Below are 72,089 nucleotides of genomic sequence, written 5' to 3'. Positions count from 1 at the left end.
GTTAATATTAATTTGAGTAATGTGTTTGTTTATAACTGATACCAGTTACTCTGAAACAAGTTAATGCGTTATTGTCGCTTTAACTTTGACAGCCCTAAATTCAACAAAACAGACATTTCACCACCCATTTCAGGTGTTCACTTTTGATTGGAATGTCCCTACAAATGGCGTCCCCTTCCCAAAGGGGTGCAAAAGTTCTGTTTGGAATTCGCCGTAGGTCATGTGACTGATGACCTCTTGACCTTGATCTTTAGGTGTCTGTCTGAAGAAGTTTAAAGTGTCTTGATCTGAGGTCAAATTAAACTGCCGGATATTTATGTTGGCAAACATCCTGCTACTGTAAATCATTAAACTCTTTCTGACTCGAGCCTTCGAGCGACATTCATCAAACTTGGCACGGTCCTTCAGTGTGAGTGTGTTTCATCTGGTCTGATCAGACGTACAGTTTTACCACCGCAGATGATCGAAATCCCAGAGATCTGTCTACCAGCTCAAACACACAAACAGAACACCATTAACCTATTTAAACTCGCTATCTGCATGTCTAACACTAAATCCTTTAAACTTCAAGATTTTAATCGATTTAGACTTTCAGTCAAGACTTTATGAATGTTTTCTTCACAAACATTCCCTTTCTACACTGTGAGAAAAATCCTGTAGAAAAACGGATAATGTCCTGGCATAAAATGAAAACACAACCCTAAAACATAATACAATGCAATTCATAATTCAAAAACACCTGTGAAAAATCCACACAGAAAATTCCTTCATATTAGTCTGTGTTTTTCCAGACCTTTCTTAAAGTGTAGTTATATTTATGCAGCTACTGTATCCATCATCTATCACACTCACTGTAGTCGACAACATAATTCACAAATTCAGATTCCACAAAGTTATGCTGAAGAACCAACACTGTCAAAACCTGCTTACAGGAACCAAAGCATTAAAAAGGCAAAGTTTGTTTTTCAAATCACTAAGAAACTAGACACTAGAAGGTAAACACTGTAAATCCCTCTATTAAGGACTTTGTAGGTCATAGAAACAGAAGTAAAAGTGTCTAAGACATGTGAAAGCATGTTCTCGTCTCTCTCTCTCTCTCTCTCTCTCTCTCTCTCTCTCTCTCTCATACAATCTGACAAACAAATATTGGAAAAGAAAGGTAGAGAAAAAAAAGAAAAATAAAATAAAACAAATAATTAAAATAAATACATAATCAAAATTTAATAAATAATTAAAATGATAAAAAATATTTAAATAAATAAAATTAAATTAAACTAAATTAAACAAAATAGTATAATTTAAAAAGTATTTAAATAAGTATTTAAATAAATATATTTTAAAAATGTAGTTAAATTATTAAATTTGATTATATATTTATTTAATTCAAATAAAATAATTAAATTAATAAAATTAAGTAAATGAAATGAAATAAATTATTAGATTTGATTATGTATTTAATAAATTATTAAAATAATAAAAAGATACATTAAATTACATTAAAGTAATTCAATTAAATAAATTTAAACAATTAAATTAAATCAAACAAACAAATAAACAAACAATATTAAATTAAACTATTAAATTAAAAAATTAAAAATTAAATAATTAAAAATGTAATTAAATAATTTTTTTAAATTTGATTATGCATTTATTTCATTAATAATTAAAATAAAAAATAATGAATTACATTAATAAAATAAATTAAATAAAATTAATTAAATTAAACGAATAAATAAATTAAATTAAACTAAATTAAACAAATACATAAAACAGAATTAAATCATTAAAGAGAAATAAATACATAAAAATGTAATTAAATAAGAAATTATATATATTTAAAAATGTAAATAATTACATAAATTAAATAATTAAAATACTTTAAAAGTATTAAATAAAAAATAATAAATATAATTGAAATATTTAAATAAATAAATACATACATTAAAATAAATGATAGACAGAACAATGGATGGACGGATGGACATCCAATACCAGGCAGCATTACTATACTATTTGCTCCAGTTACAGTCAGACTTTGAGGGCAGGAATGATAATATAACCAAATCAATAATGTGCTCTACAAAGGTTGGGCTGATGATATTCTTCCAAAGAATCTTATACAAAGAGCCATTCACGACCGAACCACTAACCGTCCTAAAGAGACTGAGAAAAAATACAAAGTAGCGGATGCTTTTATCCACAGAGACTCACCAATGAGAATAATACAAGCAGAAGCAATTAATCTAAGAGTGAACCCAATATTTCTGTCAGGTTCTACAGTACACAAATGTTTCAGCAAACACCTGGTGACTCAATGCAGGACACGGAAAGTCTTTTGTGGAGCTGCTAACACCTCAACAATCTGCTGGACCAGTTCATGTGTCACTGCAGGACCTGCTGTCCTTCTGTACAGATATCTGAGTCAACACAGCTGCTCCACACACACACACACACACACACACACACAGTCAGTCTGAATTCAGCGTCTTTGAAAAGCATTATGCTGCCCACTCAGGAGAACTCAGGATAGAGACACGATTAAACCAACAGAGAGACTAGACAAACACAGATGGTGGAGCAGTTCAGGTCAGGTCTGACCTACACCGTTCTGAACCATGAGGTTTCTTTGCAACCACTCGGTTAAATTAAATCTGCACGTCTATGAGGCTTCAATGTGACTTGGTGTTTATCAAACAACATTTTAAAAAGCATGCAAAAATGTAGCTTATTGAAACCAGAAGTTCACCGCATGCACTTCATTACCTCAAGTGAAACATCTGAGTTGGTTTCAAGCCGTTCGTAAGTTCACTTACACTGGAACGTAAAGTCCACACTAGAGGCTTAGTAACAAATAAATACAATCAAATTTAATAAATAATTAAAATAATAAAAAAAAAGTAATAAAAAGCAATAAATAAATGAATAAAATTAATAAATTAAACAAACAAATAAATACAATTACATTACATTAAACAAATAAATAAATTAAATTTTATTAAATGAATAAATAAAAACAAATGAAATAATTAAAAATGTAATTAAATAAATAATTAAATAAATACATACATTTAATAAATAATTAAAATAATAAAAAATAACCAATTAAATTAATACAATTAAATTAAATCAATACAATTAATTAAATGAAATTAAATAAAATTCAATTAATTAAAAAATAAAATAAAATAGTAATTAAATTGGTTAAATTGACTCGGTAGAGGCTTAATAACTACTAGAAGGTTTGTAACTAACTGTACTTTATTCGTTTGCACAATTTGTTCTTAAGTTCGAGCGTATCAAGTAAGTAGTTGCATAATATGATGTTTACCTTCAATCATCCAATAGCAGTCTTCAAATTAGTGAGCAGAAGTTGTTGAAACACTGAATTTCATTTTATCCTGTTAAGGTTGATTCTAATTAATTTTTCCACTTAAATACAATACTTAATCATGAAAGTTTTAAAGGATTAGTTCAGTTCAGAATTAAAATTTCCTGATAATTTACTCACCCCCATGTCATCCAAGATGTTTATGTCTTTCTTTCTTCAGTGGAAAAGAAATAAAGGTTTTTGAGGAAAACATTCCAGGATTTTTCTCCATATAGTGGACTTCACTGGGGTTCAACGGGTTGAAGGTCCAAATGTCAGTTTCAGTGCAGCTTCAAAGAGCTCTACACAATCCCAGACGAGGAATGAGAGTCTTATCTAGAGAAACCATCGGCCATTTTCTAAAAAAATAAATATTATATACTTTTTAACCACAAATGCTCGTCTTGCACTAGTGTCCACGATTTGAAGTACTATGTAATCTCACTGGAGAGGTCACATGTAACATAAAACTCAGGAAAACTTCAAAATCGTCCGACATCGTTGTTTTACCTTTTTTTTTTGTAAAGGGTGTTTGGCTTAGTCTTTAAACGTTCTCTTTGTAAACACTGGATCGGTACTTCCGCCTACGTCACGCGTGACCTTTCCAACATGATTACGTAATGCGTGGAGCATCACAGAGCAGTGCAAGACGAGCATTTGTGGTTAAAAAGTATATCATTTTTATATTTTTAAGAAAATAGCCGATGGTTTCTCTAGATAAGACTCTTATTCCTCGTCTGGGATCATGTAGAGCTCTTTGAAGCTGCACTGAAACTGACATTTGGACCTTCAACCCGTTGAACCCCAGTGAAGTCCACTATATGGAGAAAAATCCTGGAATGTTTTCCTCAAAAACCTTCATTTCTTTTCAACTGAAGAAAGAAAGACATGAACATCTTGGATGACATTTTCTGGAAGTCTGGTCCATTATATTTGGGTCATTGACGAATAAGGTTTTTAAAAGTGTAAAAAAAAAAAAACCATAATCGAGATATAATTAATTTTGAATTTTTATTAAATGTTAACAATGAAATTAACACTGCTTTTGTCATTTTTTAAAAGTCATTTGGTTTAACCAAAATTTCGGTTTTACCGAATGACACTTTTGGTTATACCAAATGACGATATTTTCAAACAATGCTAACAGGCTGATATCTAGCAAAAGGACAATCAAACATTTTATATTTAGTACAAGTTTTTAAAACATTACAACATTTTCCATATTTTATAGCGGTTGTACCGAATGACCTGATGTTTCGGGACACGTGTATGAACAAGTGAAAACAATGAATTTTTTAAATAGTTAAGAGAGAGTTAGTTACTTTGCTTCATGACCATGTGGTCCTTTGCAGGTGTCTGAATGATGTCACATCCTGTCACATGATATTGACCACATGACTTGATCCAAAATGGTCCCTTTATATTGGTTACTCCGAATGACATCAATGAAATTAATTTTTCCGGACATTCTTTCTCATAACAAAGCAACGACTTCTACACATAATTTTAATACCATTTTGCACTATGTTGATATATGATGTTATAAAATCATGCCAGAATAAAAAATATATACATTTATTACATTTTAAGATATTTTAATCACAAATGAAATGGCTGTATGGACGGTTTTGGACGGTTAAACCGAATGACCTTTCGACACTTCAAAATCTTTAAAATACTTTTATATGTAGCAAAATGTAATTAAAACCTTTTGGATTCAATAAAAGAGATCTAGCTGTACTACCTTACATTGGATGTCATATCTTTGTTTTTTATCATTATTAAGGCCTTTGGACAAAAAATGACCCGTCACGTCATTGACCCTTATACATTTATTCATTTAGCAGATGCTAAGTGACTTACAAATGAGAATAAAACATGCAGAAGTGATCTAAGAGCTAAGATCTGTTTTAAAGACAATGAATTGTCTTGCCTTCAAACAGAAGCTTGTTTGATCTGTTCTCAAAGTTGACTTCTTCTGCGCTGCCGTCACTGCAGATGAGGAAACTGAAGCGTGTTCTTGGTGAATGTGAAATTACACTCATTACCTCACTATCCTGGCGATCTACATACCGTATAACCACATATTACTACAGTACTAAACCGCAAGCTGTTACTGAAGTTAAGCTATTTATGACCACCATAAACCATCAAGATATCTAATTTAAAAAGCGTTAGTTTCAAATTGCTCTCGATTTCACGTCAAAGACAGGAAGGGTTAGGGTTAATGGCTGAATCGGTTGTACAAAACAAACTTTCCAGGAAGGAATCTCTCCGGGGTGCAAGTGAACACCGTGAAAAGTGACTGCTAATGAAAAACAAATGCTAACAGAAGCTCTGCTCTCAAGCCTCTCCATTGTAGAAGTAACAACCTGCAATTTTAGAGGTGTTTGGCATGGCCACCGTATAAGCAGAAGAAAATTGTGCCTAACTTTGGTTCGGTTTGAGCTTTAGATATCATTTATATTCTCTTAAGAACGCATTTAGGGTCCTGACAGTTTGTCAGGTTTGTCAGTTTTCCATTGAAACAGTAATATGCCATAAAAACAATGCATTGTGGGTAATATTTGTCATTTTAAGAAAAGAGGCCTACAGGCTACTTTCTCGAAAACAACAAATAATATTACCCAGAATGCATTGTTTTTACGGTATATTACTGTTTCAATGGATAACAGTATTTTACTGTGTAAATTTTTACAATTATTTTTTAGAGTGCGTACAATTATATTGATAATCGATTAACGATTTTTAGAATGATTAACTGTCTAATCATTGATTATTTCACTGATTAATAAGCAGGCTTTGATCGATTATTCAGTTTTTGCATTTACTTAAAATATTGAGTTATATCTATTACAAAACAAGGAAATCACTTCAGCTGTTCGATTTATAAGCTTGCAGTTTGATTCAGATATAGATTCAAATATGATTCAATATCGATTCATTTGGATATATAACAAGGTACAGTACATGCAAATTTTTCTCAAGAAAAAAATATCTTAACCAATGCTGTAATTATACAGGGAACCCTGGTACATTACTATTATATTAAAGGTTAAAAATTTACAACCGATTTGTATAAAATTGCATGCATTTTTATAATACTAATAATAATGTTCTAATAATAACTTTTTAATAAGAGTATAAATATAAATATGCAATATAGTGCATATTTTTTGAAAAATGCTCCTATCTAGAGTTCATTTGTCTAGCTAACTATCGAGTTTATGGTCACTGAATGGCTTTCCTGAGGTAAAAGTAGCGTTACGAGACATTGTTCACAAGCTGTTTTATTTACGTCTTTCCGCAGTTGAAGCACTGATTGAGCGATTATATGAGACATTATACAAGTTTTATTGTATCTTTCAGCATACCTTCTGATGTTCATGATCATGTCAACTAATCGTTTCAGTCCTATTATACATATTCATTTATTATTTAACACCATATTAGCAGTAAAGGCTATTTTCATTGCGAACTGAGTAGTGGAAATTAAAATAAACATAACTTTAATAAATAAGAAAAACTGACAATATTTTTTTTTACAATAATCTAAAAAGTGATAACTATCATTTAAGCCCTTTCAGTTTAATATTTGATCTAATATTTTAATGTGATTTACCACAAATTAGTTTGAGTTTTTATTTTCAGGAACATTTCTGTCAGTATAAATATTTCATAGAAAAAAATGTTTTTATGTGCGTTCTCACCGAAGGAACTGGATAAACAATACTCCCTAAATAACCTGCAGTTATAGTTGCATTAATTAATTAATGCATTTTATTTTATTTTTTAATGCCATATTAGCAGCAAAGGCTATTTTCATTCCAAACGTACAATAAAACTCCATCAAATAAAGAAAACAGCATATAATAATTTAATATTTTCTTACAACAATATATAAAATAGTTTAATATTTGAATGGATCTACAAAAAACTTTTGATATTTTTGACCATTTTGTGTATTAATTGTGATCTTACTAAAAAACAAAAATCTTGGAGAAAAAAATCTGAGGACAGACACAAGTCAAATAGCTGCAGTTTATGGATGTCAAAGTTATAAATGAAGACAAGGAAGGAACTTTAACGCAGGATGGCATTGATCCTAACTTGTCATCACATCCAGCTGCGGAGCTCGAGGGAAACTTGTAACATTCCACTACCGCTCAGCATCATGTTCCATTACTATGGTAACAGAAGCACGTCACGGTGACCGTGGACTGCCAAAGGGTTAAATGGGCTTGACCTCAGCGTTGCCAGAGCTCATTAAGCTGCACAGAGCAGCAGATCAGAGACTGCATGTGGACACGCAGAGACGCGTCCCACCTCATAAACTGAACAGAGAGGCCACATCAGCTCCAACACACTTATCTGCTCAGTTACAGGAAACAGCATGTCATTACTGACCAACAGGGGGGACAGACAGAGACAGACACATTTACTGGGGACGAATGTTTGATGTTTCTGCACCACAAAAATTCTGCCATTTTTAATTGCACAACACAAACTGACCACTGAAACATGGTCAAGCTTAAAAAGCTTTTAATTGTCTTAAACACAAATTACCGGTCTGCGAATTAGCTAAATTTAAGCAAATGCACTACTTAAAATTGCTGTCTCAGAAAAACATCAAAGACGTTTTTATCAAGTTTTTAATCAGAATATGGGAAGTTGTGTGTGGAGTGATGAATCACAGTGAAAACATGAGTTGCATGGTGATGCTTCAGAGCGGTGTCTTCGGAAATATGCTGAGAAATATAATAACTGCATCTGTACCACAGTGAAGCATGGAGGAAGAACGATCATTGTGTGGGGAGACTTTTCATCTGCTGGTATTGGTGAGCTGCTTCAATGTGAAAAGTCATTTAATGCTTTGGCATACAGGAAAATAATGTAGAATGGCTTGCTTCCCTCAAATGAAAAGTTATGTAAAGAGGAACAATCAGATGTTATTTTTGCTTCCGCCCACACTGCAAAGACAGCCAAGAAGTGGCTTGAGAAAGAGTCCATCAGGCTCATGTTTTGGTTGGTCAGAGTTGAACCCTATAGAGAATATTTGGTCGTACATTAAACTCAAATGAACTGGGAGTCATTTTTCGACTACTCATGAACAGTTTGAAGCCATCAACATTGAGTGGAACAACAACACTGACCCTTCTCCCTGTAAGAAGTAAGTTTACCCACACTACTTAAATATTTAAAGAAAACAAAGGAGAAGGATATTTAGTGCTAAGTTACTTTATCTAAAGTATTTGTACAATTCTTGTTGTTTCCTGACCAGTGATTTGTGACCACTAAATATTTTGCCATTTTTTGCTTGTGAAGTTTCAGCTCAAAATACCCCACAGATCATTTATTATAGCTTGTCAAATTTGGGTGTGAGTAAAAACACGCTGTTTTTGTGTGTGTCCCTTTAAATGCAAATGAGCTGCTGCTCCAGGCCCCCTTTCCAGAAGAGGGCGGAGCTTTAACAGCTCGCGCTTCGGTCGCTCAACAACAACAAAGCTGGAGAATCTCACGCAGCCAAAATGAGGATTGTCAGTAACGGTGTTCAACCTTACATTGTTCAAACCGGAGTCGACACTGATGGAGAGACTCAGGAAGAAGTTACAACTTTTAGACGTTTCTGAATGGTTAGTGGATAAATTTATGTAGTTGCTGTGGAGTTGATTCAACTCATCGACTAGCATGTGTCGTCATGTTAATCTTTTGTGCAAATCCAGTGTTGAATTGACCCTCGTTTGTGAAGCAGTCCAGCGTAAAATGATGGCATGACAACAACACTCTACTACAACAACTCTTCCTCTTTAAAGCAGCCCAACATGGCCACACCCCTTTGTTGTGTGTTCTCGGGGGCGGGGTTTATGTAAATTTTAGGGTTTGTGATGTCACTAACCCAGGAAGAAGCTCGTTGTAGTCCCTACCAGCTGTTTGTTGTAGTCCTTAAAAAACGATTTCTGTAAAAGAAAATATCTCCCTTTGCATTGAACTTTGAGCATCGTAACTTTACAGATGTAGTTTATGATCAAACAGCAACATTACACACTAACTAAAGTTAAAAAAGTCAAATCATAATCAAGGACCCCTTTAATCCAACATATATGAAAGGAGCATAAAACTGTACTTCACAGGAGGATAGAAAGCACTTTAAATAGCTTTTAACACTGATCCAGCTTTTCCTTCTGATCTTCCGACAGCGTCGAGGCCAAATGTGTGTCAGTGTGTCAGCTTTTCCGCTCACTCAGTGGGCATTGAAAACAGACGTACCACTAACCCGCCTGGTTTATGTCATACAGCATAAATAAGTCAAGAAGGAAGTCTCGCTGTGCCTGAACTTCCCTGAGACTCTCCTAATCTAACGCTCGGGTTGGTGGGTGACTGACAAACGGCACGAATGACCTAAACTGGAGAAGTGCAAAGGGTGTGAGTGGGAAAAGTCAAAGGTTGTCCAGCATGCTTGCGTCTCCACAGGAGTGAGAGTCGTCTAGCTCAATCCAAATGATTAAACGACTGTCGTAACTGTTAGTTTGTTTGACAAGATACACATGACCAGTCAAACGCTCGGACACATGTGGCTGAACTTGTGTTGCTCAAGATCTTAGAAAACTGAAGATCTAAAGGCTTCTGCTTAAATTATTGCAATTTGTTTTTTGAATATTAAAATTACCCAGCTAACAGGTAACGTTGTGGCAAGGTTCTATCATAGTTATGAACTAATGTTCTTCCAGTAATGTTAATGGAATGTTCAAAGTTATAATGTTCTCAAAACATTAACACAGAAACATTATTAACACACTCTTCATGGAATGTTTTTTTCTGAAACATTTTAGTTGGATGTTCATCTAAGATTTTTACTACTCGTTTCAGAAAGTTCAAAGAACATTCAAAAGTAACATTCCAATAATGTTTGCAAAATGGAATGTTTCTTTAATGTTCGCATAACCGAGAAAATAAAATGTTTTTTTTTTTTTTTAAATGGATGTTTTGAATGTTCTAGGAACATTCAGAAATATTAGGGATGCACTGATACGAACATTTTGGCAGATACCGATAAATCTTTATATTTGAAAGCCGATAACTGATATATTGTCCGATAAATCTAAAAAAAATTTTTATATAATTTTTGAGAGCCTGTTACAAAAACAAAAGTCTCACCATTAAAATCCATGTCCCAAACACACAATTATAATGTTCTCATTATAATATTATGTATCTTATATGACAGACTTGCGCTGCACATGTTGCACTTAAGTGTATTTTCCTTTTTGAAGTGATTTCAATCATATTTCAAACAATTCAAAACCATCATGGTGAACAGTGTCTGAAGTGTCTCAGCTGAAGGAAATAATCCATTATTTATGGGCTTTAATATATCGGCCAAATTTTCTTATCGGGCCGATAATGATAACATTAAAAGTAAACATATATTGGCCAATACCTATATGGTGGCCGATATCTGGGAAAATCTCAAATTGACCCCAAGTGGTCTCTATGCAATTCACCAAAAATATATGCAAAACACTAAAGACTCATGTAAAAAAAAAAAAAAACAGAGACAAAAAAATATATAAAATATGAGAAAAAAAAGTGCATGTCTTTGTGTTTGGCATATTTATGTTTGAAATTAGCTGCACAGACACAAAATAAAAACTAGTGTAAATAACATTTATCTCTATTTGTACTTTGTGTAAATGCCTCTGGCTTTTTGTTATGTCTGCTTCTCAACAACAGATTAGATTGCGAAACATTAGTAACTGTGATCCAAAAAAAACAACAACCAAAAAACATCATTTTTTGACTGAAATAGATGAAGAAACAGCATAAACTCCTTGGATGATTCAAAATACGGGTCTTCAGTTTTAAGCTTTAAATTTCTCATGCATTTAATATATTATTATTAGACAATCTACAATAAAGGTTTTCTGTTTTTTTACCTGACCCAGCTGTTTTTCAAAGTATCTATTTTTGGTAAAATGCGTGGAAACCAAAGTGACCCCAACAAAATTGATGCAACCAAAATTAGGTTTAAGCCTTTCCAAAACACACCCATGTGTTGAAAATCTGCATGCACATTCATGACTCTAAATGAGAAAAAGACACCAAATTTTAAGAAGAAATAAAGAGTTTAACCAGTGTTTCAAGCGGTTTTAAAATCAAGTGTGGGTCAAATTGACCTGCAACACAATAGGAGGAAACAGTGAAGACAAAGACAAAATGTTGATGTAAAAAAAAAAAACATGTTATGCATCAGCTACCCAACAATACAGAACAACCACCTCTCAGTGTGAAACAATCTGTATTGTATATAAAATGATGCATAAATAAAGGTGACATGACTTCAGTGGTCAAGTACAACCTCTTTAGTGTGTTTACACTGACAACAACCTCTAATGAATAAATAAAAGCTACAGGAGTTATATTGTTATGCCATCTAACATCAGCAATTGAGTATGCCGCAATATCTACACCATTTACACTCAAAATCCATGAACCCCGTGACAAAACAAGCGTGCAGGAAAAGAGCCTCTTTAAACCTCTCCAAACCCGGAGAGCATTTGTCTTGGCTTATGAGGGAATCTCTAGAATGACCAGTAAAGGCCAAAGGATATTGACTCGTGGGGGCCGTAACTTCAAAGCTCGTCCTAATTTATAGCGCCTGAGACACAGCAGGTTGTATTTCTCCAACTTGAAGGAGGAGGTTAGTAACGTCTAACTACACTTATCTAAGAGAAAGAAAGTTTGTGCGCTGCCTGACCTTTCAAAGTGAAAGGCAATAAAGCACTTAAACACACCAGGAGGGAATCCGTCGTCAAATGCGACCTAGTTGTCACAAATATAAGGTTTATACATTCGAATTGAATTGAAATTTCCATCCACTTGGATTAAACAAATGTGATGCAGTTGCCAGTTATGTTTAAATGAATCAGGTCAGATTTCTGCACTCAAAAAAAACCAAAAAAAAAAACCCACAACATTGCATTGTTTATTATTAACTATTTGCATCTATTAGATTTGATCAAAATGCATTTATTCAAATGGCTCAGAATCAGCATACATTTATTCAGTTAAAAAGTATGCAAATTATTAAAATATGGGTAGCTAGGGAATAAGCAATATTAAATTTTATATATTATTAATATTATTAGACTGAAATAAATTAGATTTACTGTATTGTGTATTTAAAACCTTTTCAGATATTAGTATTATTACAGACAATTCACAATTGTGAGAAAAAGTCAGAATTACAAGATATATACAATTGCAGAAAAAAGTCAGAATTGCATGATAGTCACAATTGCGAAAAAAAAGTCAGAATTGCAAGATATAAACTCGCAATTGCAAGAAAAAATTCAGAATCGTGAGATATAAACTCACAATTGCGAAAAAAAGTCAGAATTGCAAGAAAAAGTCAAAATTGCAAGATATTAACTCGCAATTGCGAGAAAAAAGTCAGAACTGCATGATTTAGTCGCAATTGCGAGAAAGTTAGAATTGCAAGATATAAACTCACAATTGCGAAAAAAAGTCAGAATTGCAAGAAAAAACTGAATTGCAAGATATTAACTCGCAATTGCGAAAAAAAAGTCAGAATTGCATGATTTAAAGTCGCAATTGAGAGAAAAGTCAGAATTGCGGGATGTAAACACAATTGCGAGAAAAAAGTCAGAATTGCAAGATATAAAGTCAGAATTGCAAGAAAGTCAAAATTGCATGATTTAAAGTTGCAATTGCGAGAAAAAAGTCAGAATTGCAGGATGTAAACTCACAATTGCGAAAAAAGTCAGAATTGCAAGATATAAAGTCGCAATTGCGAGAAAAAGTCAGAATTGCGAGATATAAACTCACAATTATGAGAAAAGTCAGAATCGCGAGATATAAACTCGCAATTGCGAAAAAGTCAGAATTGCAAGATATAAACTCACAATTATGAGAAAAGTCAGAATCGCGAGATATAAACTCGCAATTGCGAGATAAAAGTCAGAATTGCAAATTTATTTCTCAGAATTCTGACATTTTTCTTGCAATTGCGAGTTTATATCTTATAATTCCGAGAAAAAAGTCAGAATTGTGAGAAAAACAATTTGCAATTGCCTTTTTAATTTTTTAATTTTCTTGCCCCTATAATGCGACAACAAGTATCAACGCATTAAATATGTTCAAACATTTTTTTGAGGTCAAGATTAAGGTTTATGTTTAAACAGATAAATATTTACTGGAGTAAAAAGTGTGACAACTAGCCCCAGTCTCTCATTCTCTTAAGACTGTACTACTTAGACTAGACCAGCTGACACAGATAAGAGTAGCGATACTGAGGAAACTCATGAGACGATTCCCATACTGCTCCTGCAGTCACTGCGTTTGCTCACAGGAAAGAGTAAACGTGGAAAGCTCAACTTCCTTCCTCCTCCACAGTCCTGCCAAGAAAAGACCACCGGCCAATGAAAACACAACAGCCTTCAGTGGAAAAGAAGAGCATGAAGCTGACCGTCTTCTGCAGTCATGTTCCTCACATCTGAAAGACAAATGGATCGCTCCGATTCTGGATGAGTCACGAAGTTACATTTCAAGCACTTTGGCGTTTCACAGCATTTGAGTATTCTGACTATTTTCTACCTGCTGTGAAATAACCATAACTCACAACCTCAAGAAGGGTATTGCTTTAATAAATAAACAGTTAAAACTGTATGTCAGATGTCAGCGACACTTTCTGACAGACATAATTCAAGATCTCCATCTTAAAGTTCAAGTTTTAATAAAGCAATCTTGTGTTAGTGAATCAGATGCACGACTAAAACTTCATGGTATTACTCATACCTGTGTGTTATATAACACTAAGAATCATGAATATTTTAACAATAAAGACCCAGCAATTTCTGTCTATTATGTGAAACTTAATTCAAAAGTGCTCCCTTTTGTGGTTCAGAATAACAATTCTCATTAAATAGTCTGAGAACAAAGTTGATTTTGCATGCATTGTGCTATAATTTCTTCCAGAACAAATTCCCAAACCAATTAACATTAGTGTCATGATGAGAAATCCACCAAAAACAAAAGGGAATAGACAGACACCATAAGAAAGCCTGTTTTAACCAAATGAATCTGCATTCAGAAAACTTATTCCCTCAGCTTGCGCTGTAAAATAAAGGCAGATCTGGGCTAGTCGTAACATGATCGCAGTAATTATGAGTTTTGTTTAATCTGTATTGTTTGATCCATGGCTGTTATAACTTAGTTGGAAAAAGGCAACAATACGCGGTTTAATGTTACATTTCCATTGTGACAACATGCCCCGGTCTCCTTCAGTATTCACTTCCTATGTCACGCTGACCTCTGCTGGTCAGCAGCTGAACAGCACAAACTCACCTCTAACCACCACTACTACTAAACACCTGTCCGGGCTAAGACTCAATCTAAAGGATTCGTGTTTATGGAAAATAACATCCAGCTGCCGAGTTACAGGACTTTGGTAACTCACTGGGTTTCCTCGCAGATGATTCTTGGTCGTCAGGTATTGATTATTCTCAGGTGATGATTGTCAGTATTGATTGCCTTTAGGTATAATTGATTCTCCTCAGGTATTGATCGATGATGTTGTCTTGTGGTGATGGGCTAGTTTTGTGTAACACTCTAACTCAATTATGTTTTAAATTATATATATGTATATATATACACCAATGTATTCCAAGTTAAAGAACGAAATGATGAGGAGCAAAAAAAAAAAAAAAAAACGACACCTAAACCGGCGACGTTTGGCGTCCTCAGGTAGCTGCAGCATCGCGTCATCACGTGACGCCGACCGTTGATCTGCGCGCACGCGGTCACGTGACGCGACGCAACGCTGTTCAGTGGGCTCCTGGACGCTGAATTGCATTAAAGGGTTAGTTCACCCAAAAATGAAAATAATGTAATTTATTACTCACCCTCATGTCGTTCCACACTCGTAAGACCTTCATTCATCTTCGGAACACAAATTAAGATATTTTTTTATTAAATATGATGCCTCAGTGAGGCCTGCATTCACACCAATGACAAAACACTGCTTTGGAGCTTTACGAATCGAATCAGTGACTCGGATCTCCAATCAAACGGCTAAACTGCTGAAATCACGTGACTTTGGCGCTCCGAGTCGATTCTGATTCGATTCATAAAGCTCCGAAGCAGTGTTTTGAAATCAGCCCATCACTATATTGTTGAAAAGTCGTTATTTTGTTTTTTTTTTGGTGCACAAAAATATTCTCGTCGCTTTATAATATTAAGGTAGAACTACTGAACTCGCATGAACTGTTTTAAATATGTTTTTAGTACCTTTATGGATCTTGAGAGAGGAAATGTCATTGCTTTGAATGCAGGCCTCGCTGAGCCATCGGATTTAATAAAAAATGTCTTAATTTGTGTTCCGAAGATGAATGAAGGCCTTACGGGTGTAGAACGACATGAGGGTGAGTAATAAATGACATTATTTTCATTTTGGGGTGAACTAACCCTTTAAAAAATATTATCATTTTCAGAGTGTTCCTTATGGAATTTCCTCAGTATCAGTTAAAAAGCCTTATTTTTCCTTTATAACACAAACAGTAGGCCTACACGTCATTCCTCAGACATGAATTTGCTAAAAGATCATCTTACTACGTGACATAGGCTTACTGTAAATTACGTTAATGACGCAATTCCACATGCTTCAGTCATTTATTTGCGTTAAATTATTTTTACGTGTTAAGGATTTTGAATTAATCGCACGTGTTAACGTGTTAATGTTGAAAGCCCTAAAAAGCACAAACTTAATTTTGATACATTTTAATATCTAAGTAATTTTGTTTCTCCAGTAGGCTATATGCATCTTGATGTAAGAATGTTTAGATATTTGTACTAGAAAACTAGAAAAAAACTTAAGAACAGTGGTGGTTCTGAAAGCCAGCGTTAAAACCTTAAATTAATTTCTGGCTGCTTCTGGGAGTCAGTGGAGTGAGATCAAGAGGGGTGTGGCATGGGTTCTTTTAGGCTGGTTGAAGACTAGACATGCTGTTGTGTTCTGGATCATCTGCAGGGACATACTCTGACAGGAAGGGTCTGATTTTCCTGATGTTGTAAAGAGCAAACCTGCACGACCGGGCCGTTGTTGAAATATGGGTGGAAAACCTCAGTTGGTTGTCAAACACAACCCCTATGTTCCTTGCTGTCCTGGTTGGCGTTAGTGTTGTGGACTCCAGTTGTACAGTGATGTCATCTGTAGTGCATGTCATCTGCATAGCAGTGGTAGTTGAAGCCATGTGCCTTCATAATCATTCCCAGTGAAGAAGTGGAGAAAAAAAGAGGACCAAACACTGAACCTTGAGGCACTCCAGGATTAGCTGATGTGACTCAGACACCCCTCCTCTCCATGAAATCCATGAAATGAAGCCACTGAAGTACCATACCTGTGATGCCCAGGTCGGAAAGGATGAATAGGAGGATCTGGAGGTTTACACTGTTAAATGCAGCCGATAGATCTAGTAGAATAAAGACAGATGACCTGGAGTTCGCTCTTGCCAGCTGCAGAGTTTCAGCAACGGTCAGCAGGGTGTCTCTGTGGAGTGTCCACTTTGGAAATCAGACTGGTTCATTCTTTTTTCTTCTGCTGTATTAAATCATGCTATACAAATAAAACGAAAGAAAGATGTTGTCCAAAGTGCTCCACAATCACAAGATCAAACACTTAGACAACATGTTAAAAGAAGAAAACACTCACATAGACATAGTAGCAATCGACATCCATTCATGGAAGTTCCCAAATGGTGTTTAAAAGATGTGTTTTTAACATAACATTCAATTAAGTTTCCAAAACATTACATGCAGTTCACACTTAAAGGGTTAGTTCACCCAAAAATGAAATTTCTGTCATTAATTACTCACCCTCATGTCGCTCCAAACCCATAAGACCTTCATTCATTTTTGGAACACAAATTAAGATATTTTTGATGAAATGAGAGTTTTCTGATCCACACATAGGCAGCAACGTCATTGCACCTTTCAAGGCCCAGAAAGGTAGTAAAGACATTGTTAAAATAGTCCATGTGACTGCAGTGGTTCAACCTTAATGTTATGAAGCGACGAGAATACTTTTTGTGTGCAAAAACAAAACAAAAATAATGACTTTATTCAACAATTTCTTCTCTTCCATGACAGTCTCCTACGCTGTTTACGTAGTAGACACAGTGCAGCATTTTGTTGAATAAAGTCGTTATTTTTATTTTGTTTTTGCACACAAAAAGTATTCTCGTCGCTTCATAACATTAAGGTTGAACCACTGTAGTCACATCACATGTACTATTTTAACAATGTCTTTATAGTACCTTTCTGGGCCTTGAAAGGTGCAATGACGTTGCTGATCAGAAACCTCACAGATTTCATCAAAAATATCTTAATTTGTGTTCCGAAGATAAACGAAGGTCTTACAGGTTTGGAACGACATGAGGGTGAGTACTTAAAGGGTTAGTTCACCCAAAAATGAAAATAATGTCATTTATTACTCACCCTCATGTTGTTCCACACCCTTAAGACCTTCGTTCATCTCGTTTGTTCATTCATATTTTTGATTAAATCCGATGGCTCAGTGAGGCCTGCATAGACAGCAATGGTACTTCCTCTCTCAAGATCCATTAATGTACTAAAAACACATTTAAATCAGTTCATGTGAGTTCAGTGGTTCAATATTAATATTATAAAGCGATGAGAATATTTTTGTGCACCAAAAAAACAAAATAATGACTTTTTAACAATATCTAACGATGGCCGATTTCAAAACACTGCTTCATGAAGCTTTGGAGCTTTACGAATCGAATCAGTGGTTCGGAGAGCCAAAGTCACGTGGTTTCAGCAGTTTGCTGGTTTGACACGCGATCCGAATCACTAATTCGACTCAAAAGATTCATAACGCTCCGGAGCAGTGTTTTGAAAATGGCCATCGCTAGATATTGTTAAAAAGTCGTTATTTTGTTTTTTTGGCGCACAAAAAATATTCTCGTCACTTTATAATATTAAGGTAGAACCACTGTACTCACATGAACTGATTTAAATATGTTTTTAGTACCTTTATGGATCTTACGAGAGGAAATACCATTGCTGTCTATGCTGGCTTTACTGAGCCATCGGATTTAATCAAAAATATCTTAATTTGTGTTCTGAAGATGAACGAAGGTCTTATGGGTGTAGAACAACATGAGGGTGAGTAATAAATGACATTATTTTCATTTTTGGGTGAACTAACCCTTTAATGACAGAAATTTCATTTTTGGGTTAACTACCCAGCCATTGATGGAATTTTCCGGCAATCCATGTTTTCACTGTTATACGGTAGGGGGCGCTATTACGCATCTTCTGACTGAAAGAATACAGAATTTCCGGATCAAAACACAGACAAAGAAGAAGCAGAAACAAGCGATAGAAGCATTGCTGACGAACATGTAAAATAACATGCATATGAATCAAATCTGCCTAACGTTACAGAATGAAATGTCGACCCAGGACGTGGTATAGGATGGTGAAGCTTTGTGGGTGTTGATGGATCTACTCCATCTGTGTTTTGATCATCCTTCTGAATCCCATCCGGACGAAATCTTTGACTAAATCATTTTTTTTTTTTTAACGAAATAAAAAAAGAACGTATGAAGTTTTATAAAATGGTTTCTTTTGTATAAAAGCAGATGCTCCATTGTTTCTTTTGATATACTGCATGTTCAGATGTTCATACAACAAAATATTCTGGGGGCCATGAAAGTTTTGTGAAAATGATCAAAAATGTGGGTGGGGAAAGAGTTACCCAAAAATGGAAATAATGTCATTAATTACTCACCCTCATGCCGTTCCACACCCATAAGACCTTTGTTCATCTTCAGAGCACAAATGAAGATATTTTTGATGAATTCTGATGGCTCTGTGAGGCCTCTATTGACAGCAAGATAATTTACACCTTAAGTGCCCAGAAAGCTACTAAAGACACATTGAAAACATGACATTATTAATGACATTATTTTTGGGTGAACTAACCCTTTAAGTATATTCTTTTAAAGTAAATTATTTCTATAGTAAAGTCAAGTAAGCTTTATTTATATAGCACTTTATCCAATACAGATCGTTTCAAATCAGCTTCACAGGAATAAACAGGAAAATATCAGAATCAATGATGCAAACCTCATCAAATTCTGCTGTAAAGCAGCTCTACAAAAGACAATAGTGTCATTATTCAGATGAAGTAAAGTACTGTAATAAGCACTCTTTTTAAAAGTATGCTAAAGTGTACTTCATTTCAAGGGCTGTAGGGCCGTATGCAGCATGAAGCAGCGTGTTGTCCAGCACGGCGGCCCCTCAGACGCGTGGGCTCTGCTGTCGTCTCGGCCTCCCATGGCTCCTCGTCTTTCTAGGGCTCTCCAGAGGCATCATTAAAAGCGTGCGCATGGAGTGCAAAGTCAATTTTCTCTTGTCAGAAGCTTTCTAGTGTCCCAAGCCCCCCCTCCACAGATCTCAAAATACAAATACAGAGTTATTTTTATGGTCCGAGAGGCTTGAGAGTTTCTGCCCAATTAAAGTCGGCATGAAATTGAAGTTGCAATCATCTTTTCTTCTCTATTATGGCGTATATCATTGAAACGGCTTCGCAAACAAGAACAAATGTAGGGCAGGGGCTTGATTTTTTTATCCGTGGGGAATTGATTGGATGTGGTTTGCTATTGGTGGATCTCATGTGAGTGACAGGTTGCCCCACCCTTGTCATCAGTGTCTATTCAAAAATGCATGATATGACTATAACATTTCACTTCTTTTACTCACTTGATGCAAGTAAATCTCTGGATCACTTTCAGCGCTACATAAGCAATTCTAGAGCAAACACAAGCGCTCAGGACTATGAAGTTAATTTGCAAGCTAATAAGCAATGCATTGCAGATTCCTTGTATCATCATAAAGCCGAATGGATTTTTGGCTTCCAGAGAACAAAAAACAGGACAGAAGCAGCCTACTGATAAATGAATGCAGGATCTGCTCTTTCAACACTTCTTACAGATTAAACCAGAAGCAGGCCAGAGAGGAAACTGACCAGCATTCATTTGGATGAAAAAGTGCATGAAAAGGGATGGTTCCCATTTAAAAAGTGTGAGGGGACATTAATTTAACTGAATGCCATCACGGTCTAATTGAAACTGCATTTTTAAATGTGAAGCAGCTCATGCGATAACATACAGAACAAGTCATTTTTGCAGTTTAGTTTCATTAAATTCTCTCTTTTTTCATTTCTGAAAGTTACAGTATGTTGCAGTCTTGTACCTTAAAAGATCAACCAAAACGATTCCTCACAATACTAAATACTGTGAGAAAGAAGAATCACTTTTTGGTGAAGTTTGCCGCGCACAATTAAAATTCGCTGCAGAACGATGTGAGGTATCATTAGCATGGGCAGTGGTGCTTTAAATTGAAAATTCATCCTCCCAAGTCATTATTAAAGAGACGCTTCTACAGAGGGGGACATTCGGTAACATTTGGCCCATGAATATTTAAAAGGAGAGGTATTATTTGTTATAACATGTCAGACTGTAATACAACACGCGTCGATTATGTCCCTCCTGAGAGCAATTAAATGAGAAAAAATGGATTGGTGAAAAAGACGTGCTTAGATCTACAGTGAAGAAGAAGTCTAATTAACACACCTATAGTCAGACATGAAAGGGGGAAAAAAAATTATTAGAGACAAATTGTATTGTGGATTAGGATTTGCATCTCCACCCAAACAAATCGATTAGATCAGTGGTTATCAATTAGGGGGTGCAAATAGTAAAACACCATAATAATAATCATAATTAGACAGAGGTCAAATGTCACGTGTCGGATCACATTCTACAGTATTTTTTTGCGCAAAAACAAAGTAAAAATGTGAAATATTATTCCAATGTAAATCAGCTGTTTTCTATGTGAATATATAGTAAAGTGTAATTTATATCCGAAATTTTCAGCATCATTACTCCAGTCTTCAGTGTCACATGATCCTTCAGAAATCATTCTAATATGATGATTTGATGCTCAAGAAACATTTATGATTATTATCAATGTTGAAAACAGTTCAGATTTTTGTGGAAACCGAAATACATTTTATTTTTCAGGATTCTTTGATAAACAGAAGAACAGCATTTATTTGAAATAGAATATTTTGTAACATAAAAGTCTTTACTGTCACTTTGGATCAATTTAATGCATCCTTGATGAATAAAAGTGTTCATTTCTAATAAATAAAAGAATAAAATTATTGTTTTCTTCATTGCATTCTGCTTAAGATCCATGTAAATGTTGCATTTAAATATATGAATGTCACATAATTATTGCTTTTTTAGAGCTGCTTTATGGCAGAATTGAATTCTGTTTGAATCATTGATCATTATTTTCTTTTTTTTATCACTAAATCTGCTTTGAAACAATCTGTAATGTGTAAAGAGTTGACTATCAGTCAGGGTTACAGATGTTTGTAATATCACTGGTTCTTTCTTACAGTGGATGTCAGCAGGGGGAGATGTGGCTCTTTCAGCATGCAGTAGTTTTACCGCAGTAAGCCTTCTGTTCATGATCACCTCCAATGAGTGCAGGCAAACGCAACCAACATCTGGTGATTGATGGACGGATTGATGGACAGATGGATGGATGATGGGGAAACTGACACACACACACACACACACACACACACGAACGAACACCAATGAAAATCGTTCTCCTTTGAAGAAGGAATAAACATCTGCTGAGTAGATTGCAGATTCAAATGGGCTTTAAATATATATGCTGCTTATATTTACTCCTATTGACGTCACGTGCCTCAGATTTGTGTTGAGAAGAAAAGGTTAGAAAATCAGATACTGCATACTGTTTCACAGGCTACTTTTAAAATACAGCATGTTTACAGTGTACACAATGGAACAGTACACATTATGATAAAAATGTCAAACAAGTCTCATTTCTTATTGCTGAAATAAATGAAAAGGAATGCTTTGAATTTCTGTACCTTCTGCAGGAAAAAAAACATAGTAGGCAATTCATGTGCACGATTTACTAATTCGTTCCCTCGATTTGCTAAATTTATAAATTTATAATTTTGCACAATTTATAAATCTAGGTAATAAATTAGTAAATCGTGTGCACGATTTAGCAAATCGAGGGAACGAAATAGTAAATCGTGTGCACGATTTAGCAAATCGAGGGAACGAATTAGTAAATCGTGTGCACGATTTAGCAAATCGAGGGAACGAATTAGTAAATTGAGGGAACAAAATCGTAAATCAAGCACACGATTTAGCAAATGGAGGGAACTAAATAGTAAAACGTGCGTATGATTTATTTTTTTCATGTTTATTTTTGTCATGTGCGGGCCTCCATAACTCATCTATTTTATTATGTTATTTTATTTTCTATTCTTTATTTTCTTGTCTTGTTTTATGATGCTTGTCTGTTGTCTGGCTTAGAAATTTTCAATATTGTGAATTATGCTTGTTAACCTTTTACTGTTCAATTTAATTAGGTTCTTGCATTGAAAAGTTAAAATAACAAAAAATAAATAAAAACATCAAATAGTAGGATGCTACATTTTTGTCACATGACTGCCACACGACCTAAATACAGTTTAATCTCAGTCTAATCTCAACATCCAGTAATCTCAGAAAGATTGTTTTAAATTTTTTTTGATTAATTTTGCACTTTTTTTTAATACTATTAAACTGTTGTGATCAAATAATGAGACGAAGATGAAAATTTTTTGGTTCATCACACTAGAAATGTGGTCAAGGCACACTGCATTCTGGGAAACTGTATTCTTTGCACATTTTGGTCTGGATAGTCAGAAATTTCTATGTGCAGCACATAAAATATAATACAGAAACTGTAAATGTAGGATTGCAGAATGACACTAAAAATAGCCATTGTTGCAATTCTGTCTGGTGACGCAAGTAATTAGACAGGTTTTAATTAGGCAGTTTCACCATGAATAAACACTGATTTCAAGTGAAACAGTTGACCGTACACTTCCATTAAACCATGAGACGCTCCGCTCACACATGCTGGACATCTGCATCATGGCAACCAATAGCAACTGACAGTGCAATATTTCAGTGAACGCAGTGCTTTAACTCTATCTATCTATCTATCTATCTATCTGTCTGTCTGTATCTAATAATTTTTAAACTTCTAAATTTCTAAATCTTCACAAACTTTTAGACCTTTAAGAGAAATTAAAAACATCTCTACAGAAATGTCACTGTCACAGGCTGATTTTAGACATTATTAAACGTGAAATAGAGCAAGGCCGTCTGCTTTGATTTTAAAGTAAATCCATTTAAAAACACTGTGTACAGTCTGTCTTTGAGTGTCTTTCATTTATCTGCAAAGAAAACAAATGATGGACAGCTTTAACCGGCGTCTGCTCAGCCTCCTGTGATTCAGACACAGACTTTGGGCTTTTCATAATCTTTCTCCTGACGGTATATTAACCTCACAGTAGATTCTCTATGGCCAAACCTATGAGGAGACCCCCTTCAGACTCCTTTAAGACATACAGAGATCTTGATAGCAGTAAATTCGATTGGTTGAATTCAGCTGTATTATGGTGAATCTTTACATGGCAGAAGAGCATGTTAAAAATCCTTTCTGTCCTTGCTTGTACGTTTCTGAGAAATCATTATAATTTATTAGTTATCGTCTCCGGCTGCAGGACTGTTTTGTCATCCGTGTCTCTGTTGTGACACAGTTCTCATCAGGCATGAGCTTAATTCATCTGTCACAGCACAGCAGTCATGAAAGACAAAATCAAACCATTGGTTCTGTAGAGAGGAGATGACGGATGTGTGGATGTGTCTCCTGAATATTTAAATACCAACTTTGTTTCTCATAGATTGCAGGTCAGCAAAAATCCATCAGTGATAGGATACATATAATTTATATTTTATATCAGTGGGTCTCTACCGGTGGATCACGGCACAGACGGGGTCTCAAGACTGTTCGGATAGAGTACACGTTTTTTCCTGGACATTTTGCACCAACATACAATCTGGATCCTAAAGCAGAATCAGTCTCTGTACTGAATACTTTTTATGTGTTAGTTTTCTTCATTCTTTATATACTGTGTCTTTGTGCATACATTCTGTGATCTGATAAACAAATCAAATCACTCCTCTGTCATTCTATCTAGCTATCTATCCGTCAAGCCATCCATCCATCCATTCATCCATCCATCCATCCGTCATGCCATCTATCTATCCATCTGTCATGCCATCCATCCATCCATCTATCTGTCATGCCATTCATCTATCCATCCGTCATGCCATCCATCCATCCATCCGTCATGCCATCCATCCATCCATCCATCCATCCATCCGTCATGCCATCCATCTATCCATCTGTCATGCCATCCATCCATCCATCCATCTATCTATCTGTCATGCTATTCATCTATCCATCCGTCATGCCATCCATCCATCCGTCATGCCATCCATCCATCCATCCATCCATCCGTTATGCCATCCATCTATCCATCTGTCATGCCATCCATCCATCCGTCTGTCTGTCATGCCATCCATCCATCCATCGTCCGTCTGTCATGCCATCCATCATCCATCCATCCGTCATGCCATCCATCCATCCATCCGTCATGCCATCCATCCATCCATCCATCCATCCATCCATCCGTCATGCCATCCATCTATCCATCTGTCATGCCATCCATCCATCCATCCATCTATCTATCTGTCATGCTATTCATCTATCCATCCGTCATGCCATCCATCCATCCGTCATGCCATCCATCCATCCATCCATCCATCCGTTATGCCATCCATCTATCCATCTGTCATGCCATCCATCCATCCGTCTGTCTGTCATGCCATCCATCCATCCATCGTCCGTCTGTCATGCCATCCATCATCCATCCATCCGTCATGCCATCCATCCATCCATCCGTCATGCCATCCATCCATCCGTCATGCCATCCATCCATCCATCCATCCATCTATCTGTCATGCCATTCATCTATCCATCCGTCATGCCATCCATCCATCCATCCATCCATCCATCCATCCGTCATGCCATCCATCCATCCATCCATCCATCCATCCATCCATCCATCCATCCATCCATCCGTCATGCCATCCATCCATCCATCCATCCATCCATGTCATGCCATCCATCCATCTGTCTGTCATGCCATCTATCCATCCATCCATCCATCCATCCATCTGTCTGTCATGCCATCTATCCATCCATCCATCCATCCATGTCATGCCATCCATCCATCCATCCATCCATCCATCCGTCCGTCATGCCATCTATCCATCCATCCATCTATCATCTGTCTGTCATGCCATCCATCCATCCATCCATCCATCCGTCTGTCATGCCATCCATCTATCCATCTATCATCCGTCTGTCATGCCATCCATTCATCTGTCATGCCATCCATCCATCCATCCATCTATCATCCGTCTGTCATGCCATCCACCCATCCATCCATCTGTCTGTCATGCCATCCATTCATCCATCCATCATCCATCCATCCGTCATGCCATCCATCCATCCATTTATCTATCTATCTATCAGCCAGATCTGAGTATATGTAACACAGTTTAGTTTAGAGTGCAGAGATTAAAGTTCAGATTCAATTCAATTAGATTTATATCACAGTCCTCATGAACAACACTGACGATCCTGAGGGCTGTTCTCTAGTCCAACATTTATGAACATGTTTTATTAATCATAGCAAAGATTTAAAAATTCCCTTTAGTTTCTCTGATTTTGGTCTAAAACTAATCAGCATATTTAACACTAATTGGGTACTATAAGAAAATAGTCTTTTTACAGTGTAGATGAATCTAATGTCAGCTATGGAAAAGCAGAGAATACAACATGTAATTTCAGTCTGCATATGATTAACAATCAGAAAATGGGACAGAGGAACTCATCAATCTCAAACAGACCTGCTTCAGAACTGACCCTGTCTAATTTCAGGTTTATTTGGTGAGAGCTGGAATGATTCAGTCTGTCAGTCGTCTTATGAGACAAATGTGAAGTTTTGAGCGATTCTGCTAATCTGCAGGAAAGGCATTAGAAAATAAATTACTGTTAAGACGCACTCAGATAAGGCGACTAACCTCTATTACCCCAATTTGCATTTTTCCCCGTTGGGAAGAATGACAGCGTAAATCATTCAGGTGTCGTCTCACTCATAATTAGATCTAGTGCTGACTGCTCGATGAAAAGCACAAAGAAAGACACTGAAAAATGAGCCAGATATCCATGAGATGAAGAGGAGTTAAAGGGCAGCTTTTGCAACAAGCAATTGACAAAACGTCCTGTCGCTCATCAAATCATATTTAAATTCAAGAGATGGAAAAAATTTACAGATTCTTGAGACACAAGACAAAACATGTCCTGCATTTTTATCAGCAACAACTAGAATGTTCAACAATAGTTGTATATATATATATATACAATACTGTTAGAAATATCTTCGGCCACCAGCTTTGTTGTTTTAGCAATGTTTTAATGAGTGTATACACACACACACACACACACATCAGCTATTAGCCTGCAACTATTATGACATGAAGATATTAAGACAAATCAGGTGCAGGGTGTGCTGGAAATGAGCATCACATCGTTTAATCTCAGAAAACATCTCAGTAAGAGCATTTCATTAAAAGAAAGCACAACTGCCCTGGGCAGACAGAGAGATGGACGGCTCAATGTGAATGTGTTCATGCAGCACTGCAAGTAAAACAGATAAAAATGACCTTATTTCAAGCACGACTGCGGTGGAGATGGTTTTCATTCCCGTGTGGCTTTATAGAGCATGTTATGGCACACTGTAAAAAATCTTTATTCATTTAAGTAAAATAAATTAAATTTACTGTGTTTATCCAATTGATTTTGGGAGTAAGTAAAACTTAAAAAACCTATACAAAAAAAAAAAAAAAGAAAAGAAATTGAGATTTTTTTACAGTGCAGCATCAAAAACATGGAATCAAATCCATGCAACACATATACTTGTAAAAGAACGAAAGTTTTGCAAAAGAAAAAAGTACTGAACAAAAGTTTTTTGCAAACAAGGGTATATAGGTGGTTGCTAGGGTGATGCTACAGTAGGCAGTTGCTAGGGTGTTCTGATTGGTTGCTACGGCTTTGTTAGAATGTTGCAAGGGTATTTTAGGTGGTTTCCTGGGTGTTGCTATAGTAGGCGGTTGCTAGTGTGTTCTGGCTGGTTGCTATGGCTTTGTTAGAATGTTGTAAGGGTGTTCTAGGTGGTTGCTAGGGCCTTTCTACAGTAGGCGGTTGCTAGGGTGATCTGACTGGTTGCTATGGCTTTGTTAGTATGTCACAGGAATGCTCCAGGTGGTTGCTAGGGCCTTGCTACAGCAGGCGGTTGCTAGGGTGTTCTGACTGGTTACTCCGGCTTTGATAGAGTGTTGCAAGTGTGTTCTAGGTGGTTGCTATGACAATGCTACAGTAGGTGGTTGCTAGGGTGTTCTGATTGGTTGTTATGGCTTTGTTAGAATGTTGCTAGAGTGTTCTAGGTGGTTACCAGGGCCTTGATACAGTAGGTGGTTGTTTGGTTGCTATGGCTTTGTTAGAATGTTGCAAGTGTGTTCTAGGTGGTTGCTATGGCATTGCTAGAGTAGGTAGTTGCTAGGGTGTTCTGACTGGTTGCTACCGCTTTGTTAGAATGTTGCAAGGGTATTTTAGGTGGTTTCCTGGGTGTTGCTATAGTAGGCGGTTGCTAGTGTGTTCTGGCTGGTTGCTATGGCTTTGTTAGAATGTTGTAAGGGTGTTCTAGGTGGTTGCTAGGGCCTTTCTACAGCAGGCGGTTGCTAGGGTGTTCTGACTGGTTGCTCCAGCTTTGATAGAGTGTTGCAAGTGTGTTCTAGGTGGTTGCTATGACAATGCTACAGTAGGTGGTTGCTAGGGTGTTCTGATTGGTTGTTATGGCTTTGTTAGAATGTTGCTAGGGTGTTCTAGGTGGTTACCAGGGCCTTGATACAGTAGGTAGTTGCTAGGGTGTTCTGATTGGTTGCTACAGCTTTGTTAGAATGTCACAGGAATGTTCTAGGTTGTTTGCTGGGGCGTTGCTACAGTAGGTGGTTGCTAAGGTGTTCTGACTGGTTGCTATGGTTTTTGTTAGATAGAAAATAGCTATTTTACATTGTAATAATATTTCACACCTTTTTACTGTATTTTTGATCAAATAAACAGCCTTAATGAGCAGAAGAGACTTATATATTAATATAAATGTATCTGCTCTGCCAGTAAAATGACATAACTGCCATCAATCCCTCATATTTTAATGTTTATTTTGCATCATAATATGCATGTTTAATGTTTTATGTCTTTTTTATGTCTTTGATAGAGTGTTGCAAGTGTGTTCTAGGTGGTTGCTATGGCATTGCTACAGTAGGTGGTTGCTAGGGTGTTCTGATTGGTTGCTATGGCTTTGTTAGAATGTTGCAAGGGTGCTCTAGGGGTTGCTGGGACCTTACTACAATAGGCAGTTGTTAAGGTGTTCTGGCTGGTTGCTATGACTTTGTTAGAATGTCGCAGTAGAGCCTTGCTCCAGTAGGCGGTTGCTAGGGTGTTCTGGCTGGTTGCTATGGATTTGTTAGAATGTTGCAGGAATGTTCTAGGTAGTTGTTAGGGCCTTGCTCCAGTAGGCGGTTGCTAAGGTGTTCTGACTAATTGCAATGGCTTTGCTAGAATGTTGAAAGAGTGTTCTAGGTGGTTACCAGGGCATTGCTACAGTAGGCGGTTGCTAGGGTGTTCTGACTGGTTGCTACAGCTTTGTTAGAATGTTTCAAGGGGTTGGGAATGGGAATGTTCCAAAGTAGGCGGTTGCTAGGGTGTTCCGTCATCTAAACAGATAAGTGGAGTCTGATGTTGTCACTGCTCTGCAACAGTATCCAGCTCAGCCATTAATAATGAATCACTATATTAATGCCGAAACTAATCTAGAAGTTTACACATTCTTTCAGCCTTTAGCAGAAAGCGTCTGACGTAAGTTCAGTGTTAGTATGTGACGCCGGCTCTGTTTCTCTTGTTCATGTCATGTGGAATCTCTGACAAGAGTTTGAACAACAAAGAGATGAGAAAGACTGAAGAGCATCAAAGTGAAGCTCAGATGTTCATGTTCAAGCATTTTAAGTGAGTGAGTGAATTAACCATTTAATTTAATATACTATTTATTTAACTTTCATTCAGCAAGGATGCATTCATTTGACCAAAAGTGACAGTAAAGACATTTATAATGTTACAAAAGATTCTATTTCAAATAAATGCTGTTCTTTTGAACTATTTATTCATCAAAGAATCTCACACTGATAATAATCATAAATGTTTCTTGAGCAGCAAATCATCCTATTAGAATGATTTCTGAAGGATCATGTGACACTGAAGACTGGAGTAATGATGCTGAAAATTCAGCTTTGATCACAGGAATAAATTACACTTTACTATATATTCACATAGAAAACAGCTGTTTTACATTGGAATAATATTTCACAATTTTTACTGTATTTTTGATCAATAAATGCAGCTTTGGTGAGCAGAAGAGACTTTCAAAAACATAAAAAAAAAAATGTCTTGAATTTATTAAAGCCTATTTGACAATGAAATATATAGTCAGATCAATATTTGACCACCGGAACATGCTTTGAATTTGCATCTTAATGTTGACAGGATTCAGAGCTCCATAATAGCGCATAAATATACTGTTAAATAAAAGGCAATTTCTTCTGTTTTCCACTTTCACACACATTTTGGCGAGTACAAGCAGCACCTTGCGTTTCGAAACGCCCTGTTCCATATGAGAAAATGTCAAGGATATTTTCAGGAAAGACAGAGTAATTTCTCAGACTAAATGACTCTGGCAGGTATTTGAATGGCCTCTGAATGAGAAGAACAACAGAGCACCGAGTCTCTCTTCAGAGGTCAATCTCTCGCACATCTGTGAATGTTAATGCCGGGAGACTGTAATGAAACGAGTGAACTGATTCAAAGTGATTCACGACAGTAAAGCCGCAAAAATTATGGCCTGATCGTGACGTTGTGTATTTCTGTCCAATGCAGTGATTCACATGTGAGCGTATCGATCTGGTTGTTTAATTCTCCTGAACGAGTCCAACAGTTCTGCAGAAAAACAGTTGATGTGGAGGAGTATTTTCCTCCCAGACAGTTACATTCCCAAAATAGGAGCGCTCGACATGTGCGCAGACCCTCTCAGCTCTTGTTTGTCTCTGTGAGACGAAAGTTAGAGGTTAGGTAAGATAATGGCCATGTCTACCTGCCTGATTCTCTCTCTGGTCCTCTAATGCTCCCTCACACACTAATAACACAGCACAGCACCGGACGCGCGTTAATTATAGAAACCCTCATCTGTCATTTTAGTGTTCACTAATGAGTGTTCGTCTGCTGAAGGCTCAAGAGGGATGATGCAGAGACCCGTGTCGCCTCTACAGCATGAAGAAACAGCTGTCAGGTGTGTGTCCTGAGCGACTCCAGTTAAAATGAACTGAATTTGGAAACTATACGCTTCTGGTCAAGCTCTTCATGGAACACGACGTAAAGCCTCTTGCAAGTGTAAAATGTAAATGTTAATGTAAAAGCAATACATACATTGGTCAGAAGTTTGGAATAATTCAGAATGTTTTGATAAAAAAAGTCTCTTCTGCTCATCAATGCTGCATTTATTTGATCAAAAAATACAGTAAAAACAGTGAAATATTATTCCAATGTAAATCAGCTGTTTTCTATGTGAATATATAGTAAAGTGTAATTTATTCCTGTGATCAAAGCTGAATTTTCAGCATCATTACTCCAGTCTTCAGTGTCACATGATCCTTCAGAAATCATTCTAATATGATGATTTGCTGCTACGGCTTTGTTAGAATGTTGCAAGGGTGTTCTAGGTGGTTGCTACAGCATTGCTACAGTAAGCAGTTGCTAGGGTGTTCTGACTGGTTGCTATGGCTTTGTTAGAATGTTGCAAGGGTGTTTTAAGTGGTTGCTAGGCATTTGCTACAGTAGGCAGTTGTTAGAGTATTCTGTCTGGTTGCTATGGCTTTGTTAGAATGTTGCATGGGTGTTCTATGTGGTTTCCAGGGGTTGCTACAGTAGGCAGTTGCTAAGCAACCAGTCAGAACACCAGTAAGCAGTTGCTAGAATGTTGCAGGAATGTTCTAGGTGGTTGCTAGGGCCTTGCTACAGTAGGCGGTTGCTAGGGTATTCTGGCTGGTTGCTATGGCTTTGTTAGAATGTTGCAAGGGTGTTCTAGGTGGTTGCTATGGCATTGCTACAGTAAGCAGTTGCTAGGGTGTTCTGACTGGTTGCTATGGCTTTGTTAGAATGTTGCAAGGGTGTTCTAGGTGGTTGCTAGGGCCTTGCTACAGTAGGCGGTTGCTAGGGTTTTCTGACTGGTTGCTATGACTGTTAGAATGTTGTAAGGGTGTTTTAAGTGGTTGCTAGGCATTTGCTACAGTAGGCGGTCGTTAGGGTATTCTGGCTGGTTGCTATGGCTTTGTTAGAATGTTGTATGGGTGTTCTATGTGGTTGCTATGGCATTGCTACAGTAAGCAGTTGCTAGGGTGTTCTGACTGGTTGCTATGGCTTTGTTAGAATGTTGCAAGGGTGTTCTAGGTGGTTGTTAGGGCCTTGCTACAGTAGGCGGTTGCTAGGGTTTTCTGACTGGTTGCTACGGCTTTGTTAGAATGTCGCATGAATATTCTAGGTTGTTGCTAGGGCCTTGCTAGAGTAGGCGGTTGCTAGGGTGTTCTGACTGGTTGCTATGACTTTGTTAGAATGTTGTAAGGGTGTTTTAAGTGGTTGCTAGGCATTTGCTACAGTAGGCGGTTGCTACGGCTTTGTTAGAATGTCGCATGAATGTTCTAGGTGGTTGCTATGGCATTGCTAGAGTAGGCGGTCATTAGGGTATCCTGGCTGGTTGCTATGGCTTTGTTAGAATGTTGCATGGGTGTTCTAGGCGGTTGCTATGGCATTGCTACAGTAAGCAGTTGCTAGGGTGTTCTGACTGGTTGCTACGGCTTTGTTAGTATGTCACAGGAATGTTCTAGGTTGTTTGCTGGGGCGTTGCTACAGTAGGTGGTTGCTAAGGTGTTCTGACTGGTTGCTATGGTTTTTTGTTAGATAGAAAATAGCTATTTTACATTGTAATAATATTTCACACTTTTTTACTGTATTTTTGATCAAATAAACAGCCTTAATGAGCAGAAGAGACTTATATATTAATATAAATGTATCTGCTCTGCCAGTAAAATGACATAACCGCCATCAGTCCCTCATATTTTAATGTTTATTTTGCATCATAATATGCATGTTTAATGTTTAAAGAAGTGCGTCAGTCTCTGCTTTGAGACCCCACAGGTGCAAAGAAAGCTCAGATAATGATGGCTGGATGACAGATGATCTGTGTCTGACAGGATTCAACCCCGTGAACTCTGACAGATAATCAATGAGAAAGTGCTGATTGCTTCTGTTCAGGAGTCACGGTGAGGCGCATGATGCATTCAAACATCCAAACGAACAAAAACACGACGGAATTAAAGCAATAACTAACCAAAAATTACAGAAAATGAATGACCATGGCATTGTTATTTATTTTTACACTTTTTACCCTGCTTTTCTCTAAACATTTAGAGTTTGAAGACCCCTGCTTTAAATATAAAATGATTGATGTTGTGGCTTTAATGCTTTGTAATGTAATTTAATGAAGGGTGTTTGATGCCATGCCATGTTAGATGACATAATGGCTGAAGTTCATCTGTCCTATTCTAGTGTGTATCATCACTGTATTGTGATCCCAGTATCCAAACTGCATGTGCTGCGTCATCTTCTCTCAAGGTCCAAACACTCTTCACAGAAAACAAATTAAATTGCTTTTGCCAGAGTTTTCTGCCACAGAAAACCATCATACATATTTAATCAGGGACGCCCTAATCATGACTGGAATGAGAAAAACTGCTTCAGACAAAACAAGAACAGCAACATAAAGGACTTTGATACTCCAAAGGAAAGGAGATTCACTGTATGAAGTGATTTTGAAGGAATAAGATCAAATGAATCAGTAATGTCGGTTACATGTTTGGACGGTTCATGAATCAATCAGTATTTATAAATGAATCTGCTGAATTATGATTCATAAAAACTGGCTTTGAGCTTTGAACAGCATACTGCCATATTATGCTTACTATTTCTACCGTATCTTTATATGAAGCATGATATTACGCTAATCTGAATTAGGCGACTCACTTGTTTCTTTCCTGAATGAATCAGTGTTTCTGAGCAAATCGGTTGAGTGAATGATTCAATTACTCACTTACCAAACCACTTGCTTTGTTTCTGAATGGAACAGCATTTTTAATCATTTCAGTAAAAGCCACTTGTGATCAGCATTTTCTAACCAATCGGTTGAATAAATTATAAACAGTCAATTGTCGCCCCCTAGTGGTGTAACTATGTACCCTGCATAGGCCTATCCACATTACTTTTCAACGCCGAAGCTTTTTTGATCCGATTCTTTAGTAGTAAATATCTTGGAAAAATAAATAAATAGAAAACTATTTGCAATACAAACCAGTGATTTTGATAATGGATTAAAATAGTATGATAACAAACAAACACCAGTTTACAAAATAGCAGCATAATGGACTGTTTTTGTACAGGAACCAGAAGCTTCGTACATTCGCCTTACAAAATGGCCGTGCCCGCTCTTACGTTAAAAACAATGTGTATCTGATAGTGTGAATGGGAAACACATTTCATCATAGCAAAGCTTTAATCTACATATCATTTTTTCAGCCATATTACAAATACTACTGTCTGTGAATGTTATTAAATATGGTCATGATAACACACTGTCGTACATTCACTGCTGGATCACCCAATAATAATAACTGCAGACCCAGAAATAAGCTGTGTACTGTATGTCACCATGACCGGCCTCGCAGGAGCTGCAGCTGCTGTAAATTGGCCAGAGGGGAAACGGTCACTATTTTAAAACCTGCACCGAATTCAGCGCCCCACATTAAAAGTCTTGCTTTGCTGAATCCTGAGGCTCAACAAAAACTATCTCTGCATTTCCATTTTCTAAAAAAAAGTGCAATGGTCAGTCTCTGAATCAGACAGAGAGATGGATGCATGCATCTTCTTTATCATAAGCATCTGCCCTGCTAATGTTACTACTTGTTTCGGAATGTTCAGAGAACATTAAAAAGTAACATTCCAATATTGTTTAAAGAATGATAAAATGGAATGTTCCTTTAACATCAACATCATTGTTCTGGAAATTGAGCTGCACTTTCTGTTGTAAACATGAGCTGGTCAAACACATGGAGTATCAGAGTCTGACAGGGAAACATAATGACTCACTCAATCTGTGTAGCCGGATGTGATCAGATCATCTTCAGTCACAAAACAACAAATGAATCAACTGAAGCACATGAAACTGAATCACAAGTATGTTTTTACCAGCAGTGTTCATCCCAGTTCCAGCTAAAAATGAATTCTATAAAAGGGTTTATAACTGTGGTCCAACTAAAGCCACTTTAAATTTTAACTGTATAATTTACTCAATGGCAAGAATTGGTAACTATCTTTTGAAGTGTTTATATTATCAAACTCATTTGTGCCATTTGAAGAAGTATGAATGTTTTAGAGAGACAGGAACCAAATAACAGAACAAAACATTCACAAATTCATCAGATCACTTGATGATACTCACTGATGTTTGTGCTCCAATGATGATGTCACTTCCTGCAGGATGATGTCATTCTGGAACTGGCTTTTAAGACTAACCGGATTGAACACAATATGTTAAACCTATTAATTGTTTAAAAAATATTTTTCTAATTTTCATTTCGTTTAACTTGAAGTAGTAAAATGAAACTAGAAATGATATCAACACTTAACAAAAGGACTTAAACTTTAACTAAAATTAAAGTGAAAAACAATCTAAAATATTAAAACTATAAAAATCTACCAGTGATACTAAAACGCTGATGTGGAGACATGACAAAACTGAAAGTATAGACTTAAAATTCACCCCATGTCTACTTCATTACAATTTTGTGATTAAAAAAAACCATAACTCATATGATTTAATCATGAAAATTGTGAGTTAAAACTGTTAACTGTCCCTAATTTCCTTTTTTCCCAATCACATATTTTAGTAATCATCATCATAAATTAGGTATCATTGTTTGTTTGTTTGTTTGTTTGTTTTTATTTGACAAAATTTAAAACATAATACAAAAAAAGTCCAAAAAAAGACTAGTTCATACACGTTTCAAAATTGTCGAGGATAAAATACACAAAAAAGCCTTCGGCTTATTTCCATCATTCAAAAGCTTAAACTCTTTCCCTGCCATTGACAGAATTTCCCGGCAATCCATATTTATATGTGGTAGGGGGCGCTATTACACATCTTCTGAAAGAGTACGAATCTCCAGATCAAAACACAGGTGAAGAAGAAGCAGAAACAAGCGATTGAAGCATTACTGACGCACATAAATGACACGATTATCAAACTTTAAAACTACCTTACGTTACCAAATGAAATGTTGAGCTTTGTGGGTGTTGATGGACTCGATCTACTCCATCTGTGTTTTGATCATCATTCTGAAAATGTGATTTTCTCAGCTTTTTGTTCAAAATGTTGCTTTTTTCAAATTAAACTTAAAGGGGACATATAATGCCCATTTTACAAGATATAAAGTCTCTGGTGTCTCCACAATGTGTCTGTGAAGTTTCAACCCAAAATACCCCACAGATCATTTATTATAGCTTGTTAAATTTGACCCTATTTGGGTGTGAGCAAAAAAACGCAGTTTTTGTGTGTGTCCCTTTAAATGCAAATTAGCTGCTGCTCCCGGCCCCCTTTCCAGAAGAGGGCGGAGCTTTAACAGCTCACGCTTCGGTCGCTCAACAACAACAAAGCTGGAGAATCTCACGCATCCAAAATGAGGATTGTCAGTAACGGTGTTCAGCCTTACATTGTTCAAACCGGAGTCGACACTGATGGAGAGACTCAGGAAGAAGTTACAACTTTTAGACGTTTCTGAATGGTTAGTGGATAAATTTATGTAGTTGCTGTGGAGTTGATTCAACTCATCCACTAGCATGTGTCGTCATGTTAATCTTTTGTGTTGAATTGACCCTCGTTTGTGAAGCAGTCCGGTGTAAAATGACGGCATGTCAACAACACTCTACTACAACAACTCTTCCTCTTCTCTAAAGCAGCCCAACATGGCCACACCCCCTTTGTTGTGTGTTCTCGGGGGCGGGGTTTATGTAAATTTCAGGGTTAGTGATGTCACCAACCCGGGAAGAAGCTCGTTGTAGTCCCTATAAGCCGTTTGTTGTAGTCCTTACTCTGCAGATGTTTTTTATGCTCAAACAGCAACATTACACACTAACTGAAGTGAAATCATAATCAACCACCCTTTTAATTAAACCCACATTCAAGTGTAAAAAAAGAATGCATGATCTTAGAATGCTGGCAGGGAAAGAGTTAAACACTCAAATTTCATCCTGTGAAACCGTTCTGACGTTGCATTACCATTGAAATGGTACTTTAAATCCTTTTAGCAGCTCAATTTTTGTGATATCAACTTGGTTAGACACAGGGCTTTGATTTTCTAGCAGTTTTAGAGATTATTTTGTATAAAATATAAATGTTTAGTTCAGTTCATTTGTTTTAGAGTAAACTTAAACATTCGTAACTTTTTTACACTTTCATGTTTTGAAGTGCTTACGCAATAATCTGCTGTGAAAAGAGCCCAACTTCAGGTTTATAATGAATTACAAGCATTTAAGTTCAGATCTGCGACAGACAGTTAACAGGTTAATGATTTATCCAGTATTTTAAGAACATTTAACTCTTTAACCCGCCATTGACAATCCATGTTTTCACTGTTAAACGGTAGGGGGCGCTATTACACATCTTCTGAAAGAGTACAGAATCTCCAGATCAAAACACAGGTGAAGAAGAATTAGAAACAAGAGATAGAAGCATTGCTGACGCACATAAATGACACGATCATCAAACATCAAAAATGCCTTACGTTACCAAATTAAATGTTGAACCATGAAGAGGAAATGACTGTGAAGTTTTGGAGCTCTTGATGGACTCGATCTATTCCCCTAAATCAACACTCCCATCCAGCTGGGATGTTCTAGTACTGGCAACTGCTTTTAAAAATTGCTGGCAAGGAAAGGGTTAAATGCATTGACTAGGAAGCCTGAATCTTGCTATCACATGAACCCTCCATATACATCCACCCTGTATGTTTTCATGCTCCAATTGCAAAACCTCAGATGTATTTGTGTTTCTGTGGTCCGTGAGTGACCACAGATGGTTGCAGTGCCACAAACTGAGCGAGAGCATGCAGTTACTGCTCCTGTCACTGGAGAAGCTGCAGCTCCACCATCTGTCATCAGGAGCCGTCTCAGGCAATGTGACGAAGACCAAGGTTTACCTGCACAAACACATTTGCTTTGTGTTCAACGCGTCATGTAATCTCCACATGAAACGTGTCGGAGCATCACATCAGTGATTTTACAATGTAGCAAGACAGAAGTGTGAAGGTAAACAGTGTAAACATGCATAAACAGAAAGAAATGGAAGCAAAAACTGCTATTTATACACTAGAGCTGCATTAACTAAAATATCCCATATATATACAAACATGAAAAGTGAGTGAGCAAATGAGTAAAATCTAAGTTTATTTAAGTTTAGAAAAAGCAGCAAAAAGTCTCTTACATATACAGTATCCATCATGTTTCATACAGCGTAAAGTATGGAAAGATTTAAAGAAGCAACATGATTGAAACATGTACATGTCCATCAGTACCCTGTTAGGCAGATTAATATTGACCAATAATAATTACGGATCCTCTGGTGAAGCTTCGCTGGAGCTTGTGTGTCACTTTGTTGCAGGGAAAGTAAAAATCATTAATTAATAATGTTCAAAACAGCTGAACAACGAAAAGAAAAAAAAAGTTTTATAAATCATAACGGAAGATAATTACAGGAACTGACAGTATGCAAACTTCCTGTTTACAAATTACAATCACTGGAAGCTGGACACTGAAATTTAGAACAATTTGCGAAAACATTTAAATCTGTTCTCACCGCAGCTCGTCTTTCTGGAAAACAACAAAATCACTTTAAAGTTGAAGCGTGTCATTTCTAAATGGCATGACATCATCAACCAATGACATGACATTTGGGGGCGGGGCTATCTGTTTGACTGACCAATGGAAGATGGGGAGTGTGTTCAGGAAAGCACTCATTACTTTTGCTATTCCATTTGATGCAGTTTCAAGCAGAAGGACATGAGTATATGGATCTATGGAACTATTTGTTTAATCCACTGTCACATAAATAATGTTTCGTAATGTTCAAACACAGAGGGATGAAGATGGCAAACGTACATTCAGAACTGTACACGAGCCAATGAGAAAATGTAATTGAAAGCAATACTACAAGCTGCAGATGTTCTTTTTACAATTTATTCTATATGCTATATACACTATGCACTAAAATAACACTATTCAGGCTGAGAAGGAGAATACATCAGATGATGTCTGATACGAGCTCTTAAAGGTGCTGTAAGCAATAGTTTAAATGGAATAATACATATACAATCTCTCTACAGCCTGACAGATATCAAAGAAACACGTGCTGTAAGAAATAAGAAGAAAAGAGTTTTAGCCAATCAGAAACGCTCTCCACCTGTCAATCATTGTGTGTGTTCTGTTGAAAGCACTTCCAGCACCTTTAAGATCTGACTGAAGATCCTCTCAGAGTTTCACACTGCAACCTGATCTCATGTTTAAAATGTAAGATGTGACTCTTGTGGATCCTCAAACAAGATTTTTCTCGAAATTACAAAGTATTCAAGCACTTTTTGAGTCACACTTAGAAAAACACTGGGAATGTGGTTAATTAAAGTTTCATTTGGCACAGAGACAAAATATTTTCAGAAATCCTCTTAAATGAGCCACAGTGATCAATGATCCCATAAACCACTGCTGCACATGACAGACAGAACTCACTCTAGAACAACAGAGGGAAATTCAAAGATTGACACTAGATAGACAGATAGATAGATAGATAGATAGATAGATAGATAGATAGATAGATAGATATAGACTGATGATAGATAGATAGATAGATAGAGAGATAGATAGATAGATAGATAGATAGATAGATAGATAGATAGATAGATAGATAGATAAGATTGAACGAACTAATGATAGATAGATAGATAGATAGAATGAACGATAGATAGATAGATAGATTAGAATGAACGATAGATAGAATGAACGATAGATAGATAGATAGATAAGATTGAACGAACAAATAGATAAGATTGAACAAATGATAGATAGATAGATAGATAGATAGAACGGACAAATGATAGATAGATAGACAGATAGATAGATAGATAGATAGATAGATAGATAGATAGATAGATAGATAGACTGATAGATAGATAGATAGATAGATAGACTGATAGATAGATAGATAGATAGATAGATAGATAGATAAGATTGAACGGACAAATGATAGATAGATAGATAGATAGATAGATAGATAGATAGATAGATATGATCGAACGAACAATTGATAGATAGATAGATAGATAGATAGATAAGATTGAACGAATAAATGATAGATAGATAGATAGATAGATAGATAGATAGATGACATAGCAACCATCCAGAACACACTAGCAACCTCCCAGAATACTCTAACATCTGCATAGTAACACCCTAGCAACCACACAGTAACAAATGCCTTAGCAACTTGCATAGCAACATTCTAGCAACCACCCAGAATGCCCTAGCAACACCCTTGCAATGCCATAACAATACTCTAGCAACCACCCAGAATACCCTAGCGACTGCCTAGCAACACCATAGGAACAGCCTAGAAACTGCATAGCAACATTCTAGCAACCACCCAGTACACCCTAGTAACTGCCTATGAAAGCACTAGCAATGCCCTAGCAATTGCATAGCAACACTCCAACAACCACCCATAACACCCTTGCAACTGCCTGGCAACACCCTAGCAACTGCTTAGCAACACTCTAGCAACCATCCATAATACCCTAGCAACTGCCTAACAATGCCCAAGGAAATGTCTAATCTATCTATCTATCTATCTATCTATGTATGTTTGTCTGACAGACTGCATTGCCTTAAAGCCTTCATATTTCAAGCTTTTAAACTATTTCAATCATAAACACATTTAAATTTCAAGCTATTAAATCCATTTCAAACTTTCTGGTCAGGCTTTCTACATCTGACATAATTATGACTATCAGGTAACAGTGCAAAAACACCCCAAAACTGAGTGAGCAAATCCCCGTCCTGCAAGCTGGATCTGAGCGTTCAGAGAGTTACTGTGATCTGCCAAGTTCTCCAGCATCATTCCACCGCTGTGATCCAAATCTGCATATATCTTCTCCATCATTTGATGAATTACTGCTGTCATGATCAATAGCGCGTTCACAAATTCACCTCCTGCTTTCACAGGCAGTTACATGAATTAAGGGCCGTTCACACCAATCATGAAAACTATAACGATAACTGTATTAGCATCCACACCAACGCACAATTCTATTCTATTCTAAGCACGCTGCAGTTTTATCATCTGCCACTTTAAATGCTCAAGCTCTTTAAAGGAGGATGAAATCTGATTGGCTGTCAGTGATTTTATCATTCATCAGCTGGAGAAAAAATCGTTCTGTCGATGTTGCCATTTTCGTTCCTTTACATTCAGAATGAACTCCATCTTTATCGTTATTGTTATACTTATCATGCTTGGTGTGAATGGGCCTTATATTATTATTATATTTACTCACCCTCAAGCCATCCTAGGTGTATATGACTATCTTCTTTCAGACGAACACAATCAGAGTCATATTAAAAAAATATCCTGGCTCTTCCAAGCTTTATAATGGTAGTGAATAGGGGGCAAGATTTTGAAGCCCAAAAAAGTGCATCCATCAAGTAATCCATGGGGGCTCCAGGGGGTTAATAAAGGCCTTCTGAAGCGAAGCGGTGCGTTTCTGTAAGACAAATACCCATATTTAAAACTTTATTAACTATAATAACTATGGCTGTACGCATCAAGTTACGAAACAAGAGTAACCTTTGATATATATGCTAAATAAAATTGGGCCCAACACTGAACCCTGAGGAACACCCTGTCGAACAGGCATGATATCAGATTTATGATTTCCCAAGCTAACAAACTGGACACGACTGGTTAAGTAAGACAGTACTGCGCTTCACACTGAAACATGCAGCGCATGTATTTATTTACTATACTCCTACATATTACGTCATTCGTCGCGTCAGACATTACGCTTCCACTGTAACTCAATTCGTACAGCTGTCTGCCGGAAGCTAGTTTTTATACTTAATAAAGTATTAAATATTTTTCTTACAAAATCCTATTGCTTCACTTCAGAAGGCCTTTATTAACCCCCTGGAGCCTTATGGATTACTTTTATGATGGATGATGCACTTTTTTGGAAATCTCGAGCCCCATTCACTCCCATTATAAAGCTTGGAAGAGCCAGAATATTATTTAATACAACTCCGACTGTGTTCATCTGAAAAAGTTAGTCTTATACACCTAGGATGGCTTGAGGGTGAGTAAATCATGGGTTAATTTTCATTTTTGGGTGAACTATCCCTTTAAGATGCAGGTATTTGTGCTGCAAAGATACGCGCAAAAGCGTTTCGCGAATTTGAGAGTCTGAACGATAAATCGTCTCACACGTTAATCAGGAAATCAGGATGCCAATGATATTTCTTAATTTACGTAATCATATTTTTTGAGTGCTTCGATCGCTGTACCATGAATGCGAAAAATGATTACATTCACTGATCACATTATACAGGTTAATAAGTGTAACGTTACTTAATTCATAAAAGAGTCCGTAACAAAATAACACCCTCAGTGTTTGGGTGCGCATCTAAAGAGTCTGTCAGCTAGTTATACTCGCGTCGTGGAGTGTCCGTGAGGGAGACCCGTGCTGCTCGGAGTGCTGTTTCCGAACGCGTTAAAGGGGTTGTGATATGACGGCTGCATTCCCGCAAAAGAGCTGGGAATCATCGTGATGGTGTTCGGCGCCATGAGCGGCACGTCGTCGGGCGATCGGCGAAGCGTAAGCGCGTAATCGGGTGGACAGGTCAGGCGGATCATGTCGTGGCCCTGCAGCGAATCGCAGTCGTGATCGTGGTCGAGCTGTTTCATCTGCAGGGACATCAGCTCCTCGCTCGGCACGCGGGGAACGTCGTTTGCGAGGTTTCTCGGAGGACTGAGCCGGCGACTCGACTCCAGCCGGTGTTTGTCCTTTTTGTAGTAGAGCGCCGCAAACGCCAGGATGTTCAGGAAGAGCAGCGAAGCACCGACGGCGATCGTCACACTCAGCTCGGTGGAGTAATCTCGCGCCTCGATGATGACCGTCCCGTCGGCGTGCTCGGATGTCTTCTGCTGATCCGACATCTGTTTGGTGTTGGCCGGAGGAGCGGGAGGATGGCGAGTGGTCGAAGGCCAGAGTTTGTTGGACAAGCGTTTGGTGTAGGAGAAGGGCGTCGTGTCTTGCGGTGGGATTTTGGTCGTCGATGAAACGTACTGGAAGAGTTCGTTGATGTTGTGCAAATGCGGCACTAACTCCAACCAAAAGGCAATCTTGGTGGCTCTGTAGTGGTCGCGAACACGAGGCTTCAGGCCGATGTGCAGGTACAGCTGGTCTTTAGGGTTGTACTTAGACCAGGCCACCTCCTCAAAGCGGTTCGGTTTAGTGTGGATGAATTTTGTGTCTTGAGGAACTGGTTGATTTGGGTCTCTGTAAAGTAGATCAACACAATATGCCTTTAATGGTGTTATGGGCAATATATACATTTCAAAAAAGTGCAATACATACAGTAGTGGCCATAAGTGATGTCCAGAGGGGATATTTGTTTTTTATGACCCTACAAGTTTGATTAAACAATCAAATCATGAGGAAAATATTTGATATTAAATATTTTAAATATGAAAGGAGAAAAAAACACAAAACTTGGTTAAGGTGTTTATCTGACAAAATTATTTGTCAAAAAAAGGCAAACTACAGACATAGGTTTTATTTACTATGCAAAAAAAGTGCATTGAAAAACAAAAAGCAAACATGCAAATAATCGAATCATGTGGTTTTCCTCACTCTAATAGATTATAATATTTTTTTTCCTAATATCATAATTTTTATGTGAAGCCCAAATGAAATGGCTATGAAATATTATAGGAATTTAAGCATAGGTAAAATAGACAGATCACAGATTTAATTTATGAATTTATGTTTAATTTCATTGGTGTCAGTGTACTGACACTAAAATAAGTAAGACATTGACTAAAATTCACTTCGACAATGTCTATTATTTCTTTAATAAAATAAAATAAAATAAAATACTGATTGTATGTGGTAAATTATTTAATATATTAAATATGTTAATTTAATAGAATTTATTAAGTATATTACATGAAATAATGATGAATAATTTTTGTGATACTAGAAGTTGTTTTCTGTATTAAAAAAAATAAAATAAATAAAACGCTTATTAAGAGGAAAATAAAAAGGAATATGATTGCAGTTTCCATCTTGATATTGTGGTTTTTAGCATTTTAATTTAGTTTGGTTATTTTAATATATTAATAATAATTTATATAACTTTTTAATCAATTTTAATCTAATTTAAATTCTTGCGGCAAATACAGGTAAGAATGTTTAGATATTTGTATCGAAAAACAAGACATATTCTGCAGTGAGGTGGTTATGTATTTTCTCTACTTTATTAGTTCATGTAAACACATGCGTCATGTACTCACCCAGTTTTGGCAAAGTTAGTCCAGTACGTCATGACCACGGCGCTCAGCATAATGTCATTCTTGGAAAAGTTGCAGTTGAATAAATCTGTGGGTCCGATCATGGGAATGCCGAAAACATACGGAAGTTCGTCTCCATGTGCGGAATCGGCCCAGGCAGGCTTCATATCGCTCTGGCAATGGTGGTAAAATGCATAAAAGTACGTCGGTGATCCGTACTGAGCATGCAGATCCGCTGTAGCCACGGCCGGTGCCACCCACTGGTGATCCGTGAAAAGCGCGACCAGCGTTTTCCGCCGCATCTCCGGGTTTTCCCTGTCTGCCCAGTCCGTGTACATGAACTTTATGGTTTCCCGCAGGGTGTCTTTTCCTTCCGGGTAGCCGTACAAGTGGTCGACAAATTCTGATACCGCAAACTCAAAGTCGTTGCCGGTTACTCTGTCCTCGCTGTCTAAGATACCATCCACGAACTTGTATCCCTCGCCCTGGTTGACTCCCAGCATGATGTCGTAGTTCAGGAACTCTCCTTGCTCCATGAGGATCTGCGGGTCATCCGGAATGACGTCTCCGTCGATCACGGGTCCGAAGGCGATGTGGTATTTGGCAGGGGTGATGTTCTGCTCGATGAGCTCCTTGTAGTTTTTGTTTTGGAGGCATTCGACCAGCTCGACCGTGTCGTCTTCGTTGCATCCGACCTTCTCGGCCAGCATGCGTGTGTATTTGGCCGGCTGGTAGTTGACGGCCCAGCTGGAGAGAGCCGTGCCGCTCTGAATGATTGCTTTCTGAAACAGATCTGGGACACAAACACTCGCTGTCAGAGAGTAATGAAACATTTAAACATTTAAATATCATGATTATTCATAGGGCTGCACGATTTGGGGGGCGGGGGATTGAATTGCAAAAATTCACTGCAAAAAATGATGTTCTTCCTCAGTATTTCTTGTTTTCCAGTACAAATATCTAAACATTCTTAAATCAAGATACATTTACTGGAGAAGCAAAATGACTGAAGATATTAAGACTGAGTCTAAGTGAGTTTATGCTCAAAACAAGAACAAATATCTGGCAATGGGGTGAGAAAAATAAACTTATTTTAAAGGAAAAACAAGATTATTTTTCTGACCCCACTAGAAGATATATATTTTTTTTTTTTTTGTTTTAAGCACAAACTCACTTAAGTTTGATACTTTTTTCAGCATATAATATCTTTAAGTAATTTTGCTTCTCCAGTAAATGTATCTTGATTTAAGAATCTTTAGATATTTGTATCGGAAAACAAGACAGAAATACTGAGGAAGAACATAATTTTTTGTAATGTAATATTTCACTGTAAAATATAAATAATTAAGTGTTTAGGAAAGACATTTACATTTCAACAGTAAAATTGCAATACTAATATTTCTGGCTTTCTTAATTTCTTCAAACGTTAAACCATCAAACTTTAATTTTGATGGAAAACAGCAGGGATCCTTACAGCTACTCTTTTGTTGATTCATGCTTCAGTATTTCAAGACGTTTGGCACATGTTTTGTTTCCAAATGCAGGTTAAATCGACTAATTAAAATTGGGCCCAACACTGAACCCTGAGGAACTCCCTGTCGAACAGGCATGGTATCAGATTTATGATTACCCAAGCTAACAAACTGGGCACGACTGGTTAAGTAAGACAGTGTTGCTCTTCACTCTGAAACATGCAGTGCATGTATTTATTCAGTTAAATCACAGCCCTCATCATTTTCTTCAAACGTAAACCATCAAACTTTAATTTTGAGGGAAAACACCAGGGATCCTTAAAGCTTCTCTTTTGTTGATTCATGCTTCAGTATTTCAAGACGTTTGGCACGTTTTGTTTCCAAATGCAGGTTAAATCGACTAATTAAAATTGGGCCCAACACTGAACCCTGAGGAACTCCCTGTCAAACAGGCATGGTGTCAGATTTATGATTACCCAAGCTAACAAACTGGGCACGACTGGTTAAGGGGAGATACTACAGGCAAAAACACTGTTTTTTCAGGAACCTGTCAATTTTGAGATTTTGCACTTTTTGGCTTTTCATAAAGTGTTTTTTCAGACTGGTGGAAAGAAAACATCCAAAATACATTTTTAAGTGTATATCTTATAGCACTTTATCTATTTGCATCTATAGATTTCAATTACAGTAAATATCTTTAAAGGCTGTTTTCTCAAAATAAGTTTTTTCTCCTGCTCTGCGTCAGAAATCTCCACTTCAGCAGAACTTATATACACCAAACTTAACAGTTTTATTCCTATCTATATTCTGAAGGCTTTTACAGATGGATTTGTTGATATATCATTCCTATCCTGAGTTATAGGTCCTTTTACTAAAAAGGCTATTGTCAGTATTCTCTAATTTACTAAAGTACAAAATAAGATATCCAGAATCCCCTCTGTAAAAGCCCTTACATCTAATATGTCAACAAATAGAACCAAGAATTTTAAACCTGGACCTTTCCAATTTCCAGATTTTGTTTTTGGAAATGTATGCAAATGAGCGTATATTTAAGTATATATGGCCTCATTTGCATAATAAAACATAAATTTACACAAAACTTGTAATACATTTTTTTCTTATGTTTACACCAGTAATAAACTGGAGAACTTTCACAGTGATATCTTCTAATTTAAAAAAATCCCTATTCACCTGTAGTGTCTCGCCTTAAGTAAGACAGTGTTGCTCTTCACTCTGAATCATGCAGCACATGTATTTACTCAGTTAAATCACAGCCCTCGCCATTTTCTTCAAACGTAAACCATCAAACTTTAATTTTGATGGAAAACACCAGAGATCCTTAAAGCTTCTCTTTTGTTGATCCATGCTTCTTTTCACAAGTGTTTCAAGACGTTTGGCACACATTTCATTACCAAATGCAGGTTAAATCAACTCATTTTTCCTGATAATCTGCCCAAGTGGAAGCATATATGTGTTAAATAAGATTGGGCCCAACACTGAACCCTGAGGAACTCCCTGTCGAACAGGCATGATATCAGATTTATGATTACCCAAGCTAAAACAACTGGGCACGACTGGTCACAGCCTTCGCCATTTCATAATCGCAGAAATCCATATCGTGATTTCGATTAATCGTGCAGCCCTATATATTCATACACTTCAGCTTAAAATGCCTCAGTCTTCAACAGACCTTCAGAATAGTGTGAGAGGGTCAGCAGACTGACACACGAGGCTCCTGCTCCAGAGCCAAATATAGTCACTCGCTCTGGATCTCCGCTGAAAGCCTGAATGTTCTCCTTCACCCAGCGCAGAGCCTGGATTTGATCCAGCAGGCCGTAATTCCCTTTTGCAGCCTGATCTCCAGTGCTGAGGAAACCTGCAACACAACATCTAAAAGATCAAGATTTGCAGCGCTGTACACACGTTTGGATATTCAAAGGTTTTTAGGCTGTTGGACACATAGTAAAAAATTATGTTCTTCCTCAGTATTTTTGTCTTATTTTCCAGTCCAAATATCTAAACATTCTTAAATCAAGACACATTTACCGGAGAAGCAAAATGACTGAAGATGTCATTAAGTGAGTTTTCGCTTAAAATTATCAGAGGGGGTTTATTAAGTTTATTTTTTGGACCCCATTGGCAGATATTTGTTCTGGTTTCAATTTCGATGACTTCTTCATTATCTTCAGTCATTTTGCTTCTCCAGTAAATGTTGATTTAAGAATGTTTAGATATTTGTATCAAAAAACAAGACAGAAATACTGAGGAAGAACATCATTTTTTTTGCACATTAAATTCACATGAACATACTGTAGAAATCACAGCAAAATCACATTTCATCATGTCTCCAGGTGCTGGTATTTCTTCAATCCAAACATGTTAGAATATTGTTGTAATTGCAGGTGAACATTAGCACTTTATTTTCTGTTCATTTTGCTCGTCTTCAGTGGTTACGTCACGTCCAGCAGAACCTTTAAAGCATTTTCAATTTTTCTCAATGTACGTATCAGGAGCAGCTCAAGATATGAAACAGCAAACTCAATTTCCCTTGAATCTGCCCTTGAGGATCAACACTCTCATCTATCATATACACGTGTTGATGCATTTTGGTAGATTAGTGCAGCATTAAACACCTGTTAATGCTTCTTCACCGGCGTTTAGACTTCCTTTAGCTCACTTGAAGAAAAAAAAAGTGCAATCGATATACAAGAGGTGGATTTTGTGTATGTTATTTATTGATGAGCTTCATCCATCATCTTTTAGTATCATATACAAGCATCTCTGAGGCCGTTGCATTATTAATTCCAGCGCGGTACACAAATAAAAGCGCTTTGGCTGACCTTCACCCATGATGCATATATCTCCTGACTCCAGGCCAGCGTTTGATAAAGGTTAATTGAAGTCCTCTTCGGTGATGTAGGACTTTCAACTGGGCAATTTATTCCTGAGCAATAAACACACCGGAGCTTCGCCTCGTCCTTCAATGAGCCGTGCGACCATTAAGACAAAGGTTTCGCTGTTATACACTTTGAAAAGTGGCTGGTTATCTATGATAGTGAAGGAGCTAAACGAGCTCTTTAGCATCTGATGTCTAATGAGACAGATTCTGATGTCATCTGTTTATTTTGTAGCAAAATGCCGTGAGGGAAGCAGCATTCATCACACACTAAACGTGCCGTGTGTTTTCCCACCACAGTATCTATCAGGGCCGTTTGCTTCAATGAGAAGATCAATTATTTACACTATAAAAATATATAATATTGTGCAGCAGACTTTTATCAGACTATTATCGATAACTAAAACTAAAACCATAAAAAAAAATGTGTTACATGACAGAAAATAAACGTTAACTGAAATAAAACAATATATTAAAATAAAATAAAATGTATAAAAAAAACTTATTTTATTTCAACTAGTTTCCAAGGCTTGAAATACTAAAAATGAAAGCTAAAAAAAAAAACAATAAATCAATAAAAAATAACAAAAATGATATAGAAATATTTAAAAAATAAAAAACTAATAAAAACAACAAATTTATTAAAACTAACTAAAATTAAAATGAAAACGGAAAATTTTAAATATAATCTAATTCTAATAGACACTGTGTCAGTAATGATGCTGAAAATTCAGCTTTGATCACAGGAATAAATTACACTTTAAAATATATTCATATAGAAAACAGCTGTATTGAAATGTAATAATATTTCATAATTTTTACTGTATTTTTGATCAAATAAATGCAGCCAACTTTTAAACGGTAGTGTATTTCAATTCAATTCAGTTTTTATGCAGTTTTGTTCCAAAGTAGCATTACAGAAAAGCTTCAAATGAGCTCTGTTATCTGCAGACGACAATATCTTCAGCACAGATCAGTGAATTACATCCGTCTTTTTGACAGAAATATTTTGACTTGAGATGATAAACACTGTCAGTTGAATTTCTACCTGAAAGCATCAGACGCTGCAGAAGGAATACGAGACAGAGCTTGTTCAAACAGACTCTTCAGAAGCTGTCAGCTGAAGACGAGGCCCGGGGAGTCTTTAGTTTGTCGTTTCTCCTTGGACCTCGAGCCTTGATCTGCTACAGTGTCAGTGAATCTGTCCCTGCTGGACTGTTTTGCCCCTAAAAACACTCTGAATCTGATTATATCTGAAGTACTGAAGCCAGGAGAAGAGAAAGGAAAAGTGATTCTCAACTGGTTTGGCCAAGGGACCCGTTTTCCCAAGGTCATTAAGCCACGACTCAAATTTTTAGGAAAGCAGTCATCAAAAATATAGAATTGGGTTATATATTTTGGGTTATGCAAACTACAGTTACCATGGTAAATAAACAGTTCTAACATGAACTGTTAATGAAACATTCACTCTAAAATATGCTGGGTTAAAAACAATCCAAGTTGGGTTGAAAATGGACAAACCCAGTGACTGGGTTGTTTTAAAAATTAAAAATCAGACACATAATTACTAGAGGCAACAATAATAATCGAAAGGTGAACATTTATTAATACACAATTTAATAAATATTTAATTAATTATTATTTAGTTAATATGTTTAATTATTATTCATTAAAACAACCCAATCGCTGGGTTAAAACGACCCATTCGCCGGGTTAAAACAAACCAATTGCTGGGTTAAAACAACCCATTTGCCGGGTTAAAACGACCCATTCGCCAGGTTAAAACAACCCAATCACCGGGTTAAAACAACCCATTCGCCGGGTTAAAACAAACCAATCGCTGGGTTAAAGCAACCCAAAACAACCCAATTGCTGGGTTAAAACAACCTATTCGCCGGGTTAAAACGACCCATTCGCTGGGTTAAAACAACCCATTAGCCGGGTTAAAACAACCCATTCGCCGGGTTAAAACGACCCATTCGCCGGGTTAAAACGACCCAATCGCCGGGTTAAAACGACCCATTCGCCGGGTTAAAACGACCCAATCGCAGGGTTAAAACGACCCAATCGCCGGGTTAAAACGACCCAATCGCTGGGTTAAAGCAACCCAAAACAACCCATTCGCCGGGTTAAAACGACCCAATCGCCGGGTTAAAACGACCCATTCGCCGGGTTAAAACGACCCAATCGCCGGGTTAAAACGACCCATTCGTTGGGTTAAAACGACCCAATCGCCGGGTTAAAACGACCCAATTGCAGGGTTAAAACGACCCATTCGCTGGGTTAAAACGACCCAATCGCCGGGTTAAAACGACCCAATCGCCGGGTTAAAACGACCCAATCGCAGGGTTAAAACGACCCATTCGCTGGGTTAAAACAACCCATTCACTGGGTTAAAACGACCCAATTGCTGGGTTTGTCCATTTTCAACCCAGCATTTATTAAAGTGTATGGACACTGATCCTGATGAACAGAATTAACATTATACCTGCATGCAAATTCTTCCCAGCGAACACATGACGTACCAGTTACATAATTTATTAGTAATTTAATGACATACTAATTTACAACATAACTGTGATGTTGCATGCTTTAAATTTTAACCACAAAAACGCATTCTGTGTGAACAGGCAGTGACAAGTTACGAAAATAATGTTATAATAATGACACTGACATAATCTCACCTAGAAGCAGATACTGAATCAGGACTAAGCAAGATGTACTGTAGGTCAGCGAAAGGAAAAAAAAAAACAAGCGCAAAAGATGCAATGGTCAAACATGTCTGCCTAGCATGTGTTTACATAGAAAAACACATTCAGATCTTTCAAAATAAAAGCGTCACATCAGATCAAAACATTTAGAATTTAGTTTTTTGTTGTTGTTTCTTGGATTACACACTCCACAACCCACTCAAAATAGTCTTCGGTTGAGAAACGCTGGTCTAAAGCATCTCAAATTTGAGTTTATATACACTACCAGTCAAAAATGTGGAATAATTATGATTTTTTTTTAATGTTTCTGAAAAGAAGTCCACATAAATGCACCAAAGCTGCATTTATGTGATAAAAAATACAGTAAAAACAGTGAAATATTATTATAATTTAAAACAGCTGTTTTCTATGTGAATATATAGTAAAGTGTAATTTATTCCTGTGATCAAAGCTGAATTTTCAGCATCATTACTCCAGTCTTCAGTGTCACATGATCCTTCAGAAATCATTCTGATATGATGATTTGCTGCTCAAGAAACATTTATGATTATTATCAATGTTGAAAATAGTTGCACTGCTTCATTTTTGTGGAAACCGAAATACACTTCCATTAAAAAGTTTTGGGTCAGTAAAAACAGAAATTAATACTTTAGTTTTATGTATCAAAGGTAACAGTAAAAATGTAATAAAAGATTATATTTCAAATAAATGAGTTCTTTTGAACTTTCTATTCTTCAAAATAATCCTGAAAAATAAAATGTATCACTATTTCCACAAAAATTGCCACAACAACACTGATAATAATCATAAATGTTTCTTGAGCAGCAAATCATCATATTAGAATGATTTCTGAAGGATCATGTGACACTGAAGACTGGAGTAATGATGCTGAAAATTCAGCTTTGATCACAGGAATAAATTACACTTTACTATATATTCACATAGAAAACAGCTGATTTACATTCGAATAATATTTCACAATTTTTACTGCATTTTTGATCAAATAATTGCAGTCTTGGTGAGCAGAAGAGACTTATTTTAAAAAAACATAATCTTTCCAAACTTTTGAGTGGTAGCGTATATTTGGACAATATTTGGTGATTTTACACAGTGAACTTAATGATGGAGTCAAGAGACGTCGATCTCTTTCATCTAGATCTGAACACACTCAATAATAAGGACTCTGGGGAATATCCTTGTTCCAAGTATCACATCATTTGGTACAAAATGTCTGATCATAATGACCAAAAGAGCATTCGGTCTGAATATGATGCGCTGGGATCCAGTGTTTGGATCTAATTCCTCATGGAAGATACAACACGCTCTCTTCTTCTTATAAGAGAGATGATGTTACAAAGTACTCTTTAATTCACTGCAGAGAACCTAAAGACCTTTAAACAAAATTGCTTCAATATTTCCATGAGAAGAAGAGCCAGCAACAACCCGACGATTTGCTGAGTTCGCCAAGGTCGCCACATCCAAAACTGACCAATAGCAGATGAGAAAATGAAATTTGTTCTGCTGCACCAAAAATATAAATAACATAAACTGCATGTGTGGATTCAAAATGAATAAATCAAAAAGAAAAGCAAATCTGCACACTTAGACTGTAAATTTAGAGATGCTTTTTTCTTTGTTTTTTTTAAGTATTCTTAGTGTTTGCTTTCAAGTCCTCACTGTGTTCTTTTGTTCAAAGACAATGAATTTAAGGAATAAAAGGTTTATTTTCAGGAATCTATTTCTGTAATGCTAAACAACCTTCATTACGCAAATAAATAAAAGATCCTTTTTTTTCCCTAACATCATCTCTTTATGCGCTGTGAGCAAAAGAAAAGCTACAGCTTGAACAGGTTTCATTATCTTCATATATGCAGAAATACTTATCTGTTCATATTTCATGTACACTACCATTCACAAATGTGGTGCGTTTTTAAAATGTTTTTAAAAGAAGTCTCTTCTGCTCACCAAGGCTGCATTTATTACAGTAAAAACAGTGAAATATTATTCCAATGTAAATCAGCTGTTTTCTATGTGAATATATAGTAAAGTGTAATTTATTCCTGTGATCAAAGCTGAATTTTCAGCATCATTACTCCAGTCTTCAGTGTCACATGATCCTTCAGAAATCATTCTAATACGATGATTTGATGCTTAAGAAACATTTATGATTATGATCAATGTTGAAAACAGTTGTGCTGCTTCAGATTTCTGTGGAAACTGTGATACATCTTATTTTTAATGATTCTTTGATGAATAGAAAGTTTATTTGAAATAGAATCTTTTGTAACATTATAACTTTGTAACTTTACTGTCATTTTTGATCAATTTAATGTGTCCTTGATGAATAAGAGTAGTAATTTCTGGTGCTTCTCACATGACAGTCAAAAATGACCGATATTTTTTTTATTTCAATGAAATGAATGTACTATATTTTAGTTTGATAATGTTTTTTATTTAATATTTTGTATTTTTAGGGGATTTTATGGTACTTAATTATATTTTGCAGTAGTTATAATCCATTTATTGATCTTTTGAGCGTGAAATTTCCAACTTAAACTGTCATAAATCTTGAATGCTCTGGATCACAGACTGAAGTTTGGTCTCTTTTAAAGACGACACTTAGCAGATTATTACTGAAGTGAAATAAGTCAACTTAAAAAAAAAAAACGTTATAGAATTTTACGTTATTTATTGCTATGAAAAAAATGCACAAAAATACTATTTTCAATTTTTATATGAAATATATATTTTCTAAAACACATTTTACTCTAAAACTGTGAGAAAATCAAAGCCATAAATCTAAACAAGTTTCAAATTTGAGGTTGATATCTCAAAAAATGAGCTTTCAGTAAGATTTTGTTTGGGCGCAGTACCAAACGCTTCCACAAGATGAAATTCGTCTCCAATTCATTTCCAATGCGCTGATTTTTGACGGCGAGGAGCACAAGTGTGACTGTTTATTTCAGGACCATTTTACCTTTTCGAATCATGCCCATGATTTCATTTTGTGTTCACATAGTAAGTGCCAAAACCTTTACCAAGTTACCAAGTAAAAAATTAGAAAAAAGTTAAAAATGACCGAAGATCACCAGAGGGTTAAAAAAACTTTTGAATGGTAATATAAATAAGAACTTCATGTACAATGATGTGATCTGGGATTGAAGGGTTAAACTCTTCTGAAGGACTCACCTAAAACTCCTAACCTGTAGTTGACTGTGACGACGATCACATTGCCGTAGCTGGCGAGGATACTGCCATCGATCATGTTCCCTGTGCCCTCGACGTACGACCCGCCGTGAATGTAAACCATGACCGGCTTCAAACCCGTGTCATCATGCGTATCTGAAAGAAAAGAATCACTTAATACAACCAACAGTACAAGTCTTTAACCTCTCTCTCTCTCTCTCTCTCTCTCTTGTACAAGAACACTTAAGAGAATACAGTAGTTCAGACAGAAATTGTGCACTGCATAAAATGATGTACTTCTTCAGTATTTCTGTCTTGTTTTCCAGCACAAATATCTAAACATTCTTAAATCAAGATACATTTACTGGAGAAGAGAAATGACTGAAGATATTAAGTCTTGTTTTCTGAAAAATGTATCAAACTTAAGTGAGTTTGTGCTTAAAATGAGAACAAATATCTGCCAATGGAGTCTTGTTTGAATTACGTTTATTTTTCCACTGGCAGATATTTGTTCTTGTTTTTGAGAATGTTTAGATATTTGTGCTGGAAAAACAAGCCAAAAATACAGAATAGGAACGTTTCTTTTGCAGTGTAAATATTGACAGAATCTTTTTGGTGAATTATTCTATTAATGAATCTCAGTCTGTGATACTTCTGTGCATTTAGAGGAAATGTATTCAAGTTTTTGTACTTAATCGAAGACGACTGAGGTCATTACTGAGCTTTTAGCTGCTAGTGTTTTATATTACATCCATTAAGTCATTATGGTCTCCATTAGGCAGAAGATTAAGGCCAAAACAAACTGGAACTCTGTAAAACTGGATTGTTGCTGGACAAAACCTGACCAATTATGAAAAACTGCTGACTGTTTCCATTAAGCATGAAATATAATATGAAATAGTGTTTAATGAGGAAAATAGGATGTTTACTGTTATAAGTTACTGTGTTTCCCAGGAGCATTATTGAGCTCTGTTTTAAAAAAAGAGCTTCTTATGAAAACCTAGAGTTTCATAAAACCATGCAGCGGCTCGATCTCATGTTAATTCAAATTTAACTCATCATTGCGTGAGTGTGCAGTTATACTGTACATATTCAATAAAACCTTTAAAATAACACAGGCTTATTCTCATCATTTTTAGCTTTATAAAAAGCCTACTCTATCATATTTAATATGCAAACTTCTAAGGCCTCTAAATGATCAACATGATCAAAATGTTTGCACACAATCTTCTACAGTTCTTCTGTCATCTGATTGATAATTTAGACTCTTTTATCAAATAAAAGTCATCATTTATTATAAAAAGACATCATTTATTATAAAAACCATGAGTATCGAATATGACCATCATCTTCTGAGGAAGGTTTATTTGTTCATCATTGTACTGCAATATTATGTTTTAAAACTACAGAGCTTTGATCATAAAACTAAACATTTAAATATCATCTAAGACATATTATTGGCAGATATTGATATGCATTTTATGTAAGTATCTGCTAAACTGTTATAAAGATCTCAATGATTAGCATCAGAATTTCATATAGATATCAGCATCTGCACCAAATTGCATATTTTTGCTCATTTTGACTCTCTGAATAAAATTGAGCTCCATATTCTCACTATATCAGACTATATGAGCCATAAAAGACTGATGTATCAAATATGATACCCAAAAAACATATACAACTTCAGGGTTCAATAAACTTTTTCATTAAAAAAAATGTTTGTTAATGATGATAAACAATTTTTAGTGGATTTGGAGTAAACATTGTGGAAAAAAATATCTTCTGTGATCATTCAATTGTGTATATAACAGTGCATTATATGGGTCAAAATTCATAAGTCAACCACTATTATACGAATTCTGAAAAAAACCTAAAAACATAAATGCATTTTTAAATTTAGTTTCTTTGTAAAGTCAGCAAACAAGCATGTAGATTGATGTGAACTGTCTTAAAGCAAACGTAAAATATTTGATAGTCCACTTCAGACATTCTGTTGACTATAAGTAACTTTACAACTACATGTCAACTAACTATCTTTAGAATATTAGTAGAGATGCACCGATATATCGGCCAATAATCGGTATCAAACAATCGGTAGTGTGTTTATGTTTATAACTGATACCAGTTACTCTGAAACAAGTTGATGAAATGGAGAGAATAAAGTTTTTATTTGCATTTATTTCAAAATATAGTAATTAAAATATAATTATTAATTATTAATTTTAATGAAATGGTCGGTATCGGTGGAGAAATTTAGTATCGGTGCATCTCTAGGGTTAGTATAATAAGTATGGTATACTTGCAAATTTATTCATAGTAAGTAGAAATAAAGTGTTACTCTAAACCCACTGAGAACAGTGAACAATATTTGCATGACTAACACTCTTGAGTTTTAGATTTAATGTTTTGTATTGCCTCCATTCATTATGTGTTTAATTATGTTATGCTCCTCGAAGTGATGAATCTAAAACTAGAATGTCACAGCTTATATATGTATATATATATATATATATATATATATATATATATAACTTGTTTTCCAGCACAAATATCTAAACATTCTTAAATCAAGATACATTTACTGGTGAAGCAAAATTACTCAAGATATTAAGTCTTTTATGCTGAAAAATTTATCAAAATGCAACGAGTTTATGCTTAAAATAAGAACAAATATCTGCCAGTGGAGTCAGAAAAATAATCTTGTTTTCTCTTTGAATTAAGTTTATTTTTCTGACCCCATTAGCAGATATTTTTTTACTTGTTTTAAGTAGGGATGCACCGATATGGCCAATAACCGATAATTCTTTATATTTGAAAGCCGATAACCGATATTTTGGCCGATAAATCTAAATATGAGACTTGTGCTGAATGTTGCACTTAACTGTATTTTTCTTTTTGAAGTGATTTCAATCATATTTCAAACAATTCATAACCATCATGGTGAACAGCATCTGAAGTGTCTCAGCTGAAGGAAATAATCCATTATTTATCAGCTTTAATATATCGGCCAAATTTTCTTATCGGGCCAATAACGATAACATTAAAAATAAACATATCGGCCGATACCGATATGGTGCCGATATATTGTGTGTCCTTAGTTTTAAGCATAAGCATAAGAAGTGGATGATCAGGGTAAATTGTACTTATTTTGTCTTCTGGAAAACATATAAGTATCTTTTGTAGCTTCTGAAGTACAGTACAAAATTAATCATCTTCTTCAAAAGTTTACACCCCCGGCTCTTAATGCATCACGTTGCCTTTTTGAGCATCAGTGAATGTTTGCAGCTTTTGTAATAGTTGTGTGAGTCCCTCAGTTGTCCTCAGTGTGAAAAACAGATCTCAAAATCATACAGTCACTGTTGGGAAAAGGTTCAAATATGCCGAAGATGCTGGAAAACCAAAGAATGTGCAGGACCTGTGGGATTTTTCTGAAGAACAGTGGGCGGTTTAACTGTTTAGGGCAATCAATGCACGCATGATCAACCATCACAAAACATTAAACCAATCGTGAATCATCAAGGTAACGACACAGAATTACAAATCAAGGGTATGTAAATTTTTGAACAGGGTAATTTTTATAAATTCAGTTATTTATGAAGCCTCTTATTTTGTAAGAAATTCTGCAAGGAGCATGTAAACTTTTGAGCACAAATACAAAGTTCTGTCATGAAACTCTAGATGGCACAGGCTGACAGGTCCTTAACTTAATCTGCTTGCAATCACATCATTCTCTATAGGGCACAGCTGATTGGTTCTTGCTGTATCAGTAGCCAATGAGCTCGCTGCTCAACTTTCAAATACTTAATCAGCATTTGCTGTAGCAGTTGCAGCGCACTTTCAGAAGCCCTCCACCTTCCCCAGCTCCACCTGTATAGATCTGCTACGGGTAATTCACGTACGCTATATTGTACAGCAAAGCATGTCTCACAGCAACGTGTTGTGTATGTATTGGCCAAACATATTAACATTGTCATATCCATTACCATGCCAAACACTCTGAGAGTTGTTATGACAGAACTGCATATGGGTCAATGACGTGACGGGTCATTTTTTGAATGAATTTCATTGATGTCATTCGGAGTAACCAATATAAAGGGACCATTTTGGATCAAGTCATGTGGTCAGTATCATGTGACAGGATGTGACATTATTTAGATACCTGCAAAGGACCACATATTCGTGAAACAAAGTAACTAACTCTCTTTTAACTATTTAAAAAATTAATGTTTTCACTTGCTCATACGCATGTCCCGAAACATCAGGTCATTCGGTACAACCGCTATAAAACATGGAAAATGTTGTAATATTTTAAAAACTTGTACCAAGTATAAAATGTTTAATTGTCATTTTGCTAGCTAGATATCAGCCTGTTAGCATTGTTCGAAAATATCGTCATTCGATACAACCAAAAGTGTCATTCGGTAAAGCCGAAATTTTGGTTAACCCAAATGAATTTTTTGGTGACAAATTTTGTCCATCTTGTAAAAAATGACAAAATCAGTGTTAATTGATTATAAAAACCACATAATCTCTTTGTTAACACTTAATAAAACTTTAAAATTAATTATATCTCCATTGTGTTTTTTTACACTATTAAAAACCTTATTCGTCAATGAGCCATATATATGCAAAAGAAATGTTTTTGTTATGTAACATGATGTACCTTCCTCTGTGGGCACGTAGACATTGAGGTACAGACAGTCTTCGCTCTGGTCATGCACGTATGTTGCCACCGTGTCCAGGTTGGCGGTAAACCACACCGGCAACATGTCAGTGAGCAGCAGTCGGTCCTCCAGGTACTGCGGACACACCGGAGCGAACTGTGTGGCGTTCCTGATGCCTGGCCACGACGATGGAGGCTCGGGGGCCTGAAACCTGCGTTCTCCAGTAGGGGGCATCGCATAAGGTACGCCCAGATATTGCTCCACGGGGCCCAAGATCTCACTGGGCAACGCCACCCTCAATCCACGCAGCTTCCCATAGTTCGTGGTGATGGTGGTGTATTGTGCTTGCTGACAAATGACGAGTGAAACTCCCCAAATCAAAGTGAGAATCTGAAGGATCATTCTTGTAGTGAGCAAACGTGCAAACATGCTGAAAGAAGTAGGTATCCGGATGTAATCCTTACAACTGCAAATCTGTTAATCCAAAGCAAGAGTAAATGTGTGACGAATCCTCAGACGAGCTCTTTCCATTCCTCCTGATGTTGGCGCATTTCGTCTTTCGGAGCTCCGGCTCTCATGTTGATGGTATCTTCCATGTTTGCTGATTTAATTCCAGTCAGATTGATCCGTCTGTGGGAGAGAGAAATCATGATTTACACCAGAAGCCCTTGAGCAGAAACATACTTAGTGTGGATGAGCAATTGGGGAAATAAAAACCCTTAAACCAGTCTGAGGTGGTTAGCTAGTCTAGACCATCTCAAGTCAAGTCAGATTTATTTCTTTATGCAATGCAGTTTGTCAAAGCAGCTTCACAGTAATAAACAGGAAAATAACAGAATCAAGGATGCAAACTGAATCAAATACGAGACCAATTTAAATTCAGCTTCACTGCAAAAAAAAATGATGTTCTTCCTCAGTATTTCTGTCTTGTTTTCCAGTACAAATATCTAAACATTCTTAAATCAAGATACATTTACTGGAGAAGCAAAATAAGTCTTATTTTCTGAAAAATATATCAAAATTAAGTGCGTTGTCATAGAGGCATTGGGGTTGGTTTATATAATTTATACATGCACTTTATGTGGCATCTATCAAGCCACTCCCTAGCAACTAAACAGAGTACCCTAGCAACCGTTTAGGAAGACCTATATCTCTGCATCAGAACATCTGGCTCTTTCGACTCATGCTAGCAAACAGGACTTCCAACATGTTTTTTGTACATTTATAGATAGTTGTAATGTTGAATTTATGCTAGTGTGTGGTTTTTGGACTATGATTTGTTATTAAGAGTATTTTTAATGTTTTTGTGTATGTGATAATTAATAATGTATGTTTTTAAGTGTTGTGTGGACCCTACTGGTGCTCTTTGGCATAGCTAATTGGGATCCAAATACATAAATAAGTGAACAAACACATGCTAGCAGTGAATAACTACATGCTAATAGCTATTAGCTAAGTGCTAAAACATGTTAAAAATCTTAATTATTAAAACGTGATAAAAACAAGTCAAAATATGCAAGCATCATGCTAACAACATGGTAAATCATGTTAACATTGCCTAGCTGCATGCTAAAAGCATGCTAACACATGCTAGCAACATCTAATGTTAAAACATGCTAGCATCATGCTAAAGACATGCTAACTATGTTAGCATTATGTTAAACAAAAATCCTAATTATTAAAACATGATACAAACAAGTCAAAATATGCAAGAATCATGCTAATAACATGAAAAATCATGTTAACATTTCCTAGCTGCATGCTAAAAGCATGTTAACAAATGCTAGCAACATCTAATGTAAAAACATGCTAACGATGCTAACGACATGCTAACCGTGTTAGCATAATGTTAAACAAAAATCTTAATTATTAAAACATGATTAAAACAAGTCAAAATGTGCAAGCATCATGCTAATAACATGGAAAATCATGTTAACATTTCCTAGCTGAATGCTAAAAGCATGTTAACACAAGCTAGCAACATCTAGTGTTAAAACATGATAGCATCATGTTAACGTGTTAACATAATGATAAACATATTAGCTTATTGTTAGCAACATGTTAATCATGTTGACATCTTGCAAACAACATGCTAATCCTAAACATAATAGCCTCTTTTGCTAAACAACATGCTTTCAACATGCTAATCATGTTAACATCTTGCAAACAATGTGCTAATCTTGTTAACATGCATTTTGCTAAACTAAATTTTAACAACAGTAATTGTGTTAACATCTTGCAAACAACATCCTGTTAGCATGATGCTATAAACATGCTAATTGTGTTAGCATTATGCTAACTTTCTATTCACCAAAGAATCCTGAAATATAAATTGTATGACAGTTTCCACAAAAAATATGAACTGTTTTCAACATTGATAATAATCATAAATGTTTTTTGATCATCAAATCATCATATTAGAATGATTTCTGAAGGATCATGTGACACTGAAGACTGGAGTAATGATGCTGAAAATTCAGCTTTGATCACTGGATATAAATTACATTTTACACTATATTCATGGGATAGAATAGAACATAGAAAACAGTTATTTTGAATTATAATAATATTTCACAATTTTTACTGTATTTTTGATCAAATAAATGCAGCCTCAGTGAGCGACTTCTTACAAATATCTTCAAGATATTAAGATATTATTAAGAACACAATATTAAGTTTATTTACTCTGAGAATTTCTTTAAAAAGCCTGATAAGCATCATCTCATCTCTGGCTGATCAAAATGTCTTCTTGGTTCAACAAATTAAGCTGGAGTGGACAGACACACAAAAAAGCTGGATCTTAATGTCTCTGCTCATTAATAAACACCAACCAGATTGATAAAAGACCACAGGAATCTCAAAAGAGATCTCAAAAACACCAAAACCTAGCTATAGTTATCAGCGTGTCAACTAATATTCATGAGCGACTGTGAATCTTAGTGGATTCACTCCTGCATTTCAATGCATTTGTCACTCCTAAAAACATGGCAGTGTTTGCGAGGCCTAACAGTAAAGCCAAACCATAGCAGTGTAATTTTAAAGGCGTTTGTGTGCCGATGGAGCGGCAGGTAACGAGGCTGTGAGAAAACACACTCAGCTTTGTATTTTGCATCCATTAAAATGAATGAAATGTTCAGAGCCTTGCCTGGCAGGAGAAAGTCCAGGCTCTCTAATAACACGGGCCCGTATAAATCTGGCTCGCTCATTCAGCAGTCGTCTCTGAACGCTCAAAGCCATTAACAAAGCTGTCAGCCAGACATCTGCAGCGGTTAGCAAGATCTCATCTGTGGGCGTCGACTCGCGTAATGTTGAGCAACACGGCAAAGGTATATTCTTCATGAGGATCTTTGTCTTGTTTTCAAGTGAAAATGTCTGAACATCCTTATAAAGCAAGATAAAGCGAGACATTAAGGCTCGTTTTCAGAGAACGCATCTTGAATATAAAGGTACTAAGAGATAACAAGTGAAATAAAATTAAATAAAAATTAAATGCAAAAACAAAATACATTTTTTTAAGAATCTATCTTGAGTATAAAGATATTAAGAGAAAACAAGTAAAATAAAATTAAATAAAAATAAAATGCAATTCTCTTTTTCAGAGAATCTATCTTGTATATAAAGATATTAAACATAAACAAAAAAGAAAACAAGTAAAATTAAATTAAATGCAAAAACAAAATACACTTTTTTAGAAAAAATTAATCTTGAATATAAAAATATGCATAAACAAGAGAACAAAATGAAATAAAATAAATTAAAAAATAAAATGCAAAGACAAAATATCTTGAATATCTTGAATATAAAGATATTAAACATAAACAAGAGAAAAGTGAAATAAAACAAAAAAATTAAAAGCAGCCAAAATACACTTTTTCAGAAAATGTATCAACAAGATATAATATAAAATGAAATAAAAATTAAATGCAACAACAAAATACACTTTTTCAGAAAATTCATCTTGAATATAAAGTCTAAGCATAAACAAATGAAATAAAAATGAAATACAACAAAATACATTTTTCAGAAAATAATATATCATGAATATAAAGTTATTAAGCATAAACAAGGGAAAACAAGTGAAATAAAACTAAATAAAAATTAAAGAATACGCTTCAATTCTCTTTCAACAAGTCTTAATATCAAATTTTCTTCTCTGGTAAATGTCTTGCTTTAAGAATGTTTGTATAGGACAAAAAAAAGAACAAAAAAAAAAGAGAATTTGAACTTTTTCCAGTGTAAACAAGCTGAAGCAAAACCTCAGAAGAGTAACTTGTAATTTGTTCACATTTGCGTTGAGCATTATTGCTGCTTTTAGGGGGAAAAGCATTACATAAACTATTGAGCTTAAATGAATCGAGTCGAGGCAGAATTAAAAAAAGATGTATATCGTGTCTCAGTTGGTTTGTCAGAGCGCATCAAGCTAATTTAATTTTCAGGAAAATAATATTCTTCACTTGCTCATCAGCAGGATTCAAGCTCAACAAACACAAAACTTTTAATTAGTTTTCACACAAAACCTTGACGATCACAACCACGTTGTTCTTGGCAAGTTTGGACGTGTCGCAGTTTTCACATCATCCCTAATTCCCTTCAAACGAACAATGCTGCTTATTTACAGAGAATCTGCTGCATGTCACAGCTGACAGAGCGAAACCATCGTTTGTGCTAAAACAAACCTGTCCGGCTTCAACCGAATGTTTGATCAGGCTGTTTGTGCGTTTCATGCATTCCTGCAGCTTAAACAGGAGCTCGCAACACCAAGGTCATGGGTTCGATTCCTAGGGAATGCATTAACTGACAACATAAAACTTGATAAAAGCATCTACCAAATGCATAAATGTAAATGTGTTCCCGCTGAGATGGAGAGATGAACTCGTCCATGACTTATAAGAATTTTTCCTGTGCATTTATACTTAATTTCTAGCCATGCTGCCATCTTTTCTCATGGACGCTCACTGAGTCAATCACCAGAGCCATAAATGTCATGTAGCACAGTGGTGTAATTACAGCATCTACCAGCAGGTGACATCTGCTCGACACAACCAGCCAAACCTTTATAAATAAATAACTAAACACTGCATGCAAAAACTTCCCAGAATGTTGTTATGTGTTCCTAATAAGTGGTTCTGTGCATATGATGCAACACAGATTAATATGCATTTGCTCAAGAGTCATATATTAAAACACACTTTGACCAAACATCATGTTAAAGAGGATCTATTCTGCTTTTCTTTATGTTCTTTAGTGTGTAATGTTGCTGTTTGAGCATGAAAAAGCTCTGCAAAGTTCCAGTTATTCTCTAGTGTCAGTGTTTCTGAACTCACTGAAACGCCTCCATCTTGAGTTTTCTTCACAATATTCCTCATTTAAATAATTCATATGCAGAATAAAGGGGCGGGGCCTGGTTGAGTTAGTTGGTAGTGTGTTGAAACTGGCGGTTATGGTAAGGGGCGGGACATTTCACAAACACCAATCACAACACACTGCTACAGCCGACCAATCAGAGCACATTGTGCTTTTCAGAAGGAGGGGCTTTATACACTCTAAAAAGTCTTGGGTTATTTTTTCTACCCAAGTCCTGGGTTGAACCTATTGGGTCATTTTTTTGGGTTATTTTTCCAGTGTTTGGGTAGTTTTTGTGTTACTCAGATCCTGGGTCAGACGTAACAACCCAGTGTTTGGGTAGTTTTTGTGTTACCCAGATCCTGGGTCAGACGTAACAACCCAGTGTTTGGGTAGTTTTTGTGTTACTCAGATCCTGGGTCAGACGTAACAACCCAGTGTTTGGGTAGTTTTTGTGTTACTCTGCTCCTGGATCAGACGTAACAACCCAGTGTTTGGGTAGTTTTTGTGTTACTCAGATCCTGGGTCAGACGAAATAACCCAGTGTTTGGGTAGATTTTGTGTTACCCAGATCCTGGGTCAGATGTAATAACCCAGTGTTTGGGTAGTTTTTGTGTTACCCAGATCCTGGGTCAGACGTAACAACCCAGTGTTTGGGTAGTTTTTGTGTTACCCTGCTCCTGGATCAGACGAAACAACCCAGTGTTTGGGTAGTTTTTGTGTTACCCAGATCCTGGGTCAGACGAAATAACCCAGTGTTTGGGTAGATTTTGTGTTACCCAGATCCTGGGTCAGATGTAATAACCCAGTGTTTGGGTAGTTTCTGTGTTACCCAGCTCCTGGGTCAGACGTAACAACCCAGTGTTTGGGTAGTTTTTGTGTTACCCTGCTCCTGGGTCAGACGAAACAACCCAGTGTTTGGGTACTTTTTGTGTTACCCTGCTCCTGGATCAGACGAAACAACCCAGTGTTTGGGTACTTTTTGTGTTACCCTGCTCCTGGGTCAGACGAAATAACCCAGTGTTTGGGTAGATTTTGTGTTACCCAGATCCTGGGTCAGATGTAACAACCCAGTGTTTGGGTAGTTTCTGTGTTACCCAGCTCCTGGGTCAGACGTAACAACCCAGTGTTTGGGTAGTTTTTGTGTTACCCTGCTCCTGGGTCAGACGAAACAACCCAGTGTTTGGGTACTTTTTGTGTTACCCTGCTCCTGGATCAGACGAAACAACCCAGTGTTTGGGTAGTTTTTGTGTTACCCTGCTCCTGGGTCAGACGAAACAACCCAGTGTTTGGGTACTTTTTGTGTTACCCTGCTCCTGGGTCAGACGAAATAACCCAGTGTTTGGGTAGATTTTGTGTTACCCAGATCCTGGGTCAGACGTAACAACCCAGTGTTTGGGTAGTTCAGCGCGGTTACGGTGGAAACAGCACAACAGAGACTGGTCGATTACACTTGAATTACTTCTAAATGTTTACTTCTAATATCTGTTAAACGAGCTTAAATGTAGCAATATGTATTAAAAACTCTACTATATACTATAAAATATGATAGAAAATAAAGGAATTATCATGCAAACCACTGGTTGTGTGGAGTATTTTTTTAAAGTTTAGAGGATTTAAGTTAATCTGTAAACATTAATTCATGTAAGAAGTAAAAAAAAAAGCTAGTATTCTAGTAAAAATGAATCAACCCATTATGCTGGGTAAAATTAACCCAACATGTGTTCTGTCCGATATTTTTCCCAGCCCTTGGTTCAAAAACAACCCAAATTGGGTTGTTTTTAACCCAGTGTTTTTTTACAGGAACTAAACAGAGCGTTACTGACAGACTGGGAAGAGAAGAGCTGCAACAATAGAGAATATGAGGAAAATAATCAACATTCAAGCAGGAAAACCTGTTCTAGTAGAGCCTAAAAAAACTCTATAATTTTTGTTTTATTTACAACTTTGAAAAGTCATTTTTCCAGTGTATTTTGAGCTTGACAGACATGGTCACTGTGGAAAAATGCTCATTTTTCCAAAGCAGGTTTAGAATGACATTATGAAGTGAGAATAATGACAGATCTTTCATTTTTTGGGCGAACTTTCCTTTTAAACCTGCGGTAATGCTTGTGGCTGTTCTTTTGTGATGCTTTTAGAAGCGTCTCCCTGCGGGTGGCTTTTAAACTCTATTCCTGTCTGCCGAAGCTATTTGTCCATGATTTTTGAGGCTGTGACACATTTAATAATGATGCACATGCAATTCAGACACTGACTATAGTGCATCACCTCGTGTTGCAATGCAAATCAGACCTCATTTACTGCTGACAAATGCTGTTGATTTGCAATCAAACTAATGCATCTCACCTACTTTAAAGGTGATTTAGTCCTCTTTCATATAGCGTTTCAGTTACTTTGTGCACCAGTATCACCTGGATTCAATGTTGAGAACACAAGGAAGATAAAAATAGTGAATATCTGATCACATATAGAATGAATAATACTCACATTAATGGCAATGCATGCAACCCATACCATGACAATGTATACAATCACTGGATTTGTCCATTTTCAACCCAACTTGGGTTGTTTTTAATCCAGCATTTGTGTGTATGATCAGCTATATATTTTAATGGTGTCCACTACAATGGTCAAACCTTCAAAAAAACTATTTTAATCATCTAAACCACCTTCGACTATTTCTCATAATTCCATACGACTGCCATCTTTTTAATGACAATGTGTTTTATTTTTGAAAACATGGCTGAAAAAGTGGTGATGCACCAAGCACCTTGTTTGCTATTGCAGGATAGATGTGCAACTCTCTCAAACATCCTTTTTAAGGAAAAATGGGAATGTTTCTATTGTTATAATAATATATTAATCATTCATGCATCAGAAGGTTGATATAAGTGGGTCTTTGCATTAAAGCACAGGCCGTTCCATACAAGTCACCAGCTATTATTGGGGTTCTCAAGCATCATCATCTAAATCTTAATGAATGAAACGAGCTGCAAATCCAAATATTTAAGATTTCTGAGAAAAAAAAAACCCCCAAAAGCATAACACATTAAAGCTGTGCAATCGATGTGAACGTGTAAAGTAGGTTATTAAATCCCTCACAGATCTTACCTGCTTCACCCGGTTACTGTCCTGCGACTAACAGCCTGAATAAACCCTGTCACTTCTTAAAAAATGAAAAATTGGCAGAAACGTAGCCGTATTTTCGACTATTTTTCATCAATCACGCTGTTGTCGTGACCCAAAACGATCGTTAAACATCTATATGATGATATACAGAAAGTCGAGAAAAATCTGAGAGGGAAAAAAAGACCATCTTCATATAGATATAGCCTGTGCAACCTGCGGGTACATTTAAAATGCATAACCAGGCACAGCTGCTTACCTTCACAACAGCAAAACCTGAGGTGAACGAAATCTTAAATCCGAGAGATCAAGAAAAAAGACCGTCCGAACGAGCAAAAGATGCGGACACTGACGCCAGCGCGGAAAATCTCCATAAAACGGCGCGCATATTCATCGATTCCTAAAAGGCAGGGAAAAAACGTCCTTGCATCAGTGAAAACCGCGCAGATAATCCCGCACACAATAATCTCGATGCTCTGATCGATTCCAGCGTCTTGATGTGTGTCTTGCTCGATTCAGCTCTATTGGGTTTGTGTCGAATGAGAACCTCAGCGGCTGCGGACTGACCGACTGCATTAAACCTCACCGAGAGATTTACATGAGAGAAAAATGGAGAACTTCAGAAATGACAGGACACGGAGCCTTCAGAAAAGTGTTGTAGTGAGACACACCTAATGCCAGGTTGTGCACCATTCGCGATGGGATGAAGAATGGTTTCTTCCCAGCTAACAAAAATATGCTCTAAGAACGTTTGAATAACGTTCCCATTAAGTTATGAACACGTTATTTCTTAATGCTCGCTGAACATTCCATTTTAACATTTTGCAAACGTTATGGCAACATTTTGAATGTTCTCTGAAGCATTTGAAACACATTAGACAACATCCAACTAAAACTAATAACATTTTGTGCTAATAACGTTAATTATAAATAACATATTGAGAACATTATTAAAGAACAGGTAACTCGTACTGTAACTTAATAAATAAATACTATTTCTGGCACAGTTTTGGGGATTCTGGCGTAATATCGGTCCAGTTATGGGTGTATTCTGGGGCTTCTGGATACACTAAAAAATCCTGGGTTATTTTTTTCTACCCAAGTCCTGAGTTGAGCCTTTTGGGTCATTTTTTTGGATTATTTTTTCCAGTAATTGCGTAGTTTCTGTGTTACCCAGATCCTGGGTCAGACGTAACAACCCTGTATTTGGGTAGTTTTTGTGTTAAGCAGATCCTGCGTCAGATGTAACAACCCAACGTTTGGATAGATTTTGTGTTACCCAGCTCCTGGGTCAGACGTAACAACCCAGTGTTTGGGCAGATTTTGCGTTAACCAGCTCCTGGGTCAGATGTAACAACCCAGTGTTTGGGTAGTTTTTGTGTTACTCAGATCCTGCGTCAGACGTAACAACCCAACGTTTGGGTAGTTTTTGTGTTACCCATATCCTGCGTCAGACGTAACAACCCAACGTTTGGGTAGTTTTTGTATTACCCAGCTCCTGGGTCAGACGTAACAACCCAGTGTTTGGGTAGTTTTTGTGTTACCCAGCTCCTGGGTCAGACGTAACAACCCAGTGTTTGGGTAGTTTTTGTGTTACCCATATCCTGCGTCAGACGCAACAACCCAACGTTTGGGGAGTTTTTGTCAATTGTTGAGTTCTGGCTTACGGCGCTGTTGTGGGCCAGTTATAGCTAATTTCTGGGAACATTGTAAAGTTCTGGGTAAGTTTTGGTGTGCTTCTGGCATTGATCTGGTTGACTTTAGGCAAACAGCACTTGGGCCAACCTTGGGTCATAATTCCATGCGGTATGTGGGCCAAAATCTCTGCCGAAACTCAACCAGATGCAGCCCAAAACCAATTTGCTATCCGGGTCTGACTGTTAGCATTACTGAAAGTTTGTTCAACAAGTTTGTTCAACAAGAGAACGTTGCCAGAACGTTAGCCAAAGTTCTGCGAACGTTCCCTGTTAGCTGGATACTTCACAACCAGCTAAACTGAATTGGAATTCAGGTTAAATTTGAATTCAAGGAATTAGAATTACCATGAAAATAAATTTAAAGAAATTCATTTAACTGTTGTAAGTGTTTGAGGCATAATTCACCCAAAAATGAAAATTCTGTCAACTGATGTCATTCAGAAGCTGTATGACTTTCTAGTGTTTTTTGCCCATATAATAAAGGTCAGTGGGACTCAAAATATTGCTTTAATAATACATTTCATTTTTCAATAAGAATTATCCATTATCATGATCTCAGACACACAGCATGTGGAGCATGTTGAAACAATAGACAATATTAATGATCGATAGTTGGAATGCCACCTATAGAAATGTGTAAACCCTCGTTACACGTCTCTGAACGCACAACACGTCCAACCTGGAAGCAGATGATCTACAGCAGAAGACACATCGGAGCCACTCCTGTCAGCTGAGAACAGAAAACTGAGGCTACAATTCACACGAAACTGGACAATAGAAGATTGGAAAAGTGTTGCCTGGTCTGATGAGTCTGGATTTCTGCTGTGACATTTAGATGGAAGGGTCAGAATTTGGTGTAAACAACATGAAAGCATGGATCATCCTGCCTTGTATCAGCGATTCAGGCTGCTGCTGCTGTAATGGTGTGAGGGAGATTTTCTTGGCACACTTTGGGCCTCTTAGTACCAATTGAGCATCGTTTAAATGCCACAGCCTGTGTATTGATGCTGACCATGTCCATCCCTTTATGACCACAGTGTTCTCATCTTCTGATGTCACAAAGCTCAAATCATCTCAAACTGGTTTCTTGATCATGACAGTGAGTTCACTAGACTCAAACGGCCTCCACAGTCACCAGATCTCAATCCAATAGAGCAGCTTTGGGATGTGGTGAAATAGGAGATTCGCATCATGGATGTGCAGCCGACAAATCTGCAGCATCTGTGTGATGGTATCATGTCAATATGGAGCAAAATCTCTGAGGAACGTTTCCAGCAGCTTGTTGAATCTGTGCCACAAAGAAGTTCTGAAAGCAAAAGGAGGTTTTATGAGATTTGCTGAGATGATCATTGGGACAAAACCAAGTATAGTAGAGCACTTCCATTAAAGCCTGCAGTGTTGTTCAGGACATTTTTTTCTTAGTGTAAAGAACATTTAAACAATCTAAAGGACCATTGTTGGTAAAGGTTCCTCTCAAGGAACCATCAACCTTTATTTTTAAGAGTGTACATTAACCAAAAAAACTTATTTTATCAATTCAGGATAATTGGGACATTTTTCCCCAGTCATCTCAATGGCAAAAAGTGTCCCAATTTACTCTACATCACGACTGTATATTATGCTGTAGCACAATATAAAAAATGTGAAGGGTAAACTTACTCATGCTGTGATGAGAGGAGATGAGATGCACTTCAACTGACCCCCAAATGGGACATGAGGACAGAAGCGCAGGCCCGGCTGATTGATATGTCATCCCTGACATTAGGTAGGAGGTTAAATTAGTTATTGAACCAGCTGCAGGCTGATATCATCTGTTTAACAGTCTGGACAGCCAGACAGATGATTGCATAGATCATACAACCATCCTGATACATCAAACAGCTTTGGCTATGTTGTGTATGAGTTTGGAGAGAAATAAATTATTATACTAATCCCTGTTAGGGGTATATGAATGTGCGTTTGTGTAAATGTGGATGGACACCTGTGTTGTTAATACATTTAAATGTGAGCGTGAATCCCATAAACCGCTGCTGTGATTCTGTGAATGAGTCGAGACACAATCCTGAGTGACATCACTGCAAAAACACAAACAAACAAAAAACACAGATTTAATGCATGTTTGTTACTGCCTTTTTCAGGAGTAAAATGCAAAAAAATGATTTTCTTATCTAGTATTTTTGTCTTGTTTTCCAGTGCAAATATCTAGACATTCTTAAACCAAGAGCTGAAACAGAACGTCCTTCTCTGAGGTGCAGTAGTCTCTTCATTTGTTTGATGTTTGCTCTTTTATCTTGACATCTAGATTATTTTTCAGCTCTGACAGGAAAGTGTTATCTACTGAATTCAAAGATGTTGGTTGAATTTTTGACATGCCTTTGTGTTCCCTCAGAAGTGTATAGAAGCTTGTTTCTGCCATAGAACGAAAAATAAAAAAGGTAATTGCTGCTTTTTATCTTGCAATCTGATTTATATATATATATATATCTCTCACAATTCTGGAAAAATGATTGTCATATTTGCGGCAAAATATCTTGCAATTCTGATTGTTTCTCGCAATTCCAAGTTTATCGTATGTCAGTTATCAATTATGACTTTTTTTTCAGATTTGTGAGATATCGGACCAGATTTACAACAGCTTGCGTCAGCGCAAACCCTCTTTTGGTGTTAAAAAACTATTGTCAGGAATGG

At 36.5% G+C, this 72,089-nt stretch overlaps 1 protein-coding gene across 2 annotated transcripts; it reads right to left on the bottom strand.

Moving 5' to 3' along the window:
* Nucleotides 1-38,123: 38,123 nt before the first annotated feature.
* Nucleotides 38,124-68,459, bottom strand: nlgn4xb (neuroligin 4 X-linked b). Of its 2 annotated transcripts, none has more exons than XM_051906777.1 (6): nt 67,964-68,459; nt 59,235-59,865; nt 54,572-54,724; nt 47,466-47,651; nt 44,307-45,096; nt 38,124-43,290 (listed from the first exon to the last, which is right to left on the bottom strand). In XM_051906777.1, exons 2-6 carry the CDS (start codon nt 59,662-59,664, stop codon nt 42,435-42,437), a joined length of 2,415 nt encoding a protein of 804 aa, XP_051762737.1. In that variant the 5' UTR covers nt 59,665-59,865; nt 67,964-68,459; the 3' UTR covers nt 38,124-42,434. The 2 variants fall into 2 exon arrangements, with proteins under 2 accessions (XP_051762737.1, XP_051762738.1); XM_051906778.1 differs by lacking the exon at nt 67,964-68,459 and adding an exon at nt 67,690-67,946.
* Nucleotides 68,460-72,089: the final 3,630 nt, after the last annotated feature.

Source organism: Ctenopharyngodon idella, chromosome 9 (genome assembly GCF_019924925.1).
Source record: "Ctenopharyngodon idella isolate HZGC_01 chromosome 9, HZGC01, whole genome shotgun sequence".
Lineage (NCBI taxonomy): Eukaryota > Metazoa > Chordata > Actinopteri > Cypriniformes > Xenocyprididae > Ctenopharyngodon > Ctenopharyngodon idella.
This window is presented reverse-complemented; position numbering and strand designations above follow the sequence as displayed.

Coding starts and splice junctions, on each gene's coding strand:
- nlgn4xb (XM_051906777.1), bottom strand. CDS start 59,664: ATGTTTGCACGTTTGCTCACTACAAGAATGATCCTTCAGATTCTCACT. Junction 47,652..54,571: donor CTACAGGTTAGGAGTTTTAG/GTGAGTCCTTCA, acceptor GTTGTGTTGCAG/GTTTCCTCAGCACTGGAGAT. Junction 43,291..44,306: donor ACTAACTTTGCCAAAACTGG/GTGAGTACATGA, acceptor TCTACTTTACAG/AGACCCAAATCAACCAGTTC.